Source organism: Balaenoptera acutorostrata, chromosome 9, assembly GCF_949987535.1.
Source record: "Balaenoptera acutorostrata chromosome 9, mBalAcu1.1, whole genome shotgun sequence".
Taxonomy (NCBI): Eukaryota; Metazoa; Chordata; class Mammalia; order Artiodactyla; family Balaenopteridae; genus Balaenoptera; species Balaenoptera acutorostrata.
In genome coordinates, this window is record NC_080072.1 from 90,410,319 (window position 1) to 90,482,407 (window position 72,089).

Consider the following 72,089-nt stretch of genomic DNA (forward strand, 5'->3'; position numbering starts at 1 on the left):
AGACAGTTCAGAAATGTGGACAAAATGTTGCACTTGTTTCCTTGCTGGGCTTGTATCTGGAGTCACCATGCCTTTTTTCACCTTCTGATTGGTTGGATTCCAATTAAATGGTGGTGCCTATCTTAACCCCTGAATCAAGTACTGAAAGCCTTTCGAGATGGACTTTTGGAAGAGTTTTTGAGGGAATTGTAAGGCTGGCTTTACTGACCTGCAGAAGATGGTGGGACTGGGTCTGAAAGGTGGACATTGTTGCCTCCGGACAGCTGCCAAAGCAAGAAGATGACCACAAAGCAAAGTGAAATAAAAGTTCTTTAAAGGGAAAGCTAAGACATTTTGACGTGAACTGTGTTGCCTTCTGCTTTAAGGTAAGCCAGATTCTTTCTTCTGAAAAAAACTCACTGTTGTGAAATACAATCAATGTTATATCTTCTTCAGATTCAACTTTTATTTTTGCTTGGGGATTTTTTTCTAATATCTCCCACTTAAATTATACAGGTTGTTAATTTTGATAAAAATTAATTTAAATGATTTTTATATGACATAAATGAACAATGCAAGAAAACACAGTAAATAGCCTTTCTATTAAACTATTTAATTTAAAATAAATAAGGATTAACATTTATTTAATCCCAACTATCCGCAACTTAGTCAATCATTTTCCTCAAAATTTTCATATACTATCTGGCAGCTCAATCCTGGATAGCTAAAAATAGTCACATGTTCTTCTTAGCTATGAAATATTAAAATAGAAAATATTTTCTTAAAGTTGTAGTCAGTGAACTGGAGCCTATCTACATTCTAGTTAATGGCTGGGAAATATTTCACCTCTCGGTATGTTTTTTACTATTTTCTATAAAAGTTGCTTTTTTTTCACTACGATAGTTAAATACCTGAAGTTTATGAGACTGTTCCTTTTAACTATTCAAAGTAAAGCAGCCTGTGTCTTCCAGTTAAATTGATAATTGTACTGAGTAATTTAGGACTTCTTTTTTTTTTTTTTAGATTTCAGGTGGTGGCTTTAAAGTTTAAAGGGACCAGCCTTGCTCTGAGAATCTGTGCTGGGAAGCAGAGCTCAGCATGCCTCTCTCCTGGTTTACAGGGTATTCTCACTCCTGTACACTGAGCCGCTGGGAGCCTGCATAGTCGGCCGCTGCTGAAACAGGAGGTGGTGTTAATTTTGAAAACGATCCATGCTGTAATGTCATGAACCAGGAAGTTGGAATCCCTCACCAGTTCTTTATGCAAATATTTGGCTGCAGCTTAAGCTCAAGCACTTGCAAGGAGTGGGTTTTAAAAACTCGGCTTCAATGTAGAGCTCTGGTTAACCCCATTCCTCCCCCAGAATGGTCCGTTTGTAGGCCTCCCCAGGTTATCTCCCTCAGGTATGTTTACAATACCCTACTTGATATTATCTTTCTAGTCATGGGTTCACTTTCTACTTTGCTGCAAGAATACAAAGTCTCCTCTCTCTTAGATTTCAAACAGCACAAAAATCCACAATCTACAATTTATAAAAATACATCAAGGCCGTTTAAAAAAAATTAATGGTAAAAAAAGGGTAAATTATGTCTTTTGATAAGTACTAACTCCAGTTTCTCTTTATCCTAAAGGTAAAAGAGTTGTGTGTGCATGCGTGTATGTGTGTAGGGCTGTTTGTAAATTGATCTGGCCGAAGTAAGTTTTTTAATCAAACTGACAAATCTGGCATACACATGTTTCTCCTGGCACTGAGACCCTAATATTTGTCTCAATCTATAACTTCCATTCAGGATTGCCTTCTTAAAATTTTAAATTGTGGATTCTACTCTGACTTTATAGCAAATTACGATAAATTTCTTCCTGCTTTATTTTTTGATAAGGTTAACTCTTTCCTTGGCTTAACGCTTTCCAGAGGTAGCCTTAAACCACTGAACAAATTGGAGATGATCTCTGTTAAACCAGAAGCAGGCATACACCATGCCCTGTTACCTGCCATCCCTGCCTACTGAGTATACCTCACAGCTTTCCTAGAATCCTAGATCTTCTGATGGTTCCCAGTGAGAGATTTTACATTTGGCTATCGTAATTAAATCATCTCTGTGTTACTCCTCCATGTCTGTGAGGACCTGGGTGGATATAATCTTCCAGAAAGCAAAGTAGGGCTGGCTTTGCTCTGCACGTTCCTGAAAGGCACTGGCTCAGAAGTACTGCTTGATTATTTCTCAGGGAGGAATTCAGAAAATTCAGATAAGTCAGACTGCTCCAGAGAACAGATACTGGTCAGATACACAAGTGAAATGTTTCAGCCTTGCCTTCCTTCCAGCAGCTAGCTAACAGGGGAACAGTGGCCAAACCAACCTGTAAGAGGCCAAGAGTAATAAAACTGCCATGTGCAAGTGGGCAATTGCAGTGCAGGTTGCAGCTGGAGCAGTATTCTACCAGGTACCAAAGCTCCTTAACAAAAGATTACATTTTGTTAAGAACGTCTTGATGATTTTTTTTTTTTTTTTGGCACCAGCAGTACTTCGCAGTTCCCTTGTTCCTGGTTTTATTAATTTTATAATAATCTCTGAACTGAAGGGGTTGATGGTTGAGGCTATCAGGCTCCTGCTCAGCACAGCTGGATCTGCAGAAAGATGAATTTTAAGAGCCAGTGGGTGGGAAGTTTCTTTAAATATTAAGAATAAGAAGATCTTGGTTCCACTTTTTGCTCTACCATTAGTGACTGTAAGGCTTTGACCTTTAGACGTAATAGAGGCATACAGATCCCCGATCTACTTACCTCCCCTGGTTGTCATAAGAATTAAAAGAAATAGTGAGTGTGCAAAGTGCTTTAAAAGAACCACTGGAAAACCCTGTACAAATGGAAGGAAGTTTTATGGTGTTAGCTGAAATTCTACACATGGAGGTACTGACTTTACATCCAGCAAATGGAAAAATTTGTGCTGTGCATGCCATATCACAGCAAGCTCACACCAGAACTCTAAACTCTGAGCAAAGGGTATGAATGAACATTACTGAATAGCTGGCTTTCAATCCCTGGTTGTACTTTTATTTTAGCTGCTTTTTGCAAATAATAATAATGATAGTTAACATGTATTGAGCACTTTCTAAGTGGAAAGCACTCTTCTAAGTGCTTATGTGCAGTGACTCATTTAATCCTCACAAAATTCCATTATCTCCAGTTTAAAGATGAGGAAACTGAGACTGAGTAACTTGCTCGAGGCTTCATGCCATGGAGGAGCTGAGGTCTGACCCAGTCCATTGGTTCTAAAACCTGTGTTGATCACCCCTACGGCATCTGCCTCTTCCCGAAAAGGCCCAGTTTCATGAAGTCGGGCATTGCACACAAACAGCACTGGACACAAAAACTGTTGTGCAACAGATGCCAATAAGCTGGAGACAGGACCAGTCTTACCGCTGGCAATATGGGCTCTATCTTTCATATCTGACATTCACACCCAAACCAACCCAGAGGCAACTGTGTGATCAAGGGCTCTCAGCAATGAATTGCCCTCTCTTGGAGGATAACCCCACCTCGTTTATTTGGTTCTGCTGCTGCCCTGAGCACTCTTTGTAGTACTTTCTACTTTAGGATGTACATAAAGTGGCAGGGTACCCTTATGACTGCCCAGGTCAATCGCACGATAACTTGGAACTGCTCAAGGCTTCATTACATCTTAAGGAGGTTCTATATTTCAAGCTGTCTCCTCTGAGGCTACACGGCCCCTTTCAGCTGGGAAATTTCAGTGCCTGGTGATTTACAGATCAATGACCTCAGAGGCTGGGTTCCAGAAGAATGAGGTGGCGGGGAAGATGTTCCACGAGATCCTCTCCTTGAAGGGCTCCCTAAAAGGAAGTTTCTGGGAGAGATTTTCTTTGCGTATGTGAGGGCACATACACTGTCTTCCTACAAAATAACAACCTACTTACCTGCTGGCTGCTTCTCTCCCTGTATTGGACCAACATGCTCTTATACTCAACTATGATCAGTGAGGGATGGGCTCCCCCCAAATCTTGAGCTCCACAACATGCCCCAGCTGTTCTCTGTGGTTTTCTGTGGTGAACTGGGATGAAGGTGGGCACAGACGTTATAAGAACAGCTATGGAAGGCCAGGCCTGGGGATGGTGACTGGGGCCTAGGGTGGCCTCCTAAACCTTCCCAGACACAGGGCTGAATGAAGCTGAACACGAGTTGGGAAGAAGTGAAGGGTTTATGCTTACGGTTCCCCCCGAGGCTGCCTGGTGTGCCCTTCTCTGCTGCAGCAGCTCCTTCACTGTGATCTTCACCCGGACACCTTGATACACCTTAGGTTTTTCTGGGGAAAGGCAACCGAGTCAGTGGTCAAGTGTGAGGTTTGGGTGTCAGGCTGGGGTGCGGGGGGGTTCTTCTTTATAAACTGTGGCACCTGACGTCAGATCTCTAGGTCTGGAGAATGCAAAGAGAACGCTAAAAGACAGATGGGAAAGAAACTCAAATTTCTCAGACTGGAAAGGATGAAGAGATACCGTGGGCAGGTTTCAGGGCCCCAGTGGAAACAAAACCTATGGAAATCTGTGGGGCTACCTGCCCCAGGCTGAGCCCTATCCCTAGGCCAATAGCACAGGTTTTTCTGCTCAGGAATGTGGAGACCAGTCTAGGGGAGGTCACCCCTTGGCTAAGTTAGGGGAACCTAGGGTTCTGATCTGGTAGAGGATGGAACCAGAACCTGGGGAGGGGCTGGGCGCCGCCGCAGCTGACCTAGCCCACCCCACTCCCACGCCAGTGGAAGTTCTGAGTCCCTTCCGTCTCCGCCAGGGCAGACGTGGCTTCTGGGGAGCCTCTGACCTCTACGTGCCCTTGGTCTGGAAGCCAGCCCTGGGGCAAGCAGCGGGCAGGTGGGTTTGGCCAGCCTTGTCCTTGGGTCGGTGAGGGACTCGCCAGACTGACCCCAGTAAAGAGACCAGGCCCGAGAACTCCCTCCCTCCCTCCCGTCTTTTTCTTCTGCCTTCTCTCCCTCACCCCCTTTCTCGCCTTTCCTGCTCTCCATCTTTTCCTCCTCCCTCCTTAGTCTCCGCTCCAGCTCGCTCCTCTTCCCGTCTCTCCCCACCCCCTCCCTTTCTGGGGCAGGCATTTCTCCGCGGCGCCCGAAGACTCCGAGTCGAGTCCGCGCAGCGCGAGCTGGGGAAGGCGTGCGGGGCGGCCGAGGACCGCGCACTCGGCCGGGAGGCCGCCCTCCGGAAGGGGCCGCCCCTGGGGCTGGCGGGGCCGGGCCTGGGTGCCCGGCTCGCGGGAGAGGCCGAGCGCGCCCTAGGGGTCGGCGGGGAGGGCGTCCTGCGCGCCGGGAGCGGGGGCAGCCGCGGCCCCGGGCGGGCCCCGCGGAGCCGCGGTGAGTAGGTCGGGCCGGGCGGGCGTTTGCGGGCGGAGGTGGCCGCGGGATCCCAGGAGCGACTCCCGCCCTGACTTCGACCCTGGAGTGAGCGCGGGAGAGCCGCGCGGAGAGGGGCGGGCCGCGCGATCAGCCGGGGCGCCCGGCGACAGGGCCGGGTCGCCAGCGCCTCGCCTGGTCACTGCGGAGACCGCAGCAGGACAGCTGGGAGCCCCCCGGGCCGGGTCCTGGGAGCTAGGCTTCTCCCCGGGAAAGGAGGTCGCGGTGTTCTTCGCCCAGACCCAAGGAATCCCGCGCCTGGCCCGCAGGGCCTGGGCGCCGCGCCCTCTCCGCGGTCCAGCGTCTCCCTGCGACTTCCTCGCCGCGTCCGCGGCCCCGCGGACAGTGGGTGCGGCCCGGGGTCCGCACAGGGACCGCCACGGCTCAGCTCTGTGCGGCCGGCTCAGCCGGCTTGAGTCCCGGGCTCACCGTGAGCCTCTAGCTCGCGCCGCCGCTGCTGGGCGCACAAAGTCCGCGCCGGGAAGTCCCAGGGTCACAACTATGGCCAAGTGAAAGGACCGGTGGTGGACCGGGGTACGCGGACGCCACAGCGGCCAACTGGGCCTGTGGGCCTCTGACCTCGGGACCAGGCGCGGAGTGGGAGCGGCCACAGCGTGGCCCGTGCCTTCTCCGGATCCCCGGCTCCTACTTGCATGCCCTGACTTTGTGCCTCTCTGTTCCATGCAGGAAAAGCCGTGGAAATACACCCGGATCAAAACGCCCCTTGCCCTCGTGACCCTACCCCAGGACAAGCAGCCGAGTTACCCGACATCGTGGTCAGCAGAAGCTGGGTTGGTGGCTGGATGCTGCAGCTGCAGGGACTCAGCGCCTAGAAGGGCTCCTGTGCGGGGGGAGAGGCAGAGATGCAACATTTCTAAAGTTTCACAAAGCATCCAGCTGCACCCAGGTTCCTGGAGCAGGAGGCAAACAGAATTAATGTTTTATACCTTCGGGTATAGGTTTGAGTTTTTTCCCCCTCATGCCAAGTATTTAAAACCTCTAGAAACCCATGATTTGACAATCAATGATTGCGCGATACTTTCAATTTGAATATTCAAAGGCTTAACAAAATGGACTATCTTCTGCAGAAATCCTGCACACAGGCACCCCACAGAGAGTCCACAGAAACAGGGAGTGAGACCCCTTTGGGGCCTGGCCCTTGCTTTTATTGTATTTTGAGCATTTTGCCCACCTTCCCACAGACAGAGCAGGAGTCCTCAAAGATGCTCTGTATTTCTGCCTCAAAGGCAGCTCAGGGAGCCTTGAGTGACTTAGGCTGCCCTTCAGGACCACCTGAGCCAGGCTGGCCGGGCTGACTGATTTCCATCTCTTCAGTCTCTGTTTTAAGAGAAAATCTTAGGTTTTGGGGAGTGAACATGGCAGCCAGTAGGTCTGGCCTGGCAAGGAGTCCCTCTGGGCCCAGGTTGCAGGCTGGAGGCCTGCAGAGGCCTCAGCTCTGTGCCTCATCTCCTTCTGGCCCCGCCTGGCCACGTGCTGGCTTCCCTCCCCTTTCTTCCGCTCTTTGTCTGTGCCCCAGACACTGGGGTTTCAATACAGAATGCCTGCCTGTTAAGACCCTTTGCTCCTCCCCACAGAGCTGGGGATGCCTGTGGGGCTTCACCCTCTGGAGAGTTTCTGAAGCTGGTGTATTTTTCACTGTGAAGTTCCCTTTTTTCTCCTCTTTATCCCTCTAGAGCCATCCCTGCCTTTTTGCTGCAGGAGCGTGTGTTGAGAGAAATGAGAAGCTTGGCTTCTGCTCATTCTAGCTGAAAGGATATGGATTTGTGTCAGGCCTTCACACTTTGGGTGAGAGGGATATGAAGTCAACTGCGTCATTGGTCCAGGACTAAGCCCCTCACAAATGACCAGGGATTGTGCTGGGTTCCGTTCTCCAACCACTTGCTGTACCTCGTCTGTGTGATTTGGAAGCTGAGAAGACAGGAGTGGTCCAGAGAGGGAGTGGGTGCCAGGCCAAATCCTCTCCTGGTCCCCAAGGGAGGGCAGGGTGGGGCTCCCTTTCCAGATAAGCCAAGACATTTCCATGTTGCCAGGACAGGCAATGGTTATAGGCCTCTGTTCTTTGTTCTCTGAATTCTCTGAAATTCAAGAAGTGGAGCTGAGCCCCTCAGGCCACCAGAAAAATACCCGAATGCCCTGGAATGTGTTGGATGCAGGAAGGAGCACACAGAAATGGAAGAAAGGGGCTCGAAGAGTGACAAGACACCAGGGTCTGTGATGGATCAGAGTTGCTTGGCAACTGAAGCTGTGTCTCTGGGGGAGGGAATCAGGGCTGGGAACACTCGAGATGGCACCTGGCAGGAGGTGTGGGGTGTGTTTGTCCCCAGCCCAGCTGGAATCTATCAGCTTCTGGAGCCTCTCTCTTTCTCCAAAGGCACCGAGCCTGTGTCCTGAGTTTCCCTGATGTACCTCAAGACCAGACTCATGAGGAGGCGAAGGATGCTGGGAGTTCAGAGAGCCCCTATTTCTTTCTCCCTGTCCTGCTGTGTGTGGGCACAGCCCCTTCTGAAGGAACAGTGAGCAAAGCGGTGTAGAATTAGGGACAGTCTCTTGTCCTCATAGCTTCTTCCATAACTTCTTTCCTCTTTTGTCCTCCTTTTTGTTTTATACTTATTTTTTGGTTTGCTTTAAAAAAATCTTCCTCTATGGCCTTTGTGTTTATTTTTTTCTGAGTTTCTTTCTCTTTGTCTCTCTTCTCGTCATTGCTTTCTATTTCTTACCTACATTGCTGTTTTTCTCCCTGGCATTCTGTGTGTGTCTGTTTTCCCATGTTCTGGGGTGCTGTCTCATTTTTTCAGGCTTAGTCTCCTTCCTAACTTCTCCTTTCATGTGGAAGTGGACAGCGATGGCAGGAGGCCATTGAGCGCCCTTGGCAACATCATTGAAATTGATGCTGATGATTGGCTGCCCTTTGGAGAAGGCAGGCAGGGCTGAGTGAGAGGTGAGCTCCTTGGAAGTCACGGGCTCTGTAGAGACGGCAAAGACCTCTTTGTCCCTTCCTCCAGAAGCCTCTGCCCAAAGAAGGACAGCAGTTCTGGGGGCTTCTGCATTGGCCCCTGCTGCTGGGATGGATGTTCCAGTGCTTTTGCTAGCCAGCAACTTCAGAAAACTGGGTTTCCTTAGGCCTGAGCCCTGATTTGAGAAAGAAGCCCCCCAGTTTTTAGCTCAACAATAAGGACTTTCGTTCCCCCTGTTTCTATAATTGCAGAACCCCAGCACAGGTGTTTAAGAGCCACATGCCACACCTGCGGGGGTGAGGGAGGGTTCTTCTTAAATTGGGTCCTGTGAACCCTCCTTGTGGGGCCGCGTGTGTCATGAGGCCTGGAATAACCGGGTCAGCTCTGAGGCCCCATGGAGTTGGATGTTCCTTATGGACTTTTTAGAGTTTGTCCTTTATTGAGTGTTTATTGCATGTCAGGCCCTGTATGGTATAGCCTCCCCATGTCACAGGTGAGGAAACAGGCTCAGAAGGATGAGCAACATGACCAAGATTACTGAGCACACACATGGCAGGATTGGGAATCAAACTTTGATAAATCAGATGCTAAACCCTTACTCTTAATTTACATTGTTGTCTTCCTCATCTTTTATAGCAGAGGCTTTCAAACTTTTCGGACTTCAACCCACACTTGGAAATTCATTTTACATGTTCACATACTATATCTATGACAATATTTATATGTTTACAAAACAAACTTTTCATGGAACAATGTACACCTAGGCATAAGAGATATCCTGAAGATTTCTATTCCATCTTTTCCATCTCATTCTATTCATGAAAAAAATCTATGTTGATTCGGAGTCGCTAATATAATGACCCACCAGTGTGTTGTGATTGACATTGGAAAATATTGCCCGTGAGACATGCAAACCCACATGTCAGAGTTGCGCGCGTGGACAGTGTGTCCTGTCTGCTCTACTGTCGGGGTGTGTGGGGAGGCTGGGGCAGTGCAGATACTGACTGGAGAGTGGTCTGTGAACACTGGGGTCACCGGAACCCCGAGAAGAGGCTGACTGGAGGGGAGGGGAAGCTGCTAATTAGGCTAATGACAGTGTGTGCGTCTCAGACCGGAAACTCTTCTTTCTTGCTGGGGTCATGGTCACCTTCAAGGTGTCTGCCCTGAGGTCCTGATCATCTCTTTGGGGTTTTTAATAAAAGAGTGAAAAAAATGTTGTGGGCTTTAACAGGCTCACTTGCTTCAACATATAACATAGGATCCAGATGTTTGGATGTTGGAAGGGATCTTTGAGGGACTGAGACAGACTTGGAGTGTTTTTCCAATATCCCTGCCGGTGATTGTCTGGCCCAGGCTCCCTCCGCCACTTGGCTGAGCTGGCAGCCCGTAGAGGAAGTGGGAGCTCACCGTGTGTCAGGCCGCCTGTTCCACTGTTGGACTGCTTTAAATATAATGATCATTGGCTGAGACAAAATCCAATGCGGTATATCAGCTGAGCACCATCTATGTACCAGGCCTGGTACCAAGCACCAGAAATACAGACTGATAGTCCTGCTTTCTGTCATCAGCTGCTTGGTGAGTAACATGGAATACCTGTTCTCCCATGTCCACACCACTGCTCCTTCATTACAGGTCTGTTTGGCTCATTCATTTGTTCATTCATTCATTCATTCATTCAACAAGCGTATACTGATGATCTGCTCTGACCAGGCCGAGGGCTAAGCCTGAAGAAGTTATCATGTCCCCTTCCACCCCCACTGCAAACCTTCTCTTTTTAAGATTCACCATCTGTAATTTCTCTAGTCCTTCATATGTTGTAGTATTTCAAATCTCTGAGCCACAGATCTCAGAAACCCTTTAGTTGGTCCTTGGCCTTCTTAAAGTCCTGTAGCACCAGAATAATGGGAATAGAATACATTTTTTTTTAAGTTTTAAACCGAATATTTTAACTGAAATTTTTTGGCAGGCTTTTGTATGCAAATGACACTACAGAACATTATATTTAGAAGATATTATTAAATTAGACACATGTGACACATGAAATGAAAAGACTTCCAGTAGAAGAAAAAGAGGGAGTTTATTCCCTCCAAATTTGACTATGGCTCTAAATTCTCTTTATTAATGCAAAGTTCTTTTGTCATTCTGACTGTGGGACACTGTTACCAAACCTTGTGGGAAATATCAAGTTCCAAAAACATGGAGGAAACAAGTACTTACTGGGTCCAATGTGAATGTTTGGTCTATATGAAAATGACCAGGAAGACTGTTAGATGAAGTCTATTTAATGATTTGTGGTAAGTCAGTCTCTTCCCATAAAATATATCCAAAGTTTTTACTTTAAGAGACTTCCATGGGGAATGAGCATTTGATAGTTTATCATTTAATTTAGGAAGATACCATCAGATTCTGCTTGAAAAGTTCATCTTTTACTTAAGACATTTTTTTTTTAACATCTTTATTGGAGTATAATTGCTTTACAATGATGTGTTAGTTTCTGCTTTATAACAAAGTGAATCAGTTATACATATACATATGTCCACATATCTCTTCCCTCTTGCATCTGCCTCCCTCCCACCCTCCCAAGACATTTTTATTATGCAACATTTGAGACATACAAAAACATAAAGATTACTGTGATAAAAGCCTGTGAATATATTATCAAGGTTAAGAAATAAGTGATATTTCATTTATGATTAAATTAATTTTTTAAGCCTTAAACTTTTAGATTATCCACTCAAGATATTTGGTTAAGAGAGAAGGTTAGCAGGGATGGCTATCAATTTTCCCAATTTGAAAAGGTAATTCCTAGGTATTATTTGTTTTGTCCACATTTTTTTCCTTTTGGAACTTGTAAATTTTTTTTTTTTCTCTCTTTTCCTTTTGGCTTGTAATATACTGACAATGACATTGCATATTGCAAACCCACACATTTATCAGAGATTATGATTAGAGGACACTTTTATAGCAAAGATCAAATATAACATGGTGTCATCATTTACAAATAATTATAGAAGATTTTCTTATTATTTATTTAACCTGATCTTTAGGGATTCTAATTCCTGATCTATTTATCATATGTGTTTTAATCACACCAGAGATAATACCAAACACTGAATAACTATTATTTATAAGAATTCTTAGCAATATTTATAGTCTACATAGATACTAAATGAATATATAAACATTTTTCTATGCTACTTCAAAGGTTCAGTAATTTTCCTTCTTAAAGACATTTAAAAATATGAAATCAGTCGTCTTAAATATATTACCACTACAACTCAATAGCCAGTACTGTCATGATTTGTAGAGAGTATGACTAAGTTAAATACTAAGCATGGTGAGGACTTTCTTATACATCAGAATTGTCACCCACAGTGTTGGGGTCTAAGTTGTTACTCATCTTTGTGGTATAATTTTCCCTCAATTTAACAGAGATTTACTGAGCACCTACAACCTGCTGGACACTAAGCCAGGTGCTGAGGACACAGAACTGTCCTTCCCTTGATGAATCTAGTTAGAGAATCCTTTTTAGCCAGAGCGTACGATTTTGCACTTAAGCTCTCGAGAGTCAGTAGTTATCAAATATGGTGTGTAAGATGAACGGTGTAATATTGTTTTGAACAGCGAGGATACCTTAGACAGAACCTAATGGTAGAACATAAAGAAAGAGTATAATTTTGATGTGTGGTTGGTAGAATGACTGTAACGTAATGTGACTTAAACCTTGGACATCAATTGTTATTTCAGTTCTTTAAAACCTGATGCTTTATTTCTTGTGAATGTATTATTCAGATTTACGTATTAAAAATGGATCACAGAGGTACTAGTAATTCCTTTATATACGTTTACATTTACGTGTATATACATATATATGTATGTATGCAAATATATATTTTGCTATTGGGATTAGTAATTCTTTTCCCTTTGTGGAATTTTCTGTACAGTACTCTAGTACTGAAGTCTTCCCCTTGCCATCATATTGTATTATTAACTGAGCTGTAGCAAGTCATAATGCTGATTTAAAAGCAGTTATTAAATAAATGAGGTAAAGCTGTGGTTTTCTTCTCTCTTTCTTTGGGGTTTGTATAACATTGTAAGAGAAGTACAAACACTTTCAACTACATGCTATAATATCTGTTTTCAGCGATGTATGGGGTGATTGTCTATATTTTAGCCTTTTCATGGGAAAATTTTGCTTTCCACTTTTTTTGGACATTATCCTCTAGGGAGATTTCTTAGCTTGAATTTGACATCACCATCTCTGCTTACTTGAAATCTTAAGGGACCTAAAAGAGATGGTGTTTTGAACCTGAACACTTAAATTTTCTCTGGCTTCCCCCGGAAAGCTGTGAGTCTGAGAAGAGCAGGTTTAAGAAGGAGAGGGAGAGGAGAACATGTATAATCTTTATGTTGGCATTCTGCATTATTACATAAAGGTGCAGTTAGTCCCTGGCATGCAGTAGGAAATAGAGAGTACTTGAATGGGAAATGGGATGGGGAAATATAATTTATTTTCCTAGCATAAGTTTATATCTTGGTTTCACTTTTTAACAAAGTATTGTAAATTCCCAGAACAATAAAACAGAACCAAATTAAAATATATGCAATATAGCAACACTGTCAAGCTAAATAGAATTCTTAAAAGTCATTTACCATTTGGAATTATTAGCACCATTCCCTACTCCACTTGATCCTTTAGACTAGAGAACTGAAACGGATACTAGACAGAGTATGGGCCTGTGTGTGTCTCCTTTTTTATAAATTAAATTTGCCAAACACTATGAAAGGGCTTGGATGCTCTAAGAAGAATGTAGACACCACTGGTCACTGAGCTCTACTTATCTGAGAGCCAGTACATCCTCAGGTTGTGAGAAGATGAACATAATAGGTGAATAGACAATAGCAAACTAAGAGAAATAAGCATGCCTAACATTTAGTGTTATAATTAAACCAAAATTAAAGTTATAGGAACACATATTTATGACTTACACATAAACTTATGATTATTGTGTTGTGTGCTACTTAGTAACAAATGGTAAGCAGTAGATGACTGTAATTATTTTAAAATTTATACAACCAATCTAGAAAAGTGACTTCGAGACCCTTCCTTGTGAAGACCCTGCATCTATAGGGAGGGCCAGATCTCTTCCTTCTGATGTGGGGCCTGCCATCCAGGTATGAGTGAGGCTGGATGACAGATGGCTCTACCGAAGATGCTGGCAACCAGGACTAAGGTCTCCAGTCTCAGCAGACTTGAGAAGGGCAGCTCTCTCCCATGGTAGAAGCTGCCCCCTTCCATTGAAGAGCAAATATTGGGCAAAGTAAAGATCAGGTTGTGAAAAGGAGTGGTGGGAGGGAAGGATTAGGCCGGGGACCCGGGAGAGTGCAGCCCAGCAGCTATGGACCACGAATGCTCCTTGGTTTGTTCCTCCAGGGATGCTCTTCCCAGGAGCGGGATGAAGGGTGTGAGGTAAAAGAAGGCTCCTATTCAAGTATTTCTGTGAGAACTCCACAAATTATGTGCGTGTTTGCTCAACCAGAATATACCCTTGAAGGCCTAGAGAAGGAAGAATATCAATTATTCACTTCTAAGTGGAAATTAATATCCGTATTTGACTCTCTAGACTCCTACCGAGAGCATGAAACCCCGTCACAGAGGATGCGATGGAGACTGTATTGAGGGGCTTTGGGCCCCCAGGAGATGGAGGGAAAAAGCACTGTGTCAGGAGAGACCCGATGGGTCAGAAAAATGTGGTGAAGGGAATAAAGAAAGGAAGGTGTTAGAAAGACAAGAGGAAGATTGTGGGTGTGACCTGTGAGCCTTGACTCACACTTTGCAAAGTTAAAGTGTGTGCAAGGTGTTTATGATGGGCTTGGCCTGCAGACAGGCACACTGCTTGGTGGGAATTACTATGGGAATTTAATTGCCAAAGGAGTCCACACCAGTCAGACTTACATGAGACAGGTTGATGCTTCAAATGTCAGTTTCTTCATTTATATATAGTAAGAGCTATATATTTCTGACCAGTGAGCCATCAACAAGGTCTTTCTTCAAAGGTCATGTTGTCAAAGGACCTGACAACATTTCCTTTTCCAAAGACCCTTTGCTTCTTGGTGTTCTGTAGTCTGTTGTTTCTTGCAGACAGTCCAGGACTGCTCTCTGTGTTTTCCTTACAATGCATGCATTCTTATTTGATCATAGAATGTCCATTTTGCTAATGCATTCTGATAACTGTCGGTTTATTCCATCAGAGAGACAATGTCTAGCTTAATTAAGGCTACCATGATCAAAGAAAGCCTTTGGTCTTTGTTGTTTTTTGGATTAGCCTGATTTTTGGACATCCTGGGCTTTAGTGCGGAGTCAAAACCATCTTATTTATGAAGCCATAGTGTCCTGAGCTCATTTTAATGACAATAAAGCATTTATATGTGGTGTCACATTTGTTACTTGCAAGTTATTGTTATTTGCAAGTCACTGTAAGGGGATAAATGCATATAATGCTTCACACTTTATAAAGTCACATGATATAAAATGAGTTTTGTTTTATGCACCCTAATCTATATTATATCCTATGCATTCTCTTTTATTGAAGAACACACATAGTTCATAACTAAGAAAAACTGGACAGGGAAATCAGTATGTTTTATGATCTGCATGAAGTTTTTAATGTAATTTAAGAAAAAACTATCAGTGCTAAAAATGATACTTCAAAGATAACAAAAGATTCAGAACATAATGGGTTACTAAATTCCCCCAGAGACCTCACTGTCAGGCTGTCTAACTAGAATATGGTCCCTGACACACTGAATTCACATTGTGGTGTGTTTCAGTGGGGTTACAGTGGGAGGATCACAAATAAATGCCATCATCGTCCATTAACAAAGGGTGGCACGATGGCTTATCCTGAAAATCCAGTTCTGAAAGAGCTGCCACACCACAACAGTCTGTGAATACAGACACTGACTTAAAGAAAAGCACCGAAGTCCTCTGGCGTGCTCAGTAAGCTTGGCGGCACTCATATGCCCCCCATGCCAGGCTCCCATCTTCTCTGGTCCACGGAACAGGGTCCTGGAGGACAGAGGTGTCTGCCCCCTCATCCGGGGAGAAGGGCCCCACCTTGGGTGGTGGGTCATTGGACATTGTCATGAAAGAGGTGAAGGGGTAGGGGGATGTGGTTGGGTACCCCTGCATGTGGTACAGATCCTCCAGTGTGTGCAGAGAGTAGGACTGAACCCCCGCTAGGGGGGCCCCCCAACTCGAGCTCCTGTGCTGGGCAGTGCTCCCCGACTCTAGCTGGGAAAGGCAGCCTGTGCTGGGCGCCAAGCTCTGCAGGGCATTGGCCGGCACGGGGTCTGGCTGGCTGAGGCCTTCGGGCACTGTTCGCTCCCACGAGTTCCTCTGAGAAGGATGGAAAGGTCACTGGGGTTAGTCATTAGGTGATCACCTGACATGGGCAGATTTCCCTCCCAACACAGGGTGCTGCTGGCCCATGTCTTCCAAAGCAGACTAGGTGTCCTCCCTCTGCTGTCCAAAGCCTCCTTACCAGGCAGCTCTCCCCTTTGGTGTTTGACATTGGCAGTGAAAGTTTTAGTTCCTTTCTTACTCTAGAATTAGATTGTAAGTGTGTGTGTGGAGTGAGAGAGAGAGTCCTTTCCCCAGAAAACATTAAATGTGAAGATAATAAAGTGAACATTTTGACAGCGTCTCATCATTTACTCGTGGAAGAAGTAGACTCTAAGCTACACAGTGGGCTTCTGAGTGGGCTACGAAGGCTATCTGCCCTCAGTGAGCAAGAAGGTAGAGCCTCATAGGCTTGGAGCTGGAAAGATTTGGGTTCGATTCATGGCTGGGCCACTTACTACCTTCCTGATTCTGAGTACTTCACTTTGTGCATCTGTGAGATGGGGCTTTAATAACTATACCCTGAGTTGTTGCAAGTATCAAATGAACAAATGCACATAAAAGTTCCTGGCTGCAGTAGATACTCGATAATGTTAATTCCTACTCTCCCACAGCCTGTTTTGTCTAAAATCCCATCTCCAGAGATTCATGCCTTTGTGGTTGAGGGCTTTACAGTATAAGAAAGTTACTAGTATTCTTCTTTATGAACTCATCTCTGGAAGGACTGCGAGAGAACAAGGTTCTAGAGGGTAGAAATATCGTGGGAGAGGGGAGGCAGGGAGGGGGAGGGCGAGAGGAGTCCTGATGCACCTGCCCTGGCTGACAGCCTCGCTGTCTGCGAGGTAACTTCAGAGCTCTTTCCTTACTCACGGGAGGAACAATGGGGAAACATCTGGCACAATCGGTAGAATATTAACAAAATGGATATATATCCTGTTTTATCAGTCGTCCCCGCCCAAATCCTTGGATAGAGCTTCCTGCCGCGTGGCTGGCACGGATCTTTGGGGAGGGCTCCCTGGGCGTGGATCCTGGCATCTCCCGGGGCGGCGCAGAGCAGCGTGCCGGGGGTCTCCGGGGCGAGCAGACCTGGTTGCTGAGCACATGGGCTGACCAGGGCCGCGGGAGCCCCGACGTTAGTGACCCCCTAAACTAAGCCTCTGCATACTCACCAGCAAGAAGTGTGCGGGCTCGCTGGGGAAGGGCGACGGCAGGAGCTGTGGCAGGGGTGAGGCGCTGAACAGGGAGCCGCTGTTGGGGGTCAGGGCCGTGGGGCGGTGGTCCCCGTAGGGCTCCGGGAAGTAGGAGTCCAGGTGGGCCGGGTGGCCCTGCCCTGCCGAGGACTCGCAGGCAAAGTCCTTCGCCACACTTCGGGTGCAGGCATCGTTTGCGAACTGCTTACTGTTGTGGAAGTCCGAGTCGGAGAGGAGGGATCTCCTGTCACCATAGTAACCTGACATCACCCGTGAGCCTGTTGCCAAGGGGAAAACAAACGGGCAAAAGTTTCCTCGGAGGAAGTCAAGGCATCTCTGTTGCAGCCAGGTCTCTCCACGTGTGAAATGGTATTTCCAACGCAGGCCTGACGCCAAGGCCAACATTTAAATAGATAAATAAATGTCTTGAAAGGCATTAAATACAGCGGCATTACCTCTTTTAACTGGTGCAGCCCAAATAATTCATACATTTAAAGTTCGCTCTGCCTTTGGGGATAAGTTCACTTTAGATGGAGCAATAACTGTTCAGTGTCTCTCACTTCTTGTGTACCTTCAATGTTCCAGGTGCTGTGCTAGGCGCTGTGCTTATTCTATCTCTTTGGGCTTAAGGAGATAGAATAAGAAGCCCTTGGCATTTACATTTCCTCTAATGAGGTATCTTTTTCACAGCTTCTGAGCTCTGCCCCCATAGATACAGGACCGTTTACAAGAGGCTGCTTCTGGGGCATGTTATGTGAGACTCAGCATCTCTAGATAAGGTGAGACAATAACCCCGCCCCAAATCAGAGGCAGGCTGTACTCTTCTTCTAATTTTTTTTGTACACTGGCCGTGACTTGTACCTATTAGGCACCAGAAACGGCTGCTTGCTTTGCTTCTGTGAAGCAAAGTTAGAGGACCACAAAAAATGTTTTCTGGCTTTGATGAGTCTGGTGTTATTTGCTGCCCTCTTGTGGCCACGTTGAGTCTCTCACTCAGCTCACCTGGGCACTGCAAGCGTGAGAAGGGAATGCGTGGCACAGAAAGCTCCCCTTGGTAGAAACCTGGAGAGGCTGAAACTGAGAAGAATCTCGTTTAAGGTAAGGCCAGTGAAATAGTCCCAGAGGAGAAGAGATGTATTTGCTAAAGACTTTCTGATCTCGTAGCTCAGTAGTAGCAGGAAACCCTTCATCACTTAGAACATGTTCAGGAGCACAGACTCAAGGGCTGTAAAACTGATTTTTTTTCCCCAGCTGGTGGTGGGTGTGATCCAATTAGCTAAGACCTACTCCCTCAGGTCACAAAGAGGCTGAGCTGGGAGGACGATGAGGGTGCTTGTCTTTCTCACCTTCCCCAACCACAGTGGACCGCTTCTGAGCTTTGTCCTTGCCCACCCTGCCCACTGTTTCACAGGGAGAGAAGAGAGACTCATCAAGACCCTCCTTCTTATTACCCTGACTTAGTCGTACATGACTCTCCAGACACAGCACTTTGGCCCCTGCCACCTGATGTGGCACTTCGTATTATGCTCGATACTCTCTCAGCTGAGTTACAGCCCTCTTTCCAATCGACCTGCAAGCTCCATGGGGGCAGAGCTTATGTCCTACACGTTTTCTGTAAACCCAGTCGTATAATACGGTGTTCAACAATTACATGTGAATTTATTCATTCATTCAGAGGAAATCAAAATTCCCTGTATAAACTTAAAGCACAATTCCACTCACTCCACTTTCATCTTAAATTCTATAGCCCCAAACTTCTAATCTGCTCATGAATTTGAAAGCTGCAGTTACAGGTTTCATCGTAAGCATACTTCTCTAGAAAAAACATCTGTGCAAGTGAAAATTAATATCAATAAATAAGGTTTTGTTTCATGCCATGAATTTATATCCACAGTAGTGGTTAAGGCTGAGAACAGAATGAAGAATAAGTAAACAAGGCTTCCAGGATCTCATGTCTGTATTTCCAATTTCCAAATAAAAAAACACAGAGAAGAAAACCCTTTGCTTTTTAAGCAGGTATTTTTCTCCCTAAAAAGAGGAAGAATAATTCTAGATGATAACAGAGGCTGCAGAAATTTTCTTCTGTAGAATGGAGCAGATACAACCAGATTCCAGAGACAATAAATATGACTGGGAAACACAGCATAGAGACATTCAGATATGTGGGATCGTCTCCTGCTCTTATTCCTTTCCCTTTTCCAGCTCTGAAGATTACCAAAATTATTGAGAAACCGTATGCCCTTCTGAGTTTGGGATCTGGAAGGAACATGTGTGTGTGTGTGTGTGTGTGTGTGTGTGTGTATGTCTACATGTGTATACACACACATGTGAGAGTGCCCCAAATTATTATTAAGAATGCCCCTATTCCATCCCACCAGGAGTACCTAATGAGACATATGTATTAAAATGAATGTAAGATGCTTAACTAAGTGCCTGGCATATAGAAAGCACCAGTAAATAATTGTTATTCCACCTGCCCTCAAGTCTCTCTCTTTCTGTTCTGAAGCAAGTGCATAATCTATCAGACCACAGTGCCAGAATCTTAAACATTTTAAAACTGTATCAAGGGCTTAATTGCTATTGCTTTTGCCCAATAAGCTTATGCTGGACAGAATGCGTTCCAAATTCAGGAATGACTGAATGAGGTCTGCCTTCCCTGATTTTACATTTTAAAAATAAATGTTTTAAAGCTGCAAACTTTTGAAAGTGTTGTAAGGCAGCTATGAAAGAATGCAAGTCTAAATGCCTGATTTAGCTCAAAGGGAAGGAATTGCCCCTTGAACTGCAGTACTCACCTGGCATCGGGCCAAACGGAGACTGAGCAGAACTGACACTGCCCTGGAAGACAGAGGGGGCACAAGTGTTTTCTTCTTTAGTTGCAAGTTTGAGCTTAAAAAAGTTTAGGAATACATTTTACAAGCTTTATTTTCTGCTACTAAGAAACATTTTAGGAGAGGTTAGCTTAGAAGGGTGTCAAATGAGAGTTAAGAACACAATACCAGAAAACAAACAAGGGACAGAGAACCACCAAAGTTTTAGATTCTGATAAACTTGCCAAAAAGCAGAGTCTAGATGAAATAATTTATCCTTTGGTTTTTTTTTTTTTTTTTTTACTGTTTGTGTTAATATCCTTCATCAAATATATATCAATGATTTATATAAATACATACATACATGCACACACAAATATGTTTGTATTTGGTTTTAACATTGAATGGCCACTTTTTAAGCTTTCTGCCTCCATGTAGAATGGAAGCTTCACTAAGGGTAGAGACCTTGACTGTGACTCGTTCTCAGTGTCCAGAACAGAGCGTGATTCATCACAGACACAATAAAAATATGTGGAATAAAAATAGCCATCAAAGATCCCGCAGTTTAGTGAGCATAGGAGGTTGAGGGATGTTTTTGGTTGAATTATGTGCCCTGAAAAGATATATTGAAGTCCTAATAACCAGAACCTGTGAATGTGAACTTATTTGGAAATAGAAGGTTTGAAGATGAAACTAGTTAAATTAAAATGAGTTCATCCTGGAGGATTGTGGGCCCTAAATCCAATATGATTGTTGCCCTTATAAGAAGAGGAGAGAGACGCGCAGAGACACACACACAGAGGGGAGAAGGCAGTCTGAAGAAAGAGGCAGAAATCTGAGAGTTACAACTTCAAGCTAAGGAACACTAAGGTTTGCCAGAAACCACCAGAAGCTAGGAAGAGACAAAGAAGGATGCTCTTCTAAAGCCTTCAGAGGGAGCCTGGCCCGCCGACAACTTGATTTTGGACTTCTAGTCTCCAGATTTGTGAGACGGTAAATTTTTATTGTTTTAAGGTATCCCATTTGTGGTAATTTGTTACTGTAGCCCTAGGACACTAATACAGGGAGTGATTGATGATGAAACAGATAATTCAGTGTAGTGTGAGAAGTGGCGTTGTAGAAGTAAGGTGGGCTGAGGTGAACACCTAAGCCAGTATTAGGGATGGGATGGGGGACGTATCCTGGAGGAGGTGTTGCTTAAGCTGAGCACTGAAGGAAGAGTATCCAGGTGTGCAGAGTCTTAAGATATACAAATGCAAGCTCTGGCTCCAAGATGCCCAGGAACAATGTTGCTGTTGTAAAAGGTGAGTCCTCAACATCTAGCTCTTTGGATTTGAACGCTTAGTCTTGACCCTAATAATCCTACAGACTCTCAAGAGTTGGAAGAGATTTTACAGAGAGTCTCATTCAACTACCACTCAAGGCTGAAATCCTCTCCATGTTATCAGCCCTGGGTGCATTTAGCTTCTAGTGGTGGAGAACTCAGCACCCTCTGAGAAAGCCTATTTCTTCTTTGGGGACCTCCAGCTGTGATAAAGTAGGCTGAAGAGAGTCATGTTCTTAATTCTAATCTCCTTGGTCCATACAGAATAAGTTAAACCCTTCTTCCATACATAGCTCTTCAAATATCTGAAGATAACCCATCATTTCTCAACTGTCTTAATCAGTCTGGGCTGCTATAACAAATAGACGTGATGGCTTAAACAACAAACATTTCTCCCAGTTCTGGAGGCTGGAAGTTTGAGATCAGGTTGCAAGTATGGTCGGGTTCTCTGGGGGCCCTCATCCTGGCTTGCAGATGGTTGTCTTCTCACTGTGTCTTCATGTGGCACAAAGGGAGATCATCTTTTCCATGTGTCTCTTCTTATAAGGGCACCAATCCCATTCATGAGGGCTTTGCCCTCATGACCTAACTACCTCCCCAAAGGCCCCATCTCCAAATACCATCACGCTGGGGATCAGGGCTTTTTTACTTCACTTCACTCTGTATGACAGCCTCTAGGTCCATCCACCTCACTACAAATAACTCAGTTTTGTTCCTTTTTATGGCTGAGTAATATTCCATTGTATATATGTGCCACATCTTCTTTATCCATTCATCTGTCGATGGACACTTAGGTTGCTTCCAGGGATGAGGGCTTTAACATATGAATTATGGGGGTGGAGTACAAACATTCCATCCATAGCCCCAAACTGGACTTGTATCTTCTTCAGGCAAAATGTCCTCCAACCATTCAGAAGTAGCACAGTATTTGAGAGTGAAGACTCTGGAACCAGAGTGTGTGTTTGAATCCAAGCTCTGCCTCTTGTCAGCTGTGTGATCTTGGGCACATTAAGATTAAACGTGATTTTACGGGTCAAGCACTTAGAATAGTTCCTGGCTTAGAGTAAGGAGGATGTAAGTATTAGCTATTATCACTCAGATGCATTTTTATGTCTCTTCAAATCTATGGTATATTCCTCTAAACATGTTTTCCTATTTAATAAGTTAACACTTTCTTGTTTTGTTAAGTTTAATTTATTGACATATAGTTGATTTACAATGTTGTGTAAGTTTGTACTGTACAGCAAAGTGATTCATTTATGCATATATTTTTTTAATATTCTTTTCCATTATGGTTTATCACAGGATATTGAATATAGTTCCCTGTGCTATACAGTAGGACCTTGTTGTTTATCCATTCTATATATAATAGTTTGCCTCTGCTAATCTCAAACTCCCTAATAAATTAACAATGGCAAATGGCAGAAGGGAACTCGTGGGCATGCAGGGTCAGAGGTGGGTGTAGGTCAGGGTACTGTGATTCTTATATGGGAAGGAAAGGAGTTAGTGATTAACTATAGAAGCACTTGTGTTTGGGCACATTTTCCCATGTTGCCAGGGCCCATGTTATCCAGTGTTTCCCTCTGATTTCCAGCTCTGTCCGTCTGGGTCTTTCCTCTGAGGCCTGTGTCAGGGCCCATTCCCTCTGGCTTCTGCCTCAGCCTCCTTCACTGGGTAAGCAGGGTGTGGCAGGGCGTAGCCGTCCTGGGTGCTGCCTGGGGAGATGTCCTTTTGCTCTCCTGCCTCTTTTCCTTCCTGCCTGCTCCCTTAAACTGCTCTGGCCAAGGCCGGGGCCAGGAGGAAGGCTTCTGTGAGACGCAGTGCACATGCCCAACCTGATGGACAGAAGTATCGGCACCTGTCAGCCATGCACTGGTTCATCAGCTGCTGTGGCTCTGCCCTGGCCTCTGCCTGAGGCATGAACAGAACTCAGTCTGTGCCAACACAGCCCCTGCAGCTTCTACCACCACCAGTGCTACCAACAGTCTTCTTATATCCCTTCTTCTTCTTCTGCCCAGTTTTAATTATTACTGTGAAATTGCCAGCACTGCACCCCCCACCCCAACCCAATTTTAATACTTGAAGACTCTACAAAGCTTTCATAATTACTAGCCTAGTTGATTTTATTTATTATTTGATGAAAATAAGCCTCTTGTGTTTGTTTCTCCTACATACTTTTGCCCTTTACCTGCTGTGGAAAGTAAACACTCCATTTCCATTCTTTATGATTAGTCATAAAATTAGTCATAAAATTTTACCGGCGTATTTAACAAAGCCAACAAACAGTATCTTTTTAAAAAAAATTATTTTATTTTACTTATTTTTGGCTGCATTGGGTCTTCCTTGCTGTGCGCAGGCTTCCTCTAGTTGTGGAGAGCAGGGGCTACTCTTCATTGTGGTGGCTTCTTTTGTTGCAGAGCATGGGCTCTAGGCACGCAGGCTGCAGTAGTTGCAGCACATGGGCTCAGTAGTTGTGGCTTGCAGGCTCAGTAGTTGTGGCGCACGGGCTTAGTTGCTCGCGGTATGTGGGATCTTCCCAGATCAAACCCGTGTCCCACTCATTGGCAGGTGGATTCTTAACCACTGCGCCACCAGGGAAGTCCCTACAAACAGTATCTTAAACCTCCCACTGACAGACAAGATCCTTAGGACATTAACTCTTATTGCTCCTCTCCTAATTTACACGAGTATGTATTTTCTTGTATTTTAGCTTGTTTCTTTTTATTAAACCTCCACAAATTAGACTTCATAATTATTTTCATCATCATTTTATCAAGTAAATCTGTATTAGATTTACTTACATGTTCATCATTTTTTTTGCTTATCTGTCCTCCAAACTTTTTTACTCGATCTCATTTTCCTTCTTCTGAAATAACCCTTTAGAAAATTCCTTCCCTGTAGGTGGTGTTGGTGGTAAACTGTTTCAGTTTTTTATTTATCTGAAAATATAATTTCTTTTGCCCTTGTACTTAAAAGATACTATTTTGGAGTTCATAATTGTAACTTTACAGTTATTCTTTTGTCAGCACTTTAAAGATAGCCCTCCACTGTCTTGTGGCTTCCATGATTGCTGTTGAGAAGTTTGCTATTAACCTTAAACTTATTCTTTGTAACAATCTTTCTTTCTTTTCTGAGTACTTTTTAAATATACTCCCTTTGTCTTTATGGTTTTTCAAGTCCATCTCATTTTACCTTGAGGTAGATTTTTAAAATGTATTCTGCTTGTATAGCGTGTGCTTCATGTGGCTGGGGATACATGTCTTTCAGAAAAGTTTCAACCATCCTCTCCTTAAATATTGCCTTGCCTGTATTATCTGTATTCTCTCCTTCTGGATCTTCGATGTATGTTAAATCTTTTACTTTTATCCCCTATATATTCTTAACTTTTTGTTACTTCCTTTATATCCATGATTCTATGTTCTATATTTTGGGAGAGATGGGTATAGGTTTCTTCAACTCTACATCCAGTTCACTAATTCCTTCTTCAACTGTAGCTAATTTACTGTTTAACACAAACATTGAATTTTTTTAGTATCAATGATTAGATATTTTTTCATTTATAGAAGTTCCATTGATTTTTAAAAATATTTTGCTTGGTCTTTTGTTGTGTGTTCATTATGTATTATGTTATTGTTTATTTTGTATTTGGTAGTTCTAATACCTGAAAGTCCTGGGAATTTAACTTTATTGTTTATGCTGACTGTCATTCTTAGTGACTTGTTTCCTTGTGCATTTGGTGATCTTTGACTGAAACTTATATCTGGTTGACCTTAATCTGTGAAAATCTGGGTTCCTAACTTGAGGTTGTGTTTCTCCAGAAGAGTTATGTTTATATTTCTTGGGAGGCAGCTCCCTTCCAGGTTCTCTGTCCCAGGTTCAGCTCCCCAATCTTGGCAAAAATAGCTCAAGAACCAGTCTTCATGTATCAGGCTAATTTGAACACCCTTCCTTAGGGGAATCTGCCTTTTTGGTGTGATCATCTTCTCATCATTCTGTGTCCTTACTTCTGCTCAAACATTTTCCCCGCCTTCCATGCTAACCTTCAACCCAAACCCCCTGCCCCAAACCCCCTAGCTTTGGTGATTTCCCTTACTTCCAGCCAGCCCAACAAATTAGCAAAATTTGTTTTATGCAGAATTCTATTTTGTTTTGGGTACCATCTCCCCACCTCCAGACTGTTGACTGCCTGAAACAGAGTCAAATCCCTAAGTATTAAAACTAGAAGTAGATACTGTCCTGTTTTACCCACAGCAGCTTTTATTTTTAACTTTTTATTTTTCTATGACTGCCAACATTTTCCAGCAGAGATTTAGATTATAAATAAAATTCATAAGCATGCACTTGTAGTAATTTCATAAGCACACCATTAGGCACGTGACCAAATATGTTATATCTACTAACTCATTTAATTATCACAACCACCCCAGAAGATAAGTAATGCTATTTTCATCTTGATGAGGAAATTGAAACAGAGAGAATAACTCAGGTTCCCCTGCAGGTAGGGTTGTTGTTAGTGGTGGTGGGTGGGATCAGACAAGGACCTTTCTGATTCCAGAGCCTGTTTCTTAACTACCACAGCATACTGCCTTCCAAGAGCTTTCATAACTTGAAAATAAAAGTCAGAAAACATCATAGTTTAAAAAATTAGTATAAAGGAGACTTAGGGACATTCAGAGAGATCATATAATTATATAAAAGCTCACAAAGATCTAGTGGGATTTGCATCTCCCTGTGTGTAAATACTACCGTGGGGGGCTTCCCTGGTGGCACAGTGGTTAAGAATCCGCCTGCCAATGCAGGGGATATGGGTTCGGTCCCTGGTCCGGGAAGATCCCACATGCCGCGGAGCAACTAAGCCCGTGCACCACAACTACTGAGCCTGTGCTCTAGAGCCCGCAAGGCACAACTACTGAAGCCCGCGTGCCTGGAGCCTGTGCTCTGCAACAAGAGAAGCCACCTCAATGAGAAGCCCACGCGCCGCAACGAAGAGTAGCGCCCGCTCAGCGCAACTAGAGAAAGCTCACGCACAGCAGCAAAGAACCAACACAGCCAAAAATAAGTAAAATAAAAAAAATCTACCCTGCATATATATGTGTGTGTGTATATATATATACACACACACACACTCTTTAGTCCTTCAGTGGATATTCTATTTTATGGGGGGAGGTCAGCTTTATTAAGGTATAATTTACATATAATAAAATTCACAAATTTTAAGCATACAATTTGATGAATTTTGACCACTTTAACAAACTCTTATGACCCACCACCATGACATAAAACATTTCCATTTAATTACTTATAGCTGTAATTAGTGCTGTGCTCTCTATGGTGGCCTGGGAAATATTTAGATGGATAAGTAATATAAAAAGCAATGATAACACACAACTTCAGTTTGTCTCACAGAACATAGACGAGATCTAAAGGGCTTATGTTGCGACTGGGAAGGATTTCACTAGATAGATTTTAGAGCTGGCGTCCCAGATTTATAGGTTGAGAAAGAACAGCTTAAAACATGAGCCTTCGGCACGCGCACTAGTTATCATTGCTCATGTGAAGGGAAAACACATTCCTTTTCACCTTGTTCAAGATATTGTATTTGGGACTTCCCTGGTGGTGCAGTGGTTGGGAGTCCGCCTGCCAATGCAGGGGACAAGGGTTCGAGCCCTGGTCTGGGAGGATCCCACATTCCGCGGAGCGACTGAGCTCATGCGCCACAACTACTGATGCCCGCGCGCCTGGAGCCTGTGCTCCACAACAAAGAGAAGCCACCGCAATGAGAAGCCTGTGCACCGCAACAAAGAGTAGCCCCGGCCCGCCACAAATAGAGGAAGCCCATGCACAGCAACGAAGACCCAACGCAGCCAAAAATAAATAAATAAATTTATTAAAAAAAAAGATATTATATTCACGCAGTTGCATCTCACCATACTAATTCTCCAGAAGTAATATTGAAATTAATATCGAAAAGCCCATACATTTTGACCAAGCGAGATGGTATATAATTTTTATTTTGCATACTGCAAACAACAGGATCCTGCAGTGCCAGGTAGCCAAATTTAGAGGTTTACATTTGAATGAAATTTGCCAGTCTGCAACTTCCTGTAGCTAACACAGCAGCCTCACAGCTGCCCCAAAAGCCCCTCCATGAAAATGAGTTAATTTGAACCAACAGGTCACCACGGTAGTAAAGTGATAAGATTAGGAGTTCAGTACATTTATTGTCATTTTTATGACCCTATAATATTTTTAGATGCCAACCTAGTTGAAGGACTATTTTGAAATGTACTAAGGAAGAGAGCTCCAAGTAGCATAAGCTTTTCCACACTGCTGTATATTTTAAAAATTCTGATTACATAGTTTGAAAGTGTCTCTTTAAACTTAAATATATTGCTATTAATGCTTAAATAAAAATCATAGCCACTTGTGAATAGCTGTGATCCTTTTTCAAGGAATTCACAGTATATTTAATTTTTCATTGTCATCATATCTATGGTTGGGAGAGAGATGGAACTGATGAAATACTGAACATTTTAAAACCATCTTTAATATCTGTTTTGAGACCCACCATAAGTCATATGATTTTCCTCCAACTTTGAAATGAATGTAAAGTTAATGCCAGATATAATGCTGTTAGCTTTTAAATGGACACCTGTGTTAGGATGGAATACCTTCTTCCTCCAGAAGAAAATGCGCATGGAGAATTAGATGCCTTACTTAATGTGACAAGTATGTAGTAGAACTGGGGCATTCTGATTGGTGTGAAATCTTATACAGTGACTAAACTATACCATACCTGTTCTAATAAATCTTACTAGTTTTGCAAAGTTTGAAAGAGGTTTTGATTTATGAACCAGTTACCTGAGTTACTGATACATAGAATTTAATCATAAATAAGAAAAACACTCCATAATGAATAGGAGCTACAGTTTTAAGCATCTACCATGTGCCAGATGCTTTATATGATGTTATCTTATTATAAAGTAGATATTATCATCTCAAGTTTACAAAAGAGGAAACCAAGCATCAGAGAAGTTAAGTAATGTGTCCCAAATTATCTATTTAGTAAATTACAGAACTGGGATTTAAACCCAAACTCTCTGACTCTCAAATTTATTCTCCTTTAACCTCTCAATGACATAACCAGTAGGTTCTGTGCACTAGCCCTTCCATCAAACCAAAGATATTTACTGGGCACCTCTGATAAGCTAGGCACAATGCTGAATGTTTCAGGTGCTAGAAAAAATGCAACAAGGGCTTAGATTAGTATCTACTTAGGGACACAAGCCATTTGTGGTGGATTAAGTATGGCCAGAATTACTTTGCAGCTCTTCCCATCGATATGTTAGTCTATCTCTCTACCCCTTGAATCTGGGATGGTTTTGTGACTTGCTTTGACTAATAGAATGTGGCAGAAGTGATGTTGTGTGAGTTTCAGAGTCTAGACTTCAAGAGGATTTGCTACTTTCACCTTTGCTTGCTTGAAATTCTGCCTTACAATTTCCTCTTAAAGGGTCATTCTAGGATTTCCCTTGTGGCGCAGTGGTTAAGAATCCGCCTGCCAATGCAGGGGACTCGGGTTCGATCCCTGGTCAGGGAAGATCCCACATGCCACGGAGCAACTAAGCCCGTGCGCCACAACTACTGAGCCTGCGCTCTAGAGCCCGCGAGCCACAACTACTGAAGCCCGTGCACTCTAGGGTCCATGTGCCACAACTACTGAGCCCGTGTGCTGCAACTACTGAAGCCCGTGTACCTAGAGCCCGTGCTCCACAACAAGAGAAGCCACCGCAATAAGCCCGCACACTGCAAGGAAGAGTAACGTCCGCTCGCCGCAACCAGAGAAAGCCTGAGCGCAGCAACGAAGACCCAACACAGCCAAAAAATAAATTAAAAAAAAAACAACAAAAAAAACCCGAATGTATTAAAAAAAAAAAAAAAGTCAGTCTAGCTTCCTGGAGGATGAGTGAGTGTGTGGAAGCGAATCCAGGCACTCTGCTAACAGTAGCACAAACTGCCAGACATGGAAGGAGCCATCCTGGACTTTCTGACAAGGCTGGACCTCCAGTTGAATGCAACTGCATGAGTGCACAGAAGTACACAGCCAACCCACAGTATTGTGAGAAATAATAAATCATTATTATAAATGACTAAGGTTCAGTGGGCTCTTATGCAGCAATAAGTAACTGATAGAGACATACCCAGGAAAAAGTAGCTCATGGTACAGAACAGTATGTACCTAGTTTCCAGGTGCATGGTCCATGCTCTATATACTCTGGAAGTGAGAAAAGGGGCAAATCAATGTGCTAAGGATTTGAATTTGGCACTGAAAGATGAGAGGATGCAGAGGAGAAAGGAAGCTCCCAGGTGCAAGGAATTTTGTGAACCAAGCACAGACATGGAAAAACATGGCTCTTCTTCAAGGAATAACAAGCAAGTTGGTTTGCCCAGAGCAGAAGTTTCACTTAATTGATTAAATAAAAATATGTTGCGGGGACTTCCCTGGCGGTCCAGTGGTTAAGACTTCGCCTTCCAATACAGAGGGTGCAGGTTCGATCCCTGGTCGGGGAGCTAAGATCCCACATGCCTTGGGCCAAAAAACCAAAACATAAAACAGAAGCAATATTGTAACAAATTCAATTCAAATTAAAAATGGTCCATGTCAAAAAATCTTAAAAAAATATATTGTGTGCCTACTGTGTATCAGGATTGTGGTAATTTCCAGAAATACAAAGAGGAATAAGGCATGGATTCTAAGGGAGCTCACAGTTTCAAAAAGAAGAGAGTTGCAGAAATATATATGTAATTGGTGCAGTAATAAAAATAAGGGTTGAGAGGACTAGCATTTTATGAATACCTACTTCATGCCAGACTCTGTATTAGGCACTTTACATATGTGTTTCATCATTTTTAGCAACAACTAACATTTGTGTGCTTTATATACTTTGCAGTATGCTAAAGATTCACGTGCATTATCTTGTTAAAGCCTTGTCATTAACCAATGAAATAGATTGTAGTAAGTTATTATCTCTAGATTACAGCTTGGCAATTAATAGACAGTATAAGGACTTTTCAAGGTCACAAAGTTAGTGAGTGGCATAGGCTGGATTCTACTAGATCTACTCTAACCATGATTTAGTGCAGGTAGGGGGAGGAGGTTGGGGTTAGGATGAGGGTAGGGGTGGAGGCGAGTTGCTATCTTGAGGGATGACTGAATGTATCGTACTGTAGGTGATATATGAATCCCCTTTTGAAGGATGAAAAGAAATCAGTAAGCAGATAGGATAAGGGGCTTTGTCGTTGGGGAGCAAAGCAAAGGCTCAAATGTGTGGACAGCATGTCAGAGACAAGGAAATGTGTGCAGGAAGTGTGCAGACAGGGAAACTGGGGAGAAGCTGGAGGAGGGAGCAGGAGCCAGGTTATAAAAAGTTTTTTTGAGCCAGGCTGAGGAGCTTGGACTTTGTCCAGTAGCAGGCAGTGGTCCTTTAGATGGTTCTTAGCAGTGTAGACGTGCTGAAAGTGGCATTCTAGGAAATTTAATCTGGGGCTGAAAATGATGGGTCAGAAATGGTTGGTGGGGTGAGTGTATGGGCTATTGCAGCTGAACAGATCCGGTGATACAGGTCTGAGGGGCTCTCAGTAGGGCGGGGTTTCGGGAGGCCAGCAGGGGACATTTATATCCACCTTTATTTGGCTTTGTGTTAGAGCCTGGCGAGAGCTGATACTCTCCCTGTGGGTGCTAAGGGCTGCTGGCCACCTGTCCCAGTTGTACCAATTCCCAGGGCTCTTTCTTTTCTTCTTTATTCCCATCCTCCCCACTGATAACTGTGTGTAAAGAGGGGCCTGGCATGTCTCCCTCATACTGCCCTGTTTACAGAGGAAAAAACTCTACATCCTTAAGTGATTTAATAGGGCATTGTGTAGGTCCAATCCTAAAGCCTATAAGAGTTTGTGAGGAAGGAATATTGAAACATATATCCTTAAAAACATTTACCTTGCATCTATAAAGCCTAGATTATAGGGGATTTATCTCACAAAGAAAGAGTTGTATTTGTGCACCTTGTTTGCAATATCACCACTTCAGGTGACAGTAGGGACTATGTAATTGACATAAGATGGAGACATGAAAGAATGAAGTGCTTTGCTTAGTGCCTTCAAATGTATAGAAGTAAAATGAAGACTAAAAAAGGCCTGTTTAAATTCTCTCTTGGGGGACAGGAATTCACCATGAGAACATTATTTTATGCATTTTTGTAATAGTACATGTAAATATCTAAGATTTTGATGTTCATTAACTTGTTGGTGCAACAGCTTAATATCTTTCTAATAAAATGTCATAGAGAAATTCTGGAAGATTGCACATAAAACTCAGTATGGTGACCCTGGGAAGTAGAACGAGGGGATTGGTAGACAGGGAAGGTCAGTAGACTTCTATTTTTTATTTTATATTGTTTTATTATGTTTGAAATTTTACCATGTGTTACTTTTGTAATCGAAACAACCAGTTAATAAAAATTTAAAAATAGAATTTGTCTTATATCTTTATTGTAAATCTCAAATTAAAAAAAAAAAACTGTGATTCCAAGTGTCTTGCATTTCTGGTATATGAACTATTTTATGCCCTTTGGAAAGTAACACTGTTTACAGAATTCCAGATTTCTGACAGTTTCTTGAAATTTTACCGTTAAAACTCTCCTGCTTAGCGCAAAATTATGTCCAGGCTGCCTCTTGTGGGAAAGTGATTTCTGTGGCTTGAGTTACAAAATGAAACACTTTTTTTTTTTTTAACCCCTGGGTCTCGGTGTGCCTTTGGAATGCTATTTGTATTTATGTAGCTAAGTTAGAACAACAGGAGCCGCTGGGATGCACATTAATAAATGGTCCTGTACACTTTGGCCAGAGCAGAATCTGCAGAACTTCAGCTCTGCCAGATGGACTCGCCATGGCTGTTTCACTGCAAAATCTGATTATTTTTGCAAGCTGTGTGAAAGGATTCACCACCAGGAAATGTTTTAAATTTCATGATATTAAAAAAAAAAAAAACCCTACAGAATCAATAAGACAGCTGAAAAAATAAGGTGCTTGCAGAAGGTTTGACTTTATTATTATTACTTTTTAAAAATTTCTGCAATTGTGAAGGAGCAGGTGGCTGGGTGGGGACCATGGACAGCCCTGGAAATGCGGTTCAGTTCTCCAAACAGGCAGGACCATGGGCTAATTAAAGCCAGACAATGGGCCATTTTGAAAACTTTAGATAAAACATTCATTCAAATGAATGCCAGGGATATAATATGTACTTATGCATTAAAAACATTGGCATTTGGAGTTTACAAGGCATTGCCTGCTCAGAAAATGCTTTTTTTTTCTTTTTGAATTCTTTCTGGGCTCAGGAAGGGGGTTAGTTGGCAACGTTAACAAGCAATATGCAAAGCACTGCGTTATGAGAGTGAATGAAAGGTTTGGGGGGGACACTCCCAGGGTAGACACTGATCCCATGTATCAATAACTGGGCAAACATTACAAATGAATGGATCCTTCTGCTGGCAATTCAGAAAAAAGTAGCAAGGGCAAGCGAGATGTACTCATTAAGGAAAAATTATAGTTTTCCTAAGAATTTGATAAACACAAAGAGCATACGTACTTCTAAAATATAAAGAGATATATATAAGAAAAATAAAACATTAGCAAAGCAGAAAGATACACATTGGGTCATCTGATGATCATTTGCTGTGCCCAGGCAAGCGCGAAATTCTTACTAAAGCCAGAACACATGGTAGGAAGGGTTCTTTCATGAAAGTGGAAGAGATGAAAAATAACTTTTATGGTAAATTTTTAGAAATAATAGAAAAGCATGAGGATTTCTTGTAATAGCAGTAGTACAGATAATTTGCACTCCTGTGTCTTCAGAGCTTGCGGACGCCTCTGACGATGGAGTCAACAGAATATACATGTGCTCTGCTTTTACACTTGGCAAGTACAGTGAGGGCTGCAACGGCTGTGATTTCTTCTTTGAATTTATATATGGCCAACTGCCTAAATGTAAAGCATGGATAATCAGTGTGTGGGCTTATTTACGTTCTGCCTCTTTCTTTCTTTGAGGCTTTTCATTGTTATTTAGCACTACCATTAGAATATCAAAGAGAAGTAGCACAGTATATAAATTGTCCAAGTTTGAGGAGGCTTTGGGGGTTATATCTTGATTAAAATTAGATTTTGATGTTAGTAAAGGCTTCCATCTGTCTTTAGCATGGAATTCTAAAAACTGCCCAGGAAATGAGACTATTGGTGGTCCTTCTCTCTCCATCTTTTTCCGTTTGTTCATAAGAAGGTAAGAGCAGAAGGAAATTGCCCTCCCCTTTCCTTAGTGGTTATTATATTTATTCAGAGTATGCATATGATTCTTTAGTGTGTGCAACTGTGAGAGAGTGCTGGACACCACGTAGGTTGCGAGAGTACCTAAGAGGTGGGCCAGCAGAGTCAACTGAGCTGGTAAGCTCTGCATTTCCCTGGGCTCGGGGATCTTTTCCAGCCTTCAGAAGGGAGCTGAGATGGTCTCCTCCTCCTCGAGTGGGAGAAGTGACATAGTACATCCTGTCCCAGGAGCAAGCCATGTGATACCAGCCTCTCAGGTCAACTCGGCAACTTTCAGAAAAGAAATCACACCTCAGCAACAGGCAGAGCAGGGCTATAAGGTTCAGGCAAGAAGAAGAGGTCAGAGTATAATGGGTTGGCCGAGGCAGGCCCTAGAGAGCTCAAGCAGAGCAGCAGAGAGGTTTCTGCGAGGTCGGTGTGGTGTGCTTGGACTCTGGCTCCGGAAATGGTTTCCTCTTTTACAGGGAGGGCTAGGTGCCATGCAAAGCTCAGGAGAACAGGGGTCCAGGAGTGGTGGGGAATGGCAGAGAGAAACTACACTCTGGAAGCAGGTTCTGGGACAGAGCTAGAGACAGGTTCTAGAAGGAAATTGAGAACTTCTGTGTCCAGTTTCTTCTAAGGTGTCTGGGTATCAGAGGAGAGGAAGGTCCTGGCTCTAGTTTGGGCTGGGTGTGGCATCATCTGAGCAGTCTACGGAATTGCTGCAGAGACAGACAGCGATGAGGACAGATGGTTGAGAGGGAGCGAACGCATGACGGGGCCAACAGAATGTATGGAGTGTGAAGGGTGAGCTCAGCACTGAGCAGAGAACCCGAAGCAAAGTGGTTATTCCTAAGATAGCCCTTCCTTGGGCCAGAAATGTAAACTTAAGAAGGCAATACTACTTTGCGTAAAATAAAGACCTGGGTCCAAATCTAAGCTCCATTGATTCCTACATGATTCTTAGTTTTGTCATCTGAAAAATAGATATGAGTGCCAACCTCTTAAGGCTACTGTGCTTCTTGTTGATAAGTGAAATTTACTTTCAAATGGATAAATGAAAATATTTGTCAAGTTTCTATTTCAGAGCCTAGCAGTAAATGATAGCTATTATCGTTAAGAATTCTTATTTACCCCAGAGAAAATTGAGGTGATGGAAGGGAACTCAGGCCCAGAAGTCACCGCAACTGTCCTACCCATGCCAATCTTTGACCAGATATTAGTGTAGAATATTTGCACTGCACATAATTGTTCTTGTGCTTTATGTGATTTTTCTGTTGCCTATTTCCCTTGCAAACTCAATTTGCAAACTCTTGTCAAACTAGAGGAAAGATGATTTATCTTTTTCCGAATAAATAAGGGACACAGCTTAGCTTTGGGTAGACCCCTCAGGTCGGGGGGTAGGGTAGAACATGTTTTGGGGTCGGGAAAATCTAGCAAAGCAGAAAAATAAGCAGCTGTACCCAGTGGGGATAAGGGAGACACATCAAAAACACAGTGAGTACTGGTCCCCTCCCACCCATACCATTCATAGGATTATATGATCCTTTGTAATTGAGGAAATGTAGGCTTAAAAAAGTAACTTGTTAGGTCAGTAAATTGAGAGCAAATCCTGATCAAAATGTTAAGACTTTTATTTCCTTCTTCCTGCTGTTTGAAGTTGGTGTTTTCATAAAACAGTCATCCACGATGGGTAAGTATAATACTTGGTTTGTTATCTAAGACTGGTTACATATTTGGAGATTTAGAGCTGCAGGATGGGAGCAGTTGAATCTATCTTAATGAAATGCACCAAGTTGGAGCTTCAACTCTAGCCATCTCAACCCGCAGAACGGAGGAGGGTGGTATTGCTGAGTCAGAATAAAAACAAGGTTGCTAACTGTCGCTTCCACTATTTTGTTGTTTCATTGGCTCATAGTGAATCAATTTTTCGAACCTACAAAAGTTACCCAGTGGCCTTTCTCCGCGTCGATTTATTTATACTCCATTAGAATTTGTAGTAGTGAAGACAAAGTATCTAATTCCCAAGGCTGCTGTTCGGAGCTCACCACCAACTGTGGGTGTCTGCCTTTGCGCAGCACACTTGCACGATAAGTAACATTTATCAAATGCTACCACACTCCAGGTACTAGCAAAACCATAAAAGCTGCCATTTGCTGAGCACTTACAATGTGCCATGTACCAGCCATACCAGGGGCTTTTTATACCTTATCTAATTTAATTTTCATGACACATTTGTGCTGGGTATCACTCTCTCCATTTACATAGAATGAAACAGAAGTCCAGAGAACTTCGATCACCTTCACACAATAGAGTCAGGTCCTCAGTCTGTCAGACTCCAAAACACAAGCTCTTAACAGTTCTACCCCACTGCTGTTTCTCCTGGGCTGGAGGCTCCAAAAGGAAAAAAAACGGGAATAGCAAGACATTAGCCAGTTGGGGGAGAGATTTAATAAAACAAGCAATTATCATGCAATGTAATAAGTATTTTAGCAGATAAATACGCTGGAGGCTCTGGGCATGGAGGGGAGTGTCTGGGAGACCTCAGCAGGCAAGACTAGAACTAACTTTTGAAAGGTCATGTACCAGCCCAGGCCTCCTGACTTTCTCTTCACTTCTCCACCCTATAGACCAAGTGGATCTACCCACTGCACATCACAGACAGAGTCTCTCCTCTCCCTCTGGACCGTCACCCCCTCCTCGTGCTCTGTTTGGTCTCTACCCCTCCTCACTGCTCATCTGAGTTATCGTCTTCCTTCCAAACTTAGCTCAAGGCTCACCCTCCTCCAAGAAGTCTTCTTCCATCTACCCTGTCCACGCCTTGCTCTCCCCCTTTTCAACCTCCATCTTGTTCACTGATGGTCACTATTATGCGTTTGGCACTTGGAAACCAAAGCCATCTTTTAATTTTTAATCACTTATTTCATGTATAATTCTTTCTCCCACAGCTGGACTGTACATTACTTCAGCTCAGTGAATTTCTTACATCACTTGAATTCTAATGTTCCTTCATTGCAGTATTTAATATCACTACCATTGATTGAACACATACCATGTGCAAAGCTCTTGACGTATTAAATCTAACCTTGCAAGGCACGTATTATTATTATTTTCTTTTTTTAATTAATTTATTAATTAATTAATTTATTTTTGGCTGTGTTGGGTCTTCGTTTCTGTGCGAGGGCTTTCTCCAGTTGCTGCGGCAAGCGGGGCCACTCTTCATCGCGGTGCGCGGGCCTCTCACTGTCGTGGCCTCTCCCGTTGCGGAGCACGGGCTCCAGACGCGCAGGCTCAGTAGTTGTGGCTCATGGGCTTAGTTGCTCCGCGGCATGTGGGATCCTCCCAGACCAGGGCTCGAACCCGTGTCCCCTGCACTGGCAGGCAGATTCTCAACCACTGCGCCACCAGGGAAACCCCCAAGGCACGTATTATTATCTTCCTCTGACACCAAGCTTAAAGTACCTTTACAGTTATCATACAGTTGACAAATGGCAGAGCTGAGTAGTGCATTCAGGTCATCTTGATCCAGAGCCCATACTCTTCCTCATGCTATGCTGCCTGTACATTAGATGAGAAAATTGTGCGAACCTAAGCGCTGAAGAGTCCCAGATGACAGAGTGATCTGAAACTTCAGCTCAAGGACGCTGCAGCTTGAATATGAGCTAGTTCTCAGAGATTCAGATCTACTTCAAATCATAAACAGTGAGATGTGAACATTTGAAATATGAATAATAAAGAAGATAAGGGGATGGGATAACCTTTTTAAAGTTTGAGTATTAAAATTGAATACTGAAATGAGAGGAATCAAACTCTACTTTTATTGACAAGGACACTGAGGAGAAAGGAATTGCCAGAGACCACTGATAACCAGAAGGAGGGGGTTCAAACAGACTGAGGAGGCAGCAATTTCCCTTTTGGTGCAGAAGAGAAGTCTCAGATGTGTTTTCCGAAGTGTCAGGGAAATCAAAGAAACTTTGAGATGCTGTAATATACAGTTTCCAATTGCCTATTTTCATGTTTTAATACTTCACGAGAACTCCAAGTGCAAATCACAGATATGGGCATCATGTTTACACTCGGTGGTAACTGAAATGCGCATGTGATTGGTGCCACAAAGCAGCAGCTGGATATAGAACAAAACAAATCTCTAACTAGCTGTCCTGATGGAAAGACAGTTGTTACAGATGGAGCTGGACAATGCACATCTGTTCTACAGTTAAGAGTTCACCGACCTCTCAAGGAAGATCAAACACTTTCATATAATTTATGCCATAAACGCACTAGACGGCTTCCATTCATCTTCTGTTCTTCCAGTTTTTTCCATCAGTATGTACTATTGTCACGCTTCTTTCTGTGCTTACAATGTTTTACTTCCAAAATAATTAGGAAAGATTAACCAAGACACCTAGCTGACAGTATGGCTTTAAGGTTAGTATAAAAAGAATCATGCCAAGTGGAAATAGTTAGATTTTGGTCTGTGTATGTATATTATGTATAATTCAAGGCTGATATGATCCAAATATATTTCCCACTTGGGATATAGCTCCTCAACATTTCCCTCAGTTCAGATCTTCTAAGAAAAACCAAAAATCGTCACTTGTTTTTCCTCATATTTATGTAGGATATTAACTTAAAAATCACTTTCATATCTATTTCCTTATTGTTCCTCACTATAACATTTTGATGAATGAGCAGAGCAGAATAGCTATTAGGGTGTCCATAAACCAGTAAAATAGATTAAATATCAGACCCTGATTGCTAAGCCCATTCTTAATTCCCCCCATACTGCACTGAACTCCCCCATTCCACTACTCAATTTTAACTCCAAAATTGGGTCACTGAGCTCCATTTCCTACATAGCAAGTTTAGAATTTTTTCCCTCATGCAGCTGTTTTATATTCAATGATTTTAAATGAATCTTTATGATAGCTTGGGAAAAATTTGATTAGAAAGTTCAATAGCCTGCACATTGTTCACTGAATTTCAAAACAAAATGAAAAATTGTGGCTATTAGGCTTACTGCCTCTTCTTCTTTTTAATTTTACTATAGATAACTGAGAGCTCACCGAATTTTGTGATAATATTTAAAATTTTCAATGATCGGTTTTTATGGAATGTCATTGAAAGAGTGTAATTGAAAACAATGCAACATAAACTTACATCAGAAGTCTAAATACATATCTTTTGGTACCAGATGTTGGTGAGTGGCTCATATTTTTAATGATCAGGTCGATAGTATAGTAAAGAATAACCCAGGAAAATTTGAAAAAGAAAGAGGAAACGATTATTTAAAAAGATATCCATGATAATAGTTGTGAAACCACAGGATTATGGCTAAAATGCACACAGTGGTTTTAAGTCCAGTATTTGGTGAAAGTTTCTTTTGATGCAAGGGATTTTTTTCCCTTTCGATTCCTGCTGCAAAAATGTGAAAAACACTTCATGGTATCGAAAACAGATGTTCATGAGAGAAATTGTGGTAAAGATGAGTCAACATAACCCATGTAAACTTATTCAAGTGCTGTCACAAAGAACAGAGCAGCACTTTGGGCATCAGATAGACACTTCCTAGAGAGTACTTATCTGGGGGATGTAGTTTTCATAATATCTGTGTATTAGTTTCCTAGGGCTGCTGGAAAAAACTACCACCACCTGGGTGGCTTAAAAAGACCAAAATTTATTCTTTCTCTCTCCAGGGGCCTCGAGGGGAGAGTCCACTCTGCCTCTTCCAGCTTTGGTGGCTGCCTGCCTTCCTTGATATGTGATAGCTGCCTCCCTGGTCACGTGGCCTCTTCCTCTTTTGTGTGTCTCTCAAAACTCCCTCTTATAAATGTGGCACATATATACAATGGAATATTACTCAGCCATAAAAAGAAACAAAATTGAGTTATTTGTAGTGAGGTGGATGGACCTAGAGTCTGTCATACAGAGTGAAGTGAGTCAGAAAGAGAAAAACAAATACTGTGTGCTAACACATATATACACTACCAAATGTAAAATAGATTGCTAGTGGGAAGCAGCCGCATAGCACAGGGAGATCAGCTTGATGTTTTGTGACCATCTAGAGGGGTGGGATAGGGAGGGTGGGAGGGAGACACAAGAGGGAGGAGATATGGGGATATATGTATACGTATAGCTGATTCTCTCTGTTATAAAGCAGAAACTAACACACCATTGTAAAGCAATTATACTCCAATAAGGATGTTAAAAAAAACCCCACAAAAACAAAACCAAAAATACCACAATTCTTCCACATTAAAAAAAAAAAAAAAAAAGAGTACATGGGATTGCATTTAGGGATCACCTCTTCCAGGGTAAGTGGAAGATCCACCCAAGATCCTTAACTTAATCACATATTTTGCCATTTAAGTCGACATTCACATGTTTCAGGGATTTGATGTAGGATCTTTGGGGGTCCATTTTTTGGCTTAGGGCAAAATCTATGGTAAAACAGTGTGGTAGGGCCTCCAATCTCCTCAAGTTATCCTTTGACTGGTTATTACCCATGTTATCAGTAGCAAATTTTGAACACGTCTAAAGATGGCTTTCCTATCTAAACTTATCCAAGATATCAGACTCATTGTCACCTAGTGAACTGGGATGAAAAAGGGTAGGTAGTGTCTGTATTCCTCATGCCATTAGAGCCCTGTAAGTGCTGCCAGTAGTGTGATTCTCCATGATTCCTGCTCATTGAGTTGTGTTTGCCACAGGGACGGAAAAAGTCCTTGAGAGTCAGTGATTAACGAATATGATGTCTTTCTTGGGATTTTCTAGAATAGTGGTTGAGATGAGAGAAGTAGGCAGTAAAATCAATTCATGGAGATACCTAAAGTCCAAATAGCCATGTAATGGGACTATATGCATTTAATTACCCAAATTTAAAAGGTCTTTGAAATGAGGACGAGAGTAAGATACTAGCAGTGAGACACTGAGTAATATGTGAGAACAGGAAGTTAGGTTTGAGTTCATACTGCCTGTGTACCTGATGCCTGAGAAGAACGACCATAGTTAGAGCTGGTTTGCACCTTTCCAGTACTTTCTGTATGATGATATTTTCTTATGCTTTCATTTCCTTTGTTTGCATGTGCTGTGGTCTGAATGTTTGTGTCCTCCCTAAATTGACGTTGAAATCCTAAGGCCCCATGTGATTGTATTAGGAGGTGGAGCATTTGGGAGACAATTGGGTCATGAGGGTGGAACCCTCATGAATGGGATTAGTGCCTTTATAAAAGGGCTCTAGAGAGCTCCCTACGCCCTCCCATCATGTGAGGATACAATGAGAATTCTGCAACCCAGAAAAGGGCCTTCACGAGAACCTGACCATGATGGCAACCTGAACTTGGACATCAAGGCCCCAGAACTGTGAGAAATAAATGTATGCTGTTTATAAACTACCCTGTCTGTGATATTTTGTGGTGACAGCCCAAACAGATGAAGACAGCATGAATCAGAAATGATTCTACTCCAGTCCACATTGATCTTTCCCTTTAGAAGGGATATGGAATTGGCAGTCAGAAGACCTGCCACTTGCTAACTGCAACTTGCAAACAATCCCTTCCCTTCTTTTGTTCTCAACTTTTTCATCTGTAAAATGTAGAACAATGTCAACATCAATCTCATAGGAGTAGTGTGTCTATCGAATGAGATAACACACAGGAGGTACACTTTAAACTGTGCTATGTAAATAGTATTCCAATGCTATGCTGCCTGGTCTTTTGTCTTCAGCATTCAGTGTAGTGCTTGGTTATATGATCTTGTATTTTTTAAATGTATAAGTGTTTTCCTTTCCACCAGACCACGTATGACATGTTTCCTGTACCCACTTTTGTATAACATTTGCAGTGTCACTGGGCCAGTAGCAATAGCTCAGCCACTTCTAATCTGGGTAGAGATAAGAACCTTGGTTATGTGTGGGGTTTTGACAGTTGCTCTTTGCTGTGTGGTAAAGTTCTCATATTATGATGTGCAAAGAAATCACCCAAGGAGCTTGTTAACAATGACCATTCCCTGCCCCCAGACCAATAACTCTATGTTAGTAGACATGGAACAGGGACCAGGAATTTGCATTTTAAAATTAAATCAAATAATATGACTTATTATTAATTATGTTTATAGTGTTACATCTTTTAAAAAGTAAAAGCATCAAAAAATAGAGAAAACACACTCTTTGATAGTCGCAGAGCTTAAGTAAGAAATCATGTTAGGTAATTTTTAAATAAAAAATATATTTCCATCCACCATTTGGATAGGTGCCTCTTTGCCTTGTTATGTAATTTCATCTGGCACAGTGCCCTATCACTGTATGTGTGTATGGATGACGTTGCTGAGGAGGGAATTATAGCCTCACATGGGGCAGATAGACTATCTGTTCCTTGACTATGAAGTTATCCTCATTGCGTCTCTTGTCTTCCCAACTGACAGTATGCCTGGAACTTTTGCAGGTTTCACAATTCTAGCCATAGTAGTGGCCAAGCAATCCACGTTACATCCATGCCGCTATAGTTCACTTAGAGTAGATTGAATTCTCTGTCTCTTTCTTTTCTCCTCTCTCTCTTTCTCGCAAGAGACTAGATTTGTATGGATATTTTTAACTCACATTCCAGATGATTCTGAAGAAGCATGAGGAGAAACATGGCACTAGGAGCAGACAAGGAGCCAATTATTCAGATTTCTCTTTATCAACTAAGCTCCATTTGTTGAACTAGAAGAGAGGAAGTGGTTTAAAAGAAAGGAAAGCCAAAAAATGTGCAAATAAAGGATGTTCTTGGATGGGAGGAAATTGAATCTGGAGTTGGTTCATTTGAAACAAGTCCCAGAAGTTTGAGTTTGGAGCAGTGTTGAATATGGTGCTGACATTCTGGGCAGAACTCACTGGAAGAAGCAGTTCCCACTGTGTACCAGCCCCTGTGCTCAGTGCTGTATGTGGTCACCTCCTTTATTCCTGGTCATCTGCTCTCATGTCCTGCCCCCAGCAATGCAGGTGAGTAATTATGTACATAACTTGATAGCCAACTGCTATTTCCATTCAAGAATCATTATTGGAGATTTGGGTGTAACTACTTAAACATTTTAGGTACAGAGCGGAGCTATTTATAAAGACAAGGATGTCAGATAAAGATTTTAGACTTAGAACAACTCCTACTAAGATTTTTAAAATCTGATTTTGCATGTTACAGAGGAGATGTTTAGAAGTTGTCTCTATCAGATTTAGAATAACATGTGGATGAAGGTCAGCATTACTCCCACCAACTGAGCCTTTGGTAGTTCATGAGTGGCAGAAATGAAAAAGTCAGGACTCATCATCATTTCACATCCAGTAGCTGAAGTAGCCAGCCAATAAGTTCACAGAGCTCTTGGAATCCTTGCTTATAGATTGACAGATGTGCCGTAATGTTAATACTAGGAATTATATAGTGTGTGCCAGTTAAAGGGGGGCTTTGCTGTGGAGAATATCAGACTCCAGACGTGAGAGATTGGTGTGAAGATAAAGGGAGAGGGGAGATAACTAATCTTAATAGGACTTAAACCCCCAAAGACTTCAGAATGTATTCAACGGAGACTTACATTAAATCTTGAGTTACTTGTCTGCTTGGATCGTTTTGCTGCCAGTAGATCTTTGACTGTGTGCTTCACTCTCACGCCTTGATACACTCGTTTGCTGTAGTCTCCTGGGACTTAAGCAAATGGAATAGTAACAATCAAATGTGGATACTATAAGTAGGTTAACCTGTCCAGGGCTAATATTGTGATGCTATTTTCTCATTAGAATGATAGACTTGAATTTGAAGTGGCTTCAACACAGGTCATTTAGTCCTATCTCCTGGTCCTTGACAGAAACCGATCCAAGCTAAGTGAAAGAAACACTATTCCATCTTTTACGTATTAGCCACTGACTTGGGAAAATCACAATTTCTCAGCCCTGTTTTCGTCATCTGTAAAATGGGTATAATAATCTCTCTGAAACTGACTGCAGAGTTATATAAGATATGCATATGAAAATGTTGTGAAAAGTACCAACTTAAATACAAATTTCCTGTACAAAATGAAGGAGAGAAAAACAAACTAGGTTCCAAGGCAATTTATTATTCAATTCAAATAAAGCCACATGCAACCTGATTTCAGCAAAACAGTTATTTGACTGATCCTTTGGGTCTTATTTTGACAGGATTTGGCCTATATATCTTTTAATTAAAGAGGCTTAAGTATCTCTTTCAAATCAGCCTCAAATTTAAAGCTAAATGATCTTAATGTTTGTTCCAAAGGAATCTAAGTGTTGCTCTTAGAATTGTGTGTGATGCCTTATTTTTTGGGAAAAGCCTAAGGCTACATTTATTCATCAATAATTTATTGAGTATTTTTTATGTGTCAGGCATTGTGTCAGAGCTGGGAATACAAAAGAACATGCCATCTAGTGGGAGGAGAGAAATACTTAAAAATAATTGTAATGCAAATGTGCAAAGTACAACAAAAAGTATGCCTGAATAGAATACTCAGAAATACACAGAATGTGTCAATTTCTCTTCAGGGTGGGGAAGGAGTTAGGGAAGGCAAGGTGATAGCGGAGGTAAGTGGTGTGTATGATGGTAAATGGGTAAGAACATTCCAGGTATAGAGGACAGCATGGGCAAAGTCCTGGAGGTAAGAACAGAAGGAGGGAGAAACTGAGCCTGGGGAAAGGAAATGATCAGGGCGCAGTCATGAAGTTTCTTGTAGGCGAAGGAGTCTGGACTTCATCCTGTGTGCAGTGAGCCACTGGAGGCTTCCAAGCATGGGGGTAGTGTGGTTAGATTTGCATTTTAGACAGACTTTTCTAGCAGCTGTATGAGGGTGGATTTCGATTTAAGAATCACAAAGCCACAGGGAGAACAGTCAGGAGGATTCTAGGATAATTCAGGCAAGAGATAGTGGGGTCTGAGTCGTGGTTGATAGGAGGGCAAGGAGAGGACAGATTTGGAAATTATATAGATGTAGGAGGGAAAGGAGAGGGAAGATTCAAGGCTGATTCTCAGGCTTCCACCATGGGATTGGTCTGGGTATATAAGTTTCAGAGCCATCATAATGTTGATAGTAAGGAAACCAGGAAAGAGAATGAACTCTCTTGGAATGTTTGAAAGGTAGAGTCATAACAATGGCACTCACGGAAAACTTATGCATCTGGCATATTGGGATAAATAGGCCAGGCTACTCTCAATGGCTGAGATCAATATCCTGGGACCTCCTACAATGCTGATTCCTGACACACTGGTTGGGAAGCTCTGGACCAGATGGTTAAAGATGGAAGCCTGGGGAACATCCACATTTGAAGGGTTGTCTGAGGAGAAGAAATGGTTGGAGAAGAACCAGAAAAAAACAGGGGAATGAGGCATCACAGAATTCAAGGGAAAGGATTTCAAGAAAGAAGGAAAAAGAATGAGACACAGCAGAATTGTTCAGGAAGATAAGGACAGCAAAGCATCCATTGCTTTCAATTCAGTGGTTGGTGTTGTCTTAGCAAGAGCAATTTTGGAAGCATTAGCTGGAAGCCAGGTGATAACGTCAAGGGCAGAGGTGGAGACAGGGAGGGAGACTATTTCTTCTTGAAGTTTGAATGAGGAAGGGAAGCAAGAGATTGGATGATCATTGGAGACAATTACAGGGACAAGGAGAGGTTTGCTTATGTTTTTATATCTATTTAATGAATTCGTGGATAGGAGATATTTGAGGATATTTGAACAGGAAGAGGGAGGGACTGAAGATTTAGGGAAGAGGGAGAAAATGATGAAAGGAGATCTTGAAGAGGGAGAGAGAAATTGGGGTCAAGGACACAAGTTGGCTCTCAACCTTTGAGCCCGGAATAAAGAAGGGCAGGGGAGGGGTGGTGGCCCGGTGGTATGGTCAGACATCTCTAGTGCCCGTTCCAGCCGCCTGGAGTAGGAGAGTGACTCAGGCACTAAAGGTCAGAACAAGGCAGGAGTCAAAGCCAGACAGAAAAGTCCAAGTGAGAATACACACCAGTGATCCACAGAGTGTGAATCTTGGGCCAGGAACAATAGCATCGGCTAGGAATGTGTCAAAAATGCAGATTTTCAGGTCCTGATCCAGATGTACTGAATCAGAAACTTTAGGGGTGGGCCCAGCAATTGTGTTTTAACAAGCCCTTTAGGTGATTCTGATGTTCTCTGAAGTTTGAGAACCAAAGATATACATAAGAGTAGGGACTTTATAAGTTTCCTGTGGAAGTGGGGGCCAACTCTAACCTAGGCATTCCTAGCTGGCTGATTGATCGTGGGTGTGGACTTAGGTCTGAGAAGGAGATTGTGGTGGATGTTGAAGAGGTCCAGGTTGATCCTTTGTGTGTTTGCAGACAGTCTTGGTTTCACTTTTTCCAAAGGGCTTTTTAATTGGTGGTTTCAATCTGAATTATCCATTTATGCTTTATGTGTATGCCAAAAAGCCTAGAGGAAATATACCTATTCTAAATAAGTTTAACAAATAACCACATGGTGACTAATGGATAAAGTTCATGAGATGGCAAATAAGCAGATCACAACTTCTGAAGTTTTGCCATAAAACAATCAGTCTTATGTACCAGTTGGCAAGACCCTAGTGCAAAATGTGGGGCTATATGCCACAGGGGATGCAAAATAAATTTAGAACATATAACAGATGTCCTTAAAGACATCTTCTTTTAGTGAGAGAAATAAGACATTCACATGTGAAGGATTAAGGGAGGGGGAAGAGTATACTCTGGTTTGTTGATGAAAATTTTGTGGGAAGGGATGGGATTTAGTCTGGATTCAGACAGATGTGGATAGGTTAGGAGGAGGGAGAAAGGCCTTGTAGACATTAGGCATGGCATGAGCAAAAGCAGTGGTCGGAAAGAGCAAGGCATGTGTAGGAAGGGAAAGGAATGAGGGTAATTGGAGTTAATGGATTTAAATGCTATCAATATATAGATGAAGTTCAGATGGCTATCCCTAGACCAGACCTATCCTGGACTTTAGACCTGGATGTCCATCTTCACTTCGATGTCTAGTAGACATTTCAAACTCCACATGTCCAAATCTGAACTCTGTCCTTCCCTCTATATTTGCTTATCTGAAACCTTCCTATTAGTCGATGGCAACTCCATCCTTCCGGTTGCCCAATCCCAAAGCTATAAAGTCATTCTTAGTTCCTCTCTTTTCTCTCATACTTCACAACCCATCCTTTAGGAGTTCCTGATGGTGCCACCTATAAAATAGAGCCAGAATCTGCTGACTTTTCTCCAGCTCCACTGCTGATATCCAGGTAAAATCAACTGTCATCTCTCATGTAGATACTGCAGTAGCCCTCCAACTGATCTCTTTGCTTCCACTCTTCCCCCATCCCCAGTGTATCTCAACACAGCAGCCAAAGTGATTCTTTTGAAAAGAAAGCCCAATTGCCTCACTCCTCTTCTCAAAACCATACAATGGCTCCCCATTTAACTCAGGGTAAAAGCCAAGGTCCTAACAATGGTCCTACATAACCTTGTTCCACGACACCTCTGATCTCATCTCATAACACTCTATTGTACTCCAGCCAGTTTCTGAAATGCATCAACCACACCACTTCTGCCTTAGGACGTTGCATTGGCTGTCCACTCTATCTGGAATATTCTTCCTCCAGTTATCCACATGACTAAATGTCCTTGTCTCCTTCAAAATTTGGCTCAAAAGTCATTTTCTCAATGAGAACATATTTAAAGTTACACATTCCCATAAAACATCTTTATTCCACTTTACCCTATTCTACTTTTTCTTTCTATGTAGTACTTGTCACGTTATAATGTCCTATATAATTTCCTTATTTATTAAGTTTATTGTTTATTGTCTGTTCTTTCCTTGCTAGAATGTAAGTTCCATGAGGGTAGGGAACTTTTGCTTGTTTTTACTCACTGAAACATCTTAAATGCCAATGCCTAGAACAGTGTCTGGCACTTAGTAGGCCTTCAGTAAATATTTGCTGAAAGTATCCTTTTTTTTTGGTTGAGAATAATGGAAATGTTGAAGGTCTTGAAAACCAGGCTGTAAAAATTTATACTTTATGTTGTAGGTGATGGAAACCACTAATCTTTTTGACCAGGGCTATATTATGACTTTATTATATTTAGGAAGATTTGGAATTTGTTTTGGAAGATTAATCTGAGGGCACCTCTTAAGATGGGTTGAGGATGAGGAAGCAGAGAGGATGGAAAATGATAAAACAGTGAGAAGCTAACCAGAAACATTGGAAATGACAAGGGAAGGGCAGATTTAAGGAATCTTAAAGGTCTCTTTCAAAAGAACACAAACACACACACATGCACACACACAATAAAAAAGACTACCATGATTAAGAAGAGAAATCAAGAAGACAGGGAAGAGGGTTGGTTTTGATGTGGAAAGAAGAGTTCAGTTTTGAATATGCTGACTTTGAGGTTGTGGTGGCTTAATCAAGTGAAATCATCCTATAGGTAGGCGAGAACTTTGACCAGCGTTAGAACTGTACATCTAAGAAACATCTATAAAACTATGATAACTAGAGCTATGGAAATAAAGTTCTCCAAGGAAGACTTTGTAGCAGAAAGGAGTAGAAGCCCTGGGAAAAGGCTATAGTTCTGATGCCCAGGGAAAGTAAGGGGCCAGGGAAGGTCAGGGCAGAAGTGGGGAGGAGGGGGCAGAGATGTAGGTATGTGACACAGCAGAGTGGTAGCAACAGGGAAATGAAGGAAAGAGGGAGTGTAGAGAAAGAGGAATAATGGTGGAGGGAGAAAGGCCTTGTAGACATTAGGCATGGAGAAAGAGGTGGTGTCAAGTATCCGGCGCCTAGTAGGTGCTCAGTAAGTACTTGTGGGGTAAAGAAAGTGCCTTAGAGAATTTGAGGTAAATGAAGACATAGAAATACCATAGGGTTTGGAAAACTGGAGATCTTTAGAATGTGGGAGAGAGCAGTTTCATAAGAGGTGGGGAAGAAACCCTTTCTCTGGGGCTTCAGCATGGGTGGTAAGAAAACAGGGACAATGGAGATAAACCAGGCTCTGAAGTAGATACAAAGAAGCAAATGCATTTTACACAGCATTTAAGGTGGATTAAAATACATTTTAACTAAGAGATGGAACCTAGTAAAAATTCTTTAAACTATTACCTGGATTATTCTTCCTATTTTTGGGAATTCTGAAAGTTCCTTAACCTACCCTATCCTCCTTTTTTAAAGAGGAGTGATATTTAGAGTTTAAAAATGTTGCTAGTATTCCTACATCCAAATGTATTTCCCCTTGTGCACTGTGTCTATTTAAAGAATCCACACCTGCATAAACGAGGAGATGCTTAAGAGTTTTTATTCAAATACCCTAGATACAAACTTGCATTCAGATCAGTTGTTGAGAAAACAAAGACGTGTTTCCGGAGAGAAAGCACAAGCAAATTTATTAATAAGAATCCATTTATCCTTTCGAATTTGGGAAAAAAATTCATGCTGTTGTATCGTGACTGTGTACACGCAGCAAACTGTCTCAGTCGTGCCCTCTCCACATTCCTGTTCACTTTGAAGAAGAATTTGGCCCACAGTAGATTTAATGATGCTGCTGCTTTAATGTTATTTCTGAAAATTACATCTTTTCTCCATCAGATCAAACTCATACGTTCTGAAATTGGCTATTTAAAATGTAGGAGATTCCTCAACTGTTTTTAGTTATGAAATATCAAATATATTTATGACATTTGAAGCACCTTATTTTACTACTTTTGATGACAGTCTCTGTAATACATTTTCTTCCTTTTAAATTCTTTAGAGTCTCTGAGCAGGTGCTTGTTACATAAGGTAAGGGAATAAAGAGACAGTTCGGAAAAAAAAAAAAGAAAAATCCTATAACTTTATAAAACAATTCATATTTTGAGTTACGTCATTAGACAATGGTAAAATTAAGATAATAGATGATGTCTCTCTGAATTGTGGTCCCTCATGGTATGAAATACAGGCACACTCTCACTTAAGAAAGAGCAGAATAAACATCCTGGATTATTGGTGAACAGCACCCACGTTTGTTCCATTTCTCTGTTCATCAGGGAAGTGCCAAGAATGAGGTCCTGGACAGGCCAGTGGCAATACAGTGTTTTGGACCACCATCTGGCTCAGGTGCCAGCCTTGAGGCTGCAGGTACCCCTCTCCTTACCCCACCAACCCAGCTCAGCCTGTCTTGCTGAGGCTGAGAACCCTCTCCCCAAGAGGAGGCAGATCCCCACTTAGGAATATAGTGCTTGATCTATGCCCACTAGATGCTCAGCATTTGTGGTTCCACTTTTGATCTGGGGAGATGATATTATGCTAGTTTTATTATGGGAAGCCTCTAGGAGAATACAGGGAAAGACAAGTTCAGCAATTAATCTTGAAATGTTCAATATATTAATTAATATATACTACTTAGGAAATTTTACACTGGAAATAAAGACTGAAACTTTTAAAGAAGTGGGGCTAAATTAGTTAAAATGTGAGGATTTTGTAGCAGTTTGGTTTGTCCATACCATAGGCATCCACAAACTCCTCCCAATAGCCACCCTCCTCTTCCACTTTTTAAGCCTCAGAGCTGGATCCAAAAACTTAGCACTTCTGTCAATAACCAGTTCCATACTGCAGAAGATAGATGCTCTTATGGCTCTTTTTATCTTTGAGGATCTGTGGTGTTTTTAAAAATATTAATTTTTCTTTCAAGCTACTTTACAAAGTATTTAAAGAATATTTCTTCTATCATCACTTATTAACATTTAAAATGCTAACTTTTTAATCTCAAATTTGTTCCTGAAAGGGGTTTACTCTATGTTGACACTAACATTTGTATCCTCAGAGTGAACACACTGAGAAAGATCTATATATAGTTTGAATTCATGAAATAACAGCCCTTCCTTACCGTGTGTATGTGGAAAGCCCTTCATCCTTAATCTTAAAAGCAAGATGCATGAATAAAAGATATTTCAAGTTCTATATAAATGTGGATTCTTCTCCTGCACTTTCTTTATAATTGAGGGCTTACTGGAAGTTGTTACCTTTAACATAAAATTTGGCTACACTGGAAGAGAATGCTTTAATATCCAAGTTCTCATTTTATAAAAATAATTTTCAATAGAATTGATCTTTCAGAAAACATACCTCCATGAACTTGAAACAGCATAATAAATCCAACAATTAATAATTAAATGCAACAGAATTATGAAAATGTTACCAAGAGTTCAAAGTTGTTGGTCTCTGGTCTGTGTTTTTATACTTCTACTGTATATGTTCTAGCTGGAGTTAGGGATATTTCTTCTTGTCCTTTGCTTTATGTTATGCATTTGTGATGTTAAAAATAAACATTACGATTATTAAAGTTTTAAAAAAGTTTTAAATAATTGATATTGACTCACCACTTTCCATTCTGGATGGTTCTGGTGAATTTCCTTCTTAATGGCAATGTAGGATTTCTGGTGAATGGCGTATTTTGCTGGATAAGGGAGCCTGGTCTCCTGGAAAGGTCAGCCTGATCTTGATGGGAAACGCTTCTGTACATGGTAGTGATGCTTCTGAAATGACTTGCTTTAGATTTGATTAAATGCAAATCCTTTTGTGTCTGTTTCTCTACAATTTGCATCCTCAATGTAGATTATATATGAAGGTACTTTTTTTTCCTCTCCAAGAGGATTTTTAGTCAGTAACAATGAGTTTCCATTGGGAACAAACTCTCTTGAACGTTTATTATGGAAACAAGGAATCCATTATTTGCTTTATGAATAGCAGTGGCATTTTCTATCCTTTTAATATGGAGTTAGGTTTTAAAAAATAGTATTTATGAAAAAGCCATATTTCCCAGTAGGTAATATATGTACTATGCTGTTAATATTGTAATTATGAGTACACAATTTTTAAAAGCTAGGTTATCTTTCAGATAAAGATAGAATTCAGGAAGGTTTTTTATTTAGGGATAAAAATCAAAATGAATGTTACTTTAATACAATAGGATATCCTTTTTATTATATGTAAAACATCAATATATGATCTATAGCAGAGGTTCCTAAACCTGAAAGTACATCAAAATCACCAGTGGAGCTTGTTTAAAATAACTTTGCCCAGCTCCCAGCCAATTGTAATTCAGAATCTTTTGAAGTAGAGGCCCAGATAGCTATATTTTAAAACAAACTTCTGATTTTTTTAAAAAAGGGTCTTTTTTGATGCACAATCAGTGTGAACTCCTTTAGATCATAATTTAAAGAAACGAAATTTGAGGTACTTTCTGATATTTCCATCATAGATCTTAACCCACTATTGCTGCTTAACCTAATTTTGGTTTTGTCTCCCAGTCTTTTTTTTTTTTTTTTAACATGTTTATTGGAGTATAATTGCTTTACAATGGTGTGCTCCTAGTCTTTTTAATTATTTATTTATTTAGTTATTTTTGGTTGTGTTGGGTCTTTGATGCTGTGCGTGAGCTTTCTCTAGTTGCTTCAAGTGGGGGCTACGCTTCCTTGCGGTGCACGGGCTTCTCATTGTGGTGGCTTCTCTTGTTGTGGAGCACGGGCTCTAGGCGCACGGGCTTCAGTAGTTGTGGCGCACGGGCTTAGTTGCCCTGTGGCACGTGGGATCTTCCTGCACCAGGGATCGAATCCGAGTCCCCCATATTGGCAGGCAGATTCTTTTTTTTTTTTATACAATTTTTAAAAGTTACACTCCATTTACATATATTACAAAATATTGACTTTATTCCCCATTTTTTTTGCTGTTAGTAAGATTTTTTTAAACATCTTTATTGGAGTATAATTGCTTCACAATGGTGTGTTAGTTTCTGCTTTATAACAAAGTGAATCAGCTATACATATACATATATCCCCATATCCCTTCCCTCTTGCATCTCCCTCCCTCCCACCCTCCTTATCCCACCCCTCTAGGTGGTCACAAAGCACCGAGCTGATCTCCCTGTGCTATGCGGCTGCTTCCCACTAGCTATCGGTTTTACATTTGGTAGTGTATATATGTCCATGCCACTCTCTCACTTTGTCCAGCTTACCCTTCCCCTTCCCCGTGTCAAGTCCATTCTCTAGTAGGTCTGAGTCTTTATTCCCGTCCTGCCCCTAGGTTCTTCATGACCATTTTTTCCCCCTTAGATTCCATGTATATGTGTTAACATACGGTATTTGTTTTTCTCTTCCTGACTTACTTCACTCTGTGTGACAGACTCTAGGTCCATCCACCGCACTATGAATAACTCAGTTTCGTTTCTTTTTATGGCCGAGTAATATTCCATTGTATATATGTGTCACATCTTCTTTATCCATTCATCTGTCAGTGGACACTTAGGTTGCTTTCATGTCCTGGCTATTGTAAATAGAACAGCAATGAACATTGTGGTACATGACTCTTTTTGAATTATGGTTTTCTCAGGGTATATGCCCAGTAGTGGGATTGCTGGGTCGCATGGTAGTTCTATTTTTAGTGTTTTAAGGAACCTTCAAACTGATCTCCATAGTGGCTGTATCAATTGAAATTCCTACCAACAATGCAAGAGGGTTCCCTTTTCTCCAAACCCTCTCCAGCATTTACTGTTTGTAGATTTTTTGATGGTGGCCATTCTGACTGGTGTGAGGTGATATCATTGTAGTTTTGATTTGCATTTCTCTAATGATTAATGATGTTGAGCATTCTTTCATGTGTTTGTTGGCAATCTGTGTATCTTCTTTGGAGAAATGTCTATTTAGGTCTTCTGCCCATTTTTGGATTGGGTTGTTTGTTTTTTTGATATTGAACTGCATGAGCTGCTTGTAAATTTTGAAAATTAATCCTTTGTCAGTTGCTTCATTGCCTATTGCCTTTTCATCTTCTTTATGGTTTCCTTTGCTGTGCAAAAGCTCTTAAGTTTCATTAGGTCCCATTTGTTTATTTTCGTTTTTATTTCCATTTCTCTAGGAGGTGGGTCAAAAGAATCTTGCTGTGATATATGTCATAGAGTGTTCTGCCTATGTTTTCCTCTAAGAGTTTGATAGTGTCTGGCCTTACATTTAGATCTGTAATCCATTTTTTTTTTTTTTAAATTTTATTTATGGCTGTGTTGGGTCTTCGTTTCTGTGCGAGGGCTTTCTCTAGTTGTGGCGAGCGGGGGCCACTCTTCATCGCGGTGCGCAGGCCTCTCACTATCGCGGCCTCTCCCGTTGCGGAGCACAGGCTCCAGACGCGCAGGCTCAGTAATTGTGGCTCACGGGTCCAGCTGCTCTGCGGCATGTGGGATCCTCCCAGACCAGGGCTCGAACCCGTGTGCCCTGCATTGGCAGGCAGATTCTCAACCACTGCGCCACCAGGGAAGCCCTGTAATCCATTTTGAGTTTATTTTTGTGTATGGTGTTAGGGAGTGTTCTAATTTCATACTTTTACATGTAGCTGTCCAGTTTTCCCAGCAACACTTATTGAAGAGGCTGTCTTTTCTCCACTGTATATTCTTGCCTCTATTATCAAAGATAAGGTGACCATATGTGCGTGGGTTTATCTCTGGGTTTCTATCCTGTTCCATTGATCTATAATTCTGTTTTTGTGCCAGTACCATACTGTCCTGATTTCTGTAGCTTTGTAGTATATTCTGAAGTCAGGGAGCCTGATTCCTCCAGCTGTGTTTTTGTTTCTCAAGATTGCTTTGGCTATTCGGGGTCTTTTGTGTTTCCATAAAAATTGTGAAATTTTTGGTTCCAGTTCTGTGAAAAATGTCATTGGTAGTGTGATAGGGATTGCATTGAATCTGTAGATTGCTTTGGGTAATATAGTCATTTTCACAATGTTGATTCTTCCAATCCAAGAACATGGTATATCTCTCCATCTGTTGATATCATCTTTAATTTCTTTCAAAAGTGTCTTACAGTTTTCTGCATGCAGGTTTTTGTCTCCTTAGATAGGTTTATTCCTAGGTATTTTATTCTTTTTGTTGCAATGGTAAATGGGAGTGTTTCCTTAATTTCTCTCTCATATTTTTCATCATTCGTGTATAGGGATGCAAGAGATTCCTGTGCATTAATTTTGTATCCTGCTACTTTACCAAATTCATTGATTAACTCTAGTAGTTTTCTGGTAGCATCTTTAGGATTCTCTATGTATAGTATCATGTCATCTGCAAACAGTGACAGCTCTACTTCTCCTTTTCCAATTTGGATTCCTTTTATTTCTTTTTCTTCTCTGATTGCTGTGGTGAAAACTTCCAAAATAATGTTGAATAATAGTGGTGAGAGTGGGCAACCTTGTCTTGTTCCTAATCTTAGCAGAAATGGTTTCAGTTTTTCACCATTGAGGACGATGTTGACTGTGGGTTTGTCATATATGGCCTTCATTATGTTGAGGTAAGTTCCCTCTATGCTTACTTTCTGGAGGGTTTTTATCATAAATAGGTGTTGAATTTTGTCAAAAGCTTTTTCTGCATCTATTGAGACGATGATATGTTTTTATTTTTCAGTTTGTTAATATGGTGTATCACATTGATTGATTTGCGTGTACTGAAGAATCCTTGCATCTGTGGGATAAACCCCACTTGATCATGGTGTATGATCCTTTTAATGTGCTGTTGGATTCTGTTTGCTAGTGTTTTGTTGAGGATTTTTGCATCTATGTTCATCAGTGATATTGGCCTGTAGTTTTCTTTCTTTGTGACACGTTTGTCTGGTTTTGGTATCAGGGTGATGGTGGCCTTGTAGAATGAGTTTGGGAGTGTTCCTCCCTCTGGTATATTTTGGAAGAGTTTGAGAAGGGTTAGTGTTAACTCTTCTCTAAATGTTTGATAGAATTCGCCTGTGAAGCTGTCTGGTCCTGGGCTTTTGTTGGAAGATTTTAAAACGCAGTTTCAATTTCAGTGCTTGTGATTGGTCTGTTTATATTTTCTCTTTCTTCCTGGTTCAGTCTGGGAGGGTTGTGCTTTTCTAAGAATTTGTCCATTTCTTCCAGGTTGTCTATTTTATTGGCATATATTTGCTTGTAGTAATCTCTCATGATCCTTTGTATTTCAGCAGTGTCAGTCTTTACTTCTCCTTTTTCATTGCTAATTCTACTGATTTGAGTCTTCTCCCTTTATTTCTTGATGAGTCTGGCTAATGGTTTATCAATTTTGTGTATCTTCTCAAAGAACCAGCTTTTAGTTTTATGGATCTTTGCTATTGTCTCCTTCATTTCTTTTTCATTTATTTCTGATCTGATCTTTATGATTTCTTTCCTTTTGCTAACTTTGGGTTTTTTTTTGTTCTTCTTTCTATAATTGCTTTAGGTGTAAGGTTAGGTTGCTTATTTGAGGTATTTCTTGTTTCTTAAGGTAGGACTGTGTTGCTATAAACGTCCCTCTTAGAACTGCTTTTGCTGCATTCCATAGGTTTTGGGTGGTCGTGTTTTCATTGTCATTTGTTTCTAGGTATTTTTTGATTTCCTATTTGATTTCTTCAGTGATCTCTGGGTTATTTAGTAGTGTATTGTTTAGCCTCCATGTGTTTGTATTTTTTACAGATTTTTTTCCTGTAATTGATATGTAGTATCATAGCATTGTGGTCAGAAAAGATACTTGATATGATTTCCATTTTCTTAAATTTACCAGGGCTTGATTTGTGACCCAAGATATGATCTATCCTGAAGAATGTTCCATGAGCACTTGAGAAGAAAGTATATTCTGTTGTTTTTGGATGGAATGTCCTATAAATATCAATTAAGTCCATCTTGTTAATGTATCATTTAAAGCTTATGTTTCCTTATTTATTTTGATTTTTGATGATCTGTCCATTGGTGAAAGTGGGGTGTTAAAGTCCCCTACTATGATTGTGCTACTGTCGATTTCCCCTTTTATGGCTGTTAGCATTTGCCTTATGTATTGAGGTGCTCCTATGTTGGGTGCATAAATATTTACAATTGTTACACCTTCTTCTTGGATCGATCCCTTGATCATTATATAGTGTCCTTCTTTGTCTCTTGTAATAGTCTTTATTTTAAAGTCTATTTTGTCTGATATGAGAATTGCTACTCCAGCTTTCTTTTGATTTGCATTTGCATGGAATATCTTTTCCATCCCCTCACTTTCAGTCTGTATGTGTCCCTAGGTCTGAAGTGGGTCAGTTGTAGACAGCATATATACGGGTCTTGTTTTTGTATCCCTCAGTCAGTCTATGTGTTTTGGTTGGAGCATTTAATCCATTTACATTTAAGGTAGTTATCAATATGTATGATCCTATTACCATTTTCTTAATTGTTTTGTGTTGTTATTGTAGGTCTTTTCCTTCTCTTGTGTTTCCTGCCTACAGAAGATCCTTTAGCATTTGTTGTAAAACTGGTTTGGTGGTGCTGAATTCTCTTAGCTTTTGCTTGTCTGTAAAGCTTTTAATTTCTCCATCAAATCTTAATGAGATCCTTGCTGGGTAGATTAATCTTGGTTGCAGGTTTTGCCCTTTCATCTCTCTAAATATGTCCTGCCACTCCCTTCTGGCTTGCAGAGTTTCTGCTGAAAGATCAGCTGTTAACCTTATGGGGATTCACTTGTATGTTACTTGTTGTTTTTCCCTTGCTGCTTTTAATATTTTTTCTTTGTATTTAATTTTTGATAGGTTGATTAATACGTGTCTTGGCATGTTTCTCCTTGGATTTACCTTGTATGTGACTCTCTCTGCTTCCTGGACTTGATTAACTATTTCCTTTCCCATATTAGGGAAGTTTTCAACTATAATCTCTTCAAACATTTTCTCAGTCCCTTTCTTTTTCTCTTCTTCTTCTGGGACCCCTATAATTTGAATGTTGGTGCATTTAATGTTGTCCCAGATGTCTCTGAGACTGTCCTCAATTCTTTTCATTTTTTTTTCTTTTCTCTGCTCTGCAGTAGTTATTTCCACTATTTTATCTTCCAGGTCACTTATCCGTTCTTCTGCCTCAGTTATTCTGCTATTGATTCCTTGTAGAGAATTTTTAATTTCATTTATTGTGTTGTTCATCATTGTTTGTTTGCTCTTTAGTTCTTCTAAGTCCTTGTTAAACGTTTCTTTTATTTTCTCCATTCTATTTCCAAGATTTTGGATCATCTTTACTATCATTATTCTGAATTCTTTTTCAGGTAGACTGCCCATTTCCTCTTCACTTGTTAGGTCTGGTGGGTTTTTGCCTTGCTCCTTCATCTGCTGTGTTTCTCTGTCTTCTCATTTTGCTTAACTTACTGTGTTTGGGGTCTGCTTTTCGCAGGCTACAGGTTCATAGTTCCCATTGTTTTTGGTGTCTGCCCCCAGTGGCTAAGGTTGGTCAGTCGGTTGTGTAGGCTTCCTGGTGGAGGGGAGTAGTGCCTGTGTTCTGGTGGATGAGGTTGGATCTTGTCTTTGTGGTGAACAGGACCACGTCTGGTGGTGTGTTTTGGGGTGTCTGTGACCTTATTATGATTTTAGGCAGCCTCTCTGTTAATGGGTGGGGTTGTGTTCCTGTCTTGCTAGTTGTTTGGCATAGGGTGTCCAGCTCTGTAGCTTGCTGGTCGTTGAGTGGAGCTGGGTCTTGGAATTGAGATGGAGAGCTCTGGGAGTTTTTGCTGTTTGATATTACGTGGAGCTGGGAAGTCTCTGGTTGTGCAATACCCTGAACTCAGCTCTCCCACCTCAGAGGCACAGGCCTGATGCTTGGCCGGAGCACCAAGCCCCTGTCATCCACATGGCTCAGAATAAATGGGAGAAAAAAAGAAAGAAAGAAAGAAAAAATAAAATAAAATAAAGTTGTTAAAATAAAAAATAAAAAATAATTATTCAAAATTAAAAAAAGTTTAAAATGTAACAAATAAAAAAAAAAAAGAAAGAGAGAAGGAAAGAAGAGAGCAACCAAACCAAGAAATGAATCCACCAATGATAACAAGTGCTAAAAAGTATACTAACCCCCCCCCCCCAAAACAACAAAAAAAATGGACCAACAGAACCCTGGGACAAATGGTAGAAGCAAAGCTATACAGACAAAATCAGACACAGAAGCATACACATACACACTCACAAAATAGAGAGAAAGGGAAAAAAAATATATATATATATATCGTTGCTCCCAAAGTCCGCCTCCTCAATTTGGGATGATTCGTAGTCTATTCAGGTATTCCACAGATGCAGGGTACATCAGGTTGATTGTAGAGATTTAATCCGCTGCTCCTGAGGCTGCATGGAGAAATTTCCCTTTCTCTTCTTTGTTCGCACAGCTCCCGGGGTTCAGCTTTGGACTTGGACCCGCCTCTGCGTGTAGGTCGCCTGAGGGCATCTGTTCTTCGCTCAGACAGGACGGGGTTAAAAGAGCAGCTGCTTCGGGGGCTCTGGCTCACTCAGGCCGGGGGAAGGGAGGGGTACGGATGTGTGGCGAGCCTGCGGCGGCAGAGGCCGGCGTGACGTTGCACCAGCGTGAGGCGCACCGTGCACTCTCCCGGGGAAGTTGTGCCTGGATCACGGGACCCTGGCCGTGGCGGGCTGCACAGGCTCCCGGGAGGGGCGGTGTGGAGAGTGACCTGCGCTCACACACAGGCTTCTTGGTGGCGGCAGCAGCAGCCTTAGCGTCTCATGCCCGTCTCTGGGGTCTGTGCTGATAGCCGCGGCTCGCGCCCATCTCTGGAGCTCCTTTAAGCGGCGCTCTTAATCCTCTTTCCTCCTGCACCAGGAAACAAAGAGGCAAGAAAAAGTCTCTTGCCTCTTCGGCAGCTGCAGACTTTTTCCCGGACTCCCTCCCGGCTAGCTGTGGCGCACTAGCCCCTTCAGGCTGTGTTCACGCCGCCAACCCCAGTCCTCTCCCTGCGATCCAACCAAAGCCCGAGCCTCAGCTCCCAGCCCCGCCCGCCCCGGCGGGTGAGCAGACAGGCCTCTCGGGCTGGTGAGTGCTGCTTGGCGCCGAGCCTCTGTGCGGGAGTCTCTCCGCTTTGCCCTCTGCACCCCTGTGGCTGCGCTCTCCTCCGTGGCTCCGAAGCTTACCCCCTCCGCCACCCGCAGTCTCTGCCTGCGAAGGGGCTCCTAGTGTGTGGAAACCTTTCCTCCTTCACAGCTCCCTCCCACTGGTGCAGGTCCCGTCCCTATTCTTTTGTCTCTGTTTTTTCTTTTTTCTTTTGCCCTACCCAAGTACGTGGGGGAGTTTCTTGCCTTTTGGGAGGTCTGAGGTCTTCTGCCAGCGTTCAGTAGGTGTTCTGTAGGAGCTGTTCCACATATGTCTGTTCCACATATGTCTGATGTATTTGTGGGGAGGAAGGTGATCTCCACGTCTTACTCTTCTGCCCTCTTGAAGGTCCTCGGCAGGCGGATTCTTAACCACTGCACCACTAGGGAAGTCCCTGTCTCCTAGTCTTGAACAAAGTTAGTTCCTGAACACTTTCCAGGTTGTTCTGGATTTGTATAACATGGTATTTCAGGTCTTCAAATGGTAACAGCTAGTGGTCCTCCAGCTCTGCATCACATTTCCATTTCAGACAAATGGAATCCAGACGACAGTGGTTGTGTTCTGTTCAAAGTGTGTTCTGGAGATCCTCATAGGTCCCGGAGAATGGTTCAGGAGATCTGCATAGCTCAAACTGATTTTATAATAAAACTAATTAGTTATTTGCCATTTACTCTTTCATTTTCTCATGAGTGTCCAGAGGAGTTTTCTAGAGGTTACATGACCTGTGATATCGTAGCAGATTGAATGGAGAAGCAGATATGAGAATTTGGCTATTTTGTTTGAAGCCAGACAGCCAATTTGTAAAATTGTAAAACAGTGCCACCCTTTTCGATAAATTTGTTTGGGTTTGGAAAGCATAGCTATTTTTTATTGAAAAGTTATTTATATTGACATGTTATGGATTATTACTGTTATTTTAAATGAATAATACATATTTTAAGTACTATTAGTTTTAATTTACAATGTGATAAATATACGTAGATATAAGTCCTATAAAACAGCTGTTTGGTGTCCTCAATAATGTATAAGAGAATAAAGGTGTTCTGAGACCAGACAGTGTGAGAACTCTCCTCTGGAAGAACATCAGTAGTTTAAATGAGTTTCTAGAGTGTTCTAATGCACAGTTAATTTGAGAACTTTGTGTCTGTGTTTCTCTTACTGATAGAATACACCTTTTGTGGTCTCCACGTTTCTAAAAGAAAACCTAAACGACAAAATTTGTCTCAATTTCCCAGTTTCTCGCAACTGTTTTCTTTCCTCCTTTAAGCAAAGAAAGAGGAAGAGCATAACCACACTGGTCCTAGAGCCGGTGATTTGTGTCCTTTTTTCAAGCAGGAGTGCATTCTTTTTTTTTTTTTTTTAATTAATTAATTTATTTCATTTACTTATTTTTTGGCTGCGTTGGGTCTTAATTCACGGTGGCTTCTCTTGTTGCGGAGCACGGGCTCCAGGGATGCGGGCTTCAGTAGTTGTGGCTCACGGGGTCTAGAGCACAGGCTCAGCAATTGTGGCGAACGGGCTTAGTTGCTCCATGGCATGTGGGATCTTCCCAGACCAGGGCTCGAACGCATGTCCCCTGCATTGGCAGGCGGACTCTTAACCACTGTGCCACCAGGGAAGCCCAGGAGTGCATTCTTGCTTAATCTTTGAACCAGTAGCTCTATATTAAAATAAAATATAAAATTTTTAAGTGACAGTAAATTCTCCAAGCATGTAGATTTTTCTCAACACTGTAGTTTTAAAGGAGCTGGAATGTTATAAAGCTTTCAAGCATAATGGAACCATTTACAAACACAGATACAGCCCCCATTGTTGATGGAATAAAACTCAACTTCCTTAGCCTGGCACTCGACGTCTTCTACGATCTGGGCCCGTCCTACCTTTCCTCTTGTTTACTAGTTCTTCCCTCCACACAGCCTCAATCCCAGTGCACAGTGTGGTCCTTGACCACCTGCCTCAGAATTACCTGCAACACTTAATAAATGCAGTCTATCTTAGATTTACTGAATCAGAATATCAGGCCGTCATGCCAGATAATCTGCCTAATACACAAGATTCAACCCCTCCCCCCATTTTGATTCTTAATAAATACTGAAGGTTGAGGGCCCTGCTCTAGCTATAACTGATAACTCAGTGATTTTCAAAATTCAGCCCAAATTACTTTCTCCAGGCAGTTTGCTTGTATACTCACCAAGATGGGTTCAATGGCCCATTTCATGGTGCTTCTTGCTTGAGTCTCTGTAATGGCAGTGATTTCATGCTGCTTTCCATTCTGGTCAGTGGCTTGCCTAGTCAACCTCCATCCCTAACCAGACTGGCTCTCTCTTCTGCTCTGTATTCCCTCTGCTCTTAACTGTGTTGATGGTGCTGTGTACCTAGAAGGTACCCAGTGAGTGCCTGCCATGCTGAACCCTGCTACAGAATCTATCAGAGATGACAGTTTCTGGATATGAGCAGCAATAAGAGATAAAACATTGCAGAGGGAATTCCGTTATGTTTCATGGTAGAGAAACGTTATCACAAGTATAACCTTTCTCTTTCCACAAACTGGACACAAAACTGAAGAGTTTATAACCATCTCCCTGTAGGCTGATCCTGCATCCAAAACTCAAAGACACGATGATTTTCTAGAAGAAGTTTAATGTAGAGACGTCTAGTACCCTGCAGAAGCATTTCAGAGATTAGACGTCATGGGAAGAGCTGAAATGTGTTGAAGCTGAGAAATTGATTTGCAATAGGTATGGGCTTGGGCTTTAAAAATACCCTCTAGTACACTTGCTGCATTTGCATAGAACTCCAGAATTGTTTACATAGAATTAAATACATTTAAAAAGAAATCCCAGAAAGGCTGTTTTCTTATCCCAAGGAAACAAATCTTCGGCAGATGTAAGTGGATGGTTGTTGCTGGAAGGATGTGGGTTGGTGACAGATTTTGCCTGTGTTCGCTTCAGTTGCTGGTGGGTTCAGAAACACGGCACATGCACAGTCAGGCAGGTTGTTGGGTCAAAGTAAGGTCTGATGATGGTGTGGAGCAGCCTGTTAAGAGTGAGGGGAAAACGAGTGTAAGTTTAAGTAAAATAAACACAAACCCACATAACGCAGGCACCACTAGTATTTGCCTCCTTTATCTTTTTGGGGAACACCCGTCAGATGCTCCCAACCACAACATTTCTGTATCAGCTTCCCTATCCTTTCCAGGGCCTGCTGCACGGGTTGGGTAGCTCCTGATGACTTGGCAGGGGCTTCACTGACAAACTTGCTGTAAGGCAGTCAAGTGGAGGTGAGGTTGTGGGGGGCAGGTGGGAGAAAGCCCAGAGCAGGCCTGCTGAGGTGGGAAGCACGGCACCCTCTGTTTCTTCCACCCTGCCTTTGTTCCAAGCCTTTCCTGTTTCCAAGGCCTCTTTATGAGGGGGCTTTGAAGGGAGCAGTTAAGGCTGCCTGGTGGTTTGGCCTTCACTGCACAGTGCACAGGGGCCCAGGGACACCCTTACTACAGGGGCAGGGGCAGAAGGGAGAAGATTCTACAGGGAGGCAGAGGTGAAGTGTGCTAGTAACATGTGAGCTGCCTCTTTTTTTTTTTTTTTTAATTTTATTTATTTATTTATTTTTGGCTGTGTTGGGTCTTCGTTTCTGTGCGAGGGCCTTCTCTAGTTGTGGCAAGCAGGGGCCGCTCTTCATCGCGGTGCGCGGGCCTCTCACTATCGCAGCCTCTCTTGTTGCGGAGCACAGGCTCCAGACGCGCAGGCTCAGTAATTGTGGCTCACGGGCCCAGTTGCTCCGCGGCACATGGGATCTTCCCAGACCAGGGCTCGAACCCGCGTCCCCTGCATTGGCAGGCAGTCTCTCAACCACTGCGCCACCAGGGAATCCCAAGCTGCCTCTTAAATGGAGAAAAGAACAGGCATTCTGACATAGTGAGTATATATCCAGGCTCTGCTCTTGATTCTCGACACAGAGCTTCTAAAATCCTTGTACTTTCCTGAGCGTTACGGGTGCTAGGAGCATCTCTTTTTCTAATATTTGGTCTTTGACCCTGGTTCCTGGCACAGAGTTCCTGAATCCCTTAGAATTTCCTGGTTGATAGGCGTGTCTGTTGTTCTAAGGAGGTGACACTTGATGGGCTCTTGGATAACTTCAGAATGGGTGCTGGTCACCAGAAAGACCAAGCCACGACTAAAAGCTTGGAACTTTCAGCCCTATCCCTCACCCTCCAGGGAGGGGAGAGGAGCTGGAGTTTCATCATGCCTACATGATGGAGCCTCCATAAAGATCCCTAAACGGCAGGGTCCAGAGAGCCCAAGGGTTGGTGAGGTGCTGCTCTCTGGGAGGGCAGCACCCCGGAGAAGGTGTGGAAGCTTCCCACCCCTTGCCCTGTGCATCACTTCCATTTGTTCCTGAGCTGCGTCCTTTATAATAAATGGGTGATAGTAGGTAAACTGTTTCCCTGGGTTCTATGAGCCATTCTAGCAAATTATGGAACCTGAGGAGGGTTGGCTTTAATTTTTGTAAGTTTTTTTTTTTTTTTTTGCACAGGATTTTAATTTTTATTTAGCAGGATGTATCAATCTTTTCTCTAAGTCTTCTAGAGGCCTAGTCTTCTAGACCTTTTTAAAATACAGGTTTATAAAGGAATTCTCCCACATTTTTCTTTAGTATTTTAATTAATTATTTATTTTTATTTTTTTATAAATTTATTTATTTAATTATTTATTTTTAAACACTTAAATCTTGGATCCAATTGGAATCCAGATGGTAAAACAATTATTTGAAAAGTTATCTTTTCTATACTGATTTGAGATGACTCTTTTATCATAATCTAAATTCCTGTGTATATTTTTGTGTATTTCTTGACTTTCCATTCTGTTCCATAAGTCTATTTATGTACCAAACCAGCATCATTTGAATTTTTGAGACTTTAGGTTTTAAGATTTGATAGGGATATTTGCTCCTATTTTCCCAGAGTTTTCTTAGCTATTTTAATTTGGTTTTTCTGCATATGAACTTTATAATTATCCTGTCTAGTCCAAAAAAGAGAGAGAGAGAGAAAGAGAGAGAGAGAGAAAAGGAGAAAACCAAAACCCTTCTGGTATATTTATTGATTAGGTTCATGTTAGTTACATTTACAAATTAACATTTTTCACTTGTTCAATAAAAAATACCTTATTTGGTATCTTTCTGTATTGTTTAATTTTTATTCATGTTTAACCTAATTCTTATGAAGTTTATTCTAGATACTTTATCTGTTTTCTTGATATTGAAAATAGAGTCTTTTCTTCCATTATACTCTAACTCGTTGTCTGTATATATGAAAGCTGTTGATTTCTACATATTAATTCAGCACCTCTCTATGTTACCAGATTTCTTATTGTTTCCAGTAGTTTTACAGTTAGTTGTATTGTGTTTTTAAAATATATGATCATATCATCTGGGGATATTTTAAGTAAATTATATATTCATGGAAAAATATCCTTTTAATCTAGATTATAGATTTATTTGTGTAGAGTTGAATGGAGTGGACTATTATGATCCTTTTAATTTCTTCATGTGTGTTTCTCACTTATTTCTTTTTATGTATATTGGGTGCTTTACCTTTTCCTTAACTAGGTTAGCTGGTAGTTTATTCATTTTTAAGGTACACTTTTTGCATTTATTTATTAGTTCTGTTTTCTAGCTCATTAATTTCTGCTTTATCAATTCTTTACTTCTATTTTCCTTTGCTTTATTATGTTATTCCTTTCCTAACGTTCTGTGTTGTTTTCCTAACTTTCCTAACTTGCTGATTAACACATTTGTTTTTATCCTTATTAGTTTACTAAGATACTGTCCTGAAAGTTATGACTTAAACATTAATTATCAAATTCAATGGCTTTCGCCCATCTGCATCATCTTTATCTTTCATATAGTTGCCCCTTGTTGAGAATCCTTTCTTTTTTCTCCCAGAACACTGAGCCCTTCTGATTTTTCAGCGTTTCAGGTAAGTTTTCTTTTTTTTCCCTGAAGATTCTTCCCTGTACTGTTACTGTGTGTGTTTTCTAAAGTCCCGCCAACACCCTTGTTTAAGCCCAAGTTGGTCATCCTGTCTTCTCTTACCCTCCTGGTCTCTTTCCCTACTGACTACTTTAAATCCATATCTTACACTAGAAATAACTCTCGTCTCAGCTTCAGACTTACATTTTGAGCTGCTTTTAGAAACCTCTCTCTGGGTCTTCTAGGAATTTAAATGTAATATTTGAAGCTGAACGCTTCACCCCACCATCTTTACCCATTCTCCTTCATGCTTTGACTTCCATACCTCAGTAGCCTCACCATTGTTTAAGGAGCTAAACCTTGACAACTCTGAGTAATGTTTTATTTTTCTTTTTCACTCCCAACATTCAACCAATTGTCAAATCCTGTCAGTCCTGCTTCCACTGTGGTTTTCCTTTCAGGCTCCTTGCTGTACCTATAACTTGATTCCAGCCTGTGCTTTCTCCTCCTTGACTATGGCAGTGGTTTTCTATTAGTTTCTCTATTTCCAACCTCCCCCTTCACTCCACCTGTCTCAACCAGCATCAGAGCTCTGAATATTCACTGCCCAACTCGAAATACCGGAAGATACCTCATGGCCCACAAGTAAAGGATTTCCTTGTCTGATCCTCTGCAATGCGGCTCTGATCTCCCCCAAGCTAATACGCTATATACTCATATGCTCATTGCTTTTTAGAGTTCCTGCATTTTATTATCTTCAAACTTGGCTCATACTGTTTTCTCCACTGGTAATGTTTTATTCTCTTCTTTATCTAGTACAATTTTATTCATCCTTCAAATTCCATCTCATATACAACTTCCTCTGTGAAGACTTTCCTGTTGCCCCTGAATCTAAGACCATTTCTCTCTCTCCATTGTGTTGGGTTTTCTTCTCTGAACACATTTATTAATTTACTTGCTTTGTCTTCCCATTAGATCTTGAGTCCTGAGAAGGCTGAGACTGTATCTTCTGAGAAATGTAAGCCAGCACTTTTAAATAGTAAGTTCTCAAATATGTATTGAACATAGGAAAATTCTCTAAAACAAGATGAAGAAATAAAGTAGAAGAGTCCCTGAATGACTGTGTCTGGCAAACAGCTTGTGACTTTTCTGAACTGTAACATGAGGGAGAAATAAACTTTATTTTTAAGTCACTGTAATTCAAGGTCTCTTTGTTACAACATATTAGTCTTTCAAACCAATACTATGGGGAACATACATAAGTAGCTGATGACATTAACATCTACAGAGGAAGGCTCATTCATTCATTGATCTCAGGGGGTGATAATCAGCTCTGTCTGACAAATACATGAAGACCTAGGGGTGACCCTTCCAGGCTGACTGAACCTTTGCAGTAGGGAATGACAGCAGTCTGGCTGTGTGGGAGTGACCTGACATGGAGTGGATAGTCTCATGTCATGATGACCTTGTAACCGCTGGTGAGACTAAGACCTGAGCTCAGCTTAGAACAAGAGGTGAAGAATCCACACTTCTCCCAAGGATAGAAGCAACCTTGAAAGGTAAAAATAAGGTGAGCAAAACTAGACAAGACTCACAGGAATGTGATGGAGTGGGATGCAGTGGCAGTCCAGATGTGCCTGAAGGGCAAGAATTCTTGAGACTCAAGTGGGAGAGGTACCATCCTCTGCCTTGGTCAGAATACTGGGGGCTTGCAGGGGCTGGAGTGCCTACAGAGTAGATATGATAAAGCCTAGGGACAGAAAGGAACACCTGGAGGCTCATTCTTAGAAAATGTATCAGCATCCTGGTTCCAACAGGGTCCAGAGTCTGTCACACTTCGCAAGATGCTAACCTGAACTGAGTTAGGACCAAGTCTGTGTAGCTTGAAAAACACTTGACCTCATGTTGGTTGACACTACATTGGGCTGCTTCCTGAATCTACTTTTGTCTATCCAGACCTCTCCTGTCTGATCCTTTGAATGCTTGTGTCAACTGAAAAAAACAAACAAAAACAACAACAACAAAAAACAACATACAATGTGAGAGCTGTGAGTTCAGTTTTATTTGGGGACTTACTGAGGACTATAGCCAGGGAGATAGCCTTTCAGATAGCTCTGAGGAACTGCTCTGAAAAGGTAGCAGGGAGGCCAGTATACATAGGATTTTGTGAAGGGATACGTGCAATCAATAACACATCTTGGTAAAAGGTTGCTGCTAGTCACAAGGAGCGAATGTCTCTGTTAATTATTTTAAGTGTTTTTCTAGGTAGGAGAATATGCAAGAAATTTGGTTCGTAATATTTTCTCCTGAAAATATCTAACTATCTGAAGGCCTGTTCTGCCAGTTTTTTTCCGAAGGCACAGAGTGTCTCATTGCTGATCTCAACCCTGAACTCCTTTCAGGCCCTGTTAAAGGTCAGCAATGGCAGTGGCTAGTGACTTCATTCTTGTAGAACCAGATGGCGAGTGACATTCTTTAGTTTGCACTTGGAATTTCTCCATCTCCCCAGGTTTCTAGAGGTGGGTGGGGGAGACCAGCCAGCTGCCTATTTCTCTGGGCTGGACCATACCACAGATCCTTCTTACCAACCACCCTGACTTGACGGCACCTGACACCAGAGTATGACCACTGCTCGGGATTCTAGAAGCTGTACTTACATCCTGTTGCTTCAGACTACACCTCTTAGCTGTCCCTTGTTCTTATAACTCTCTATTGTCACATGCCAGAGCTAGCTGAGAGTTCTGCTGGGGCTGTTGACCTGACCTGACCTGCTAACCTCTCTCCCATGGAAGTGCCTGACACTTCAGTCTCAGGTGAACTGTCTCGCTTCTGTGTGTCAAGTAAGGGACAAGGGATAGAGATCCACTAACAGCTCCTGAAACTGCAAGGAAGGTGGGGATACAGCCTGCAACAGTGCATACTGCAGCCCTTCCTTCTATTATTCTGAGTTTTTATATAAGCTCAGGGAAAATGGTTTTTTTGAGAAGAAAGAACCATTTCCACCCCCCCCCCATTTTTTCTTTCCTTTCCTGCTCCTTCATTACCACTAACTTCTCTATTGAGTTTCCCCCAGATGTTGGGTAAGACCCACAGATAGCCAAGATGTTTCCTAAACCTGGCGAGAGGTTTTAGAAGACAGGATTTTTCAGTCTGCTGTAGAGTAAGTGACTGGGGTCTGGGATTTAGGTCTCCTGGATTCTAGCCCTTGCTTTTTCCTGATATGCTGGGTAAATCCTTGAGCAGGCTGGCATGAAAAAAGACATCTTTTAATGATGTGCTTCTATGAGCTACAGGGGGTACAGAAAGGCTTTGAGCATGGGTAGTTTTTGCTTTGGGTTCCCTTTTCCTGCACTGGACGCATCTCTGCTTCCTTCCTTGCCTCTGATTCTCCAGGGACATCCTCTGGGAATATTTTCAGCTTAAGCCACTAGGTGGTGCTTCGACCCTATCAGTCACTCACCAAAATGCCTGCTCTGACAGCTGGGTTAAGAGCAAGGATTTCTTGGGAACTGCAGTGACATGGAAGGAATGTATTCTTTTCTTCCTGAAAACTCTGAAAGTCAACCTAAATGCTTTTTCCCTGGCTGCCTGAGGGGAAGGAGGCCATTTCCCCAATTTTACTGCTCATTCCTCTGACTCTTTCCCCCTGCCTTTCCCTGTTAATTGCAGTAGGTTAATAGCTCACAGAGGAGAAGCATCTTTCTTTGGGTCATCCTGGGGTGGGAAGGCCTCTCTTTTTCACGAGAGGCAGCAAAGCCAAGTGGTTAAGTGCACAAGTTCTAGATCTATTGGGTCATAGCTGAACATGGCTCCGCTTATAAACTATGTAAACGTGAGCAAGTCACATAACTTCTCCATGCCTCAGGTTCTTCATCTATAAAATGGGGATAAGGAAAGTGACCTGCCTTGGGATGGTTACACTGTGGTAGTGTAGCTATTATTTATTAGCACTGTTCAGGTTAGGCACCAGATCAAACCAAGTGAACTTTAGTCCTTGGTGAGATCAGTCTGCCATCTCACTAGCCCTGGTCTTTTCTAGTCCATATCTTTTCTAGTCTTTTTTCCCAGAAGAAACTTTGGTACGCCTTGGGCTCCCAGCACTACCTCTGGGTAGTGGGAGAGCTCTACCTCTGACCACAAAGCTGGTAGAAGACTGTTAGCCTGCTCTTCTGGTCTTGAACTTCTTCCAGTTGACTGTCTCCTTGGAGGCAGAGCCTCCGGACCATACATCAGTGTCCCAACTCAAGGCTGGCTGCCTCCCCACCATCAGTCTGCTCTTGGCACTTTCTCCATTTGTAACCATTGGTATCTAACTCGACATTTTTTTCTTTACATTTCTAAGTCCTCAGCTAGATATAAACTTTTTTTTTAAAAGATTTTTTTTTTTGATGTGAATCATTTAAAACAAATCTTTATTGAATTTGTGGCCATGAGGCATGTGGGATCCCAGCTCCCGGACCAGGGATTGAACCCGTACTCCCTGCATTGGAAGGTGAAGTCTTAACCACTGGGCTGCCAGGGAAGTCCATAGACATAAAACTTTTAAAATCAGTTTGGTTTAAAAATATTATTTCCAGTGGCTCTTATGGCCAGACACTGTGTTAGTATGTTTTGTATCTTCTATGGTATTATTTCTGGAGTGTGTATCATCAATTCCAGCAGCCTAGTAGTAGGAACCAACTCTCTTCCCATGGCGAATAGTAGGGATGCAAAGTCTCAGTTCATTGAGTGAGTCTGGGTATGCAGAGCTGTGAAGGGAGACAGCAGGGTCCTCTGGATACACCAGCCCTCTATTCCCAATACCGAGTTACAAAATGAAGTTCACATCTCCTTAGGGTTCTGAACATCACAGAGGGAGTCACCTATACTCTATTGATAATATCTCTCTTTACCTCTTAGGTTTTTCCCAATTATCTATACTTCATATTCTTCAGATTTGTTCTCAGTTAGTGGTTTACTGACTGACTTTCAGAGTTAAGTGAGCATTAGAGGATGAGGGGAAACTGGATCCCCTATGGACTGAGGAATTTCGAGCACAATCCTCTTCAGGCATCAGAGAAGCCACTGGTGGGTCCTGAAGACTTGAGTGTCTGTTCCCTGTCCCCATGCAGCTGACTGGTTTCCTCAGCTATAGACATAGTCCTTCTTTTCTTGACTGGCTCACAAGAGAGATGAACATTTTGAATAGGAGGGGATTTCTGTGCCTACCCAAAAAAGATACAAAGTCTCACTCATTCCCCCAAAAACAGATTTGTGCCTTGGATTCTGTGGTGAAAATATTGTGCCTATTTTTTTTAAAGAAAAAAATTGTGGATTTTTCTGTTGAAGTCTGCTAAAGGATGTCAAGGGATCATTCTCTTGATACACCAGAACGGGCACTAGAGCCCATAGCTGAAAACATCAGGCAGGAACTACCTGTCATTGTGGAGATGGCCACCAACTCAGGGAGGCCCCTGGAAGCACCTGCTCCAGGTTTATTAAGAAGTAATGAATAGTCCCTTCTACCACCAGCCACTAGGCCGCCTCCAACCAAGTCTATACAAGGAAACTAAGGGGAGAGAGAAGAAGGAGTAGAGAAAAAAAGCCATCGACCTGCAGTATTTGTGTGGAGAAGTTAATTCTTGCTTATCTCCTGGGTGAGGAGTGAGTTATACGCCATTGCCCCTCCCCTACCCCAGTGACAGGGAGGCTCCAAGAGAATTACTTGTAGAAACTGGGAAAGGAGAGATGGGCATCTTGATCTCCAACTGGATGATCTGCTTATCCACCACATCTCATCTGAGCAGGGGAAGTAGGACCAGGAGATGGTGGGGCTGAGAGAGGTGTGACCATGGCGAGGATACCTGTGTCCCCCGTGGGCCTAGAGGATGCAGTGGAAGGTAGCTGGGCTAGCATCACTTGCGAGAGCTTCCCACCGAGAGGGGCCTGGGTGATGGGTTGCCATGGCGCTGTGGCTCCGTCCTCTGAAGGTGGAAGCTGGGAGGAGGGTGGAGCAGGTAGAACCAGAGTTAGATCTCCTGAGTCAAGAAGTGTGCTGGGCGGGGGCCCGGGAGCGCCAGCGAGAGCTCCCACAGGGCTCTTTGAAAAGCACACAGCAACTAAAGGGGAGAGGAACCACAAGAACTGGTTAAATAGGAGTCATCCCTCTCTACCTCCTTCTTGCCAACATACTGGAGAGACTAGACCTTAAAGGGAGGTAAAGGGAAGGCAGTTCACTGCTTCCTGCGTCCCCTTCCTCTCTGGACTCCACAAGGGTCTGGGTCAAAACCATGCTAATGGGAGGAGAAGACGTGATATGCAAATCAAGTTTGAGTTTCAGTCGGACTAAGTTTTAGCAATAGAAAATAACCAGGAAAGTTTTGAAATCTGCCTAGGATGTCATTAAGGAATGCAAAAGTCAGATTTGATTGAGTTTGGTTGAAGGCAGTAATCAGAGAAAAGTAAAACTACATCGTGTTGTGTTCATACAACACGCAGTTGAGTCAGAGCAATATACTCATTATATACAAGCCTTTTAAAAATGATTTGTCCCAAACGGGACACAGCCATCTCTAAAAGAAGTATTTATAGTCTAAATTTGAGATGCCTTTATTAGAAGGAATTTATAAAATTTTCTGGTATAAAACACAAATTTTTCCTAACGCTCACATCTTAACCAAAAGCAAATTATAAAAAGTCGCTGGGTGTTAAATTTTAATAGATTTCCATGTAGTTCGAGGTGAGAGTTGGGAATTAAGATTAAGGATTACTGGCCTAAACTTTCCTTGTTAGCCTACCTAAAGTTGACTCAAAGTCCACCAAAGATTCTAAA

At 42.1% G+C, this 72,089-nt stretch overlaps 2 protein-coding genes across 2 annotated transcripts in view; both read right to left on the reverse strand.

Annotated features, from left to right (window-relative positions):
• POU2AF3 (POU class 2 homeobox associating factor 3) overlaps positions 1-5,093 on the reverse strand; it is an 8,513-nt gene extending 3,420 nt beyond the window's left edge. Inside the window, exons 1-3 of the mRNA XM_007172998.2 lie at positions 4,982-5,093; positions 4,204-4,298; positions 209-263 (exon numbers count right to left, since the gene is read on the reverse strand). Coding sequence (XP_007173060.2) covers positions 209-263; positions 4,204-4,298; positions 4,982-5,093 — 262 coding nt within the window. The remainder of the gene's footprint in view (positions 1-208; positions 264-4,203; positions 4,299-4,981) is intronic.
• A 10,266-nt stretch (positions 5,094-15,359) lies between these two features.
• On the reverse strand, positions 15,360-50,827 carry POU2AF2 (POU class 2 homeobox associating factor 2). The gene is made up of 5 exons (XM_028164182.2): positions 50,818-50,827; positions 43,004-43,113; positions 19,750-19,792; positions 16,934-17,232; positions 15,360-15,761 (listed from the first exon to the last, which is right to left on the reverse strand). Exons 1-5 carry the CDS (start codon positions 50,825-50,827, stop codon positions 15,360-15,362), a joined length of 864 nt encoding a protein of 287 aa, XP_028019983.2.
• Between the last annotated feature and the right edge of the window lie 21,262 nt (positions 50,828-72,089).

Bases quoted from the DNA above. Each gene is read 5' to 3' on its own strand.
- POU2AF2 (XM_028164182.2), bottom strand. The intron at 19,793-43,003 runs GTAAGTCTCCGT...TCTGTCTTCCAG, and splicing joins CAAGTAACTCAAGATTTAAT to GGCAGTGTCAGTTCTGCTCA. The intron at 15,762-16,933 runs GTGAGTATGCAG...CATCCTTCTCAG, and splicing joins AGCCCGCACACTTCTTGCTG to AGGAACTCGTGGGAGCGAAC.